At 36.5% G+C, this 72089-nt stretch overlaps 1 protein-coding gene across 1 annotated transcript; it reads right to left on the bottom strand.

The window, feature by feature from the left end:
• Positions 1–20396: 20396 nt before the first annotated feature.
• On the bottom strand, positions 20397–52887 carry LOC138702154 (uncharacterized). Its single transcript, XM_069829760.1, has 8 exons — positions 52815–52887; positions 46813–46880; positions 41849–41876; positions 37342–37370; positions 35576–35615; positions 30378–30430; positions 24536–24578; positions 20397–20407 (listed from the first exon to the last, which is right to left on the bottom strand). Exons 1-8 carry the CDS (start codon positions 52870–52872, stop codon positions 20397–20399), a joined length of 330 nt encoding a protein of 109 aa, XP_069685861.1. The 5' UTR covers positions 52873–52887.
• Positions 52888–72089: the final 19202 nt, after the last annotated feature.

The following is a 72089-nucleotide window of genomic DNA, read 5'->3' as shown; positions in this document are numbered from 1 at the left end:
TAGTTAGGACCGCCCACGACCCCAAACAATAAATAAGAAAAAATGAAACTGAAGATATAATGAGTTATAATAAAACGAAAACAACAAAGCATAGCACATGTAGGTTACTGGAGCGTTTCGCAGCATCTGGATGTAGATATTAATGATAAAATCACAGTCTACTATATACAGTCACGAAGCTTGGGATGATTTTTTGCATTTCTCGCGATAGTTGCTAGCCGCTTGGAGCGCTGTGAGTACTAGGAACAATGGACTGTGTCATTGCCATCGTGATGTAATACAGGCCGTAAGGCAGACTATGTGACTCGCTTAACCCGATCACGAAGGGCGGCGTTTCAACCATATAAATTAATTGGAATGCATCAAGAGTAACATATATTTCTCTAAAATGTAGTGTAATTGCAATTAATAAAATTTAAAACAATGATTAGGAGACACTTCAGACATAATTCCTTGCGAGTAAAGGTGTAATATTATTTTTGGTGTGAAAATTACGTTGTTTATATGTGTAATACCTGCCTTTATTTCGATTAAATATTGCGAAATTCTTGTACATTAATTTATGCACAATTCAATAATTTTCAGTTGCACCGTACGAATATTTAGATATGTTGAAATTATAGGTTATGTTTACTGTACAATTTGCCCCTTTCTGTCTAATTTTAGTGGTCTCCAATGCCCTGCCACTACACATGTATGTTACATCATATGGAAATTATAGGTTATGTTTTCTATATTTAATTTATATTCCTATATTCGCAATTATACAGTAAAATTAAACATAATGTCATGTATGACACCTGTCACATTCTATTTGTCTGTATTTTAATACTGCAATTGAGTACTGAATTATTTTATTTATCTACTTCCTAAGAGACGAAGTAACACAATCGTACGTACACTAATTTCATAGGAGTGGTATGGGAAAATTTTCTGTCTACAATTAAGGAAGGTAGATGTGCTAAATTAAAATCACAATATAAATTCGTTTTTATTGAACCTCAAAACAGCTTCCATTCTAAACTTAAAATGTTGATGCGAGCGGATTATGTTATGACGTAAAATTTTCTTCACGTTAAAATAACACAGTTTTGTAATTATTTCTGCAGCATATTATGCAACAAGAAGTAAAGGGAACTTATGGACACATTACACTAACTAAAACTTAGCAATGATACGCAATAAAGTTATAATACTGTATAATAGTTCACTGAGCTACATACACTGAAATAGAAAACCCGAACAAACATGTGCCGTATTTCGCTTTGTTGTGAAAAGTTGTGTAAACTGTGAAATGTTCGTTATCGGTTGTAATAACTGTAAATGGCTAAAATGCAATAATTTGAATAATAATATGGGACAAGGAGACGTTTGTGGTACTATAAATACTGTAAGAAAATGAGGTCAGAGTTATCCTTCTTCCGAAAGATCCAGGAAGGTCAGTTTATAAAATATAATATATGCTTTATAAAAATAATATGTAAACCTTATGTATATCATATTTCAATAGTGGAAGGAAGGTGTTAATTTTTTCAAAAGAATACGATATCGAAAGTACAATACATTTTATCGTCTGCTGGGGAAAGGGTCTGTGATGAGGCGATAGTAGCGATCCTGGTGGTTAGCAACTATCTATGGATGCATATTTCAACTGTCTTTGTTTGCATATTTAGTAAGTATTGAGGTTCGTGACTGTATATACTAGACTGTGATAAAATGTCGTGTGGGATCGAAAACGACCCCAGGTAAGTGTCGAGAGTTAATAGAATTGATATTTAAGTCCCTACAATTGGAATAATGGAATAAAGCTTCGCACAGTTATTTATCATGGGCAAATTATTTTTTGGTGGCGAAATTGAAAAATGATAAGAACTGAAATGTTTCACGAGTACCGCATACCCTTAAGAAAAACAAAATGGAAAAAAAGTGGAAGAAATATTAATGTCGCAACCACGGATCCTTTGTCATACATTGTCCTGTGTAGTCGTAGTTGGTGTCCTGTGCCGTTCAGACCACATTACCAGGGAGCCTGCAGTGTGCGTCTATACAGTATTGGGGAAAATATAATACCCTCCCCACATCGCCTTTGATTTATAAGTGTGTAATGTAGGAGGCTCTAGAATATGCCATTAGGAAAGTTCAGGATAACACAGAGGGTTTGAAATTGAACGGGTTACATCAGCTTCTTGTCTATGCGGATGACGTGAATATGTTAGGAGAAAATCCACAAACAATTAGGGAAAACGCGGAAATTCTTGTTGAAGCAAGTAGAGCGATAGGGTTGGAAGTAAATCCCGAAAAGACTAAGTATATGATTATGTCTCGTGACCAGAATAGTGTACGAAATGGAAACATAAAAATTGGAGATTTATCCTTCGAAGAGGTGGAAAAATTCAAATATCTTGGAGCAACAGTAACAAATCTAAATGACACTCGGGAGGAAATTAAACGCAGAATAAATATGGGAAATGCCTGTTATTATTCGGTTGAGAAGCTTTTGTCATCTAGTCTTCTGTCAAAAAGTCTGAAAGTTAGAATTTATAAAACAGTTATATTACCTGTTGATTTGTATGGTTGTGAAACTTGGACTCTCACTTTGAGAGAGGAACAGAGATTAAGGGTGTTTGAGAATAAGGTTCTTAGGAAAATATTTGGGGCTGAGAGGGATGACGTTACAGGAGAATGGAGAAAGTTACACAACGGAGAGCTGCACGCAATGTATACTTCACCTGACATAATTAGGAACATAAAATCCAGACGTTTGAGATGGGCAGGACATGTAGCACGTATGGGCGAATCCAGAAATGCATATAGAGTGTTAGTTGGGAGGCCGGAGGGAAAAAGACCTTTGGGGAGGCCGAGACGTAGATGGGAAGAAAATATTAAAATGGATTTGAAGGAGGTAGGATATGATGGTAGAGACTGGATTAATCTTGCTCAGGATAGGGACCAATGGCGGGCTTATGTGAGGGCGGCAATGAACCTACGGGTTCCTTAAAAGCCAGTAAGTAAGTAAGTAAGTAATGTAGGAGGAGGCGCAACATAAGAAGAAAGGGACAGGAAGGTGTCCATCACTCTACAAGAAGACAATAAATATTAGGTTTTATTTGGCGTAGTTTGCTGACGTAGCAATTTGAAAACCCTGGTAACGTAATCAACTGAAAGCAGAGGGGCCTTCATGGACTGATACCTGGCTGTTTTTCCCGGCATACGAAGAGATTATCCTGCTATTTAGCCTTATATCGCTGTCACTAATTGCGTGGACGCTTGATAGCCTTGCAGTTGATAGAGCGAGTTACATAACGCTATAAAAAGAACAAAGAAATTGAGCTTGTTGCCCTCCGTTGTGGTATCGCATCCGCTGTTCCGGCGTCGAAACCAAACCCGGCTACTGTAATGGCCATAAAATCCTTAGCGTGCTATCCTCCTAGTAGAAAGTAGGCCTGAAGCTGAGAGTCCCATGTTGTAGATTTGCGTCTAATCGCGTGTGTACCGTAAACCAGCCCCGTTGTGGGCAACGACTGCCGGTAAATTGGTCTACATAATTGGCTTCATATGGGTTAATGATGTATCTAAGTCCAGTACCCGCCATTAGTAAAAAGAAAAAAGAATTATGAAGTTTCTGCGTAAATAATACAGATGTTCCTCTTGTATGATCACAAAGTGTCATAGCTTTGCCCTGATGTGTTTGTGTTCAGTTCTTTTGTTATTATTTCACTTAGAATGCTACCCAGTCTTGTGCATTCAGTACATCTAATACATCTGTGTTGTGTATTGCAACAGCTACAAGAGAGATTCGTCCACTTTCAGCTCTGTTCTTTCTTGAATTGTTTAAGGTAGGCGCCCGCTGATTCGTTCGGATTTTTATTCTTTGCACTGTTTTAAATGGGCCATCGCTCCCTTGGCCGTGTCGCCTCTGTTCGCGTGACCGGATTCCGTCCAGAATTCTAAACGGATTTCCTACTGATGACACGATCTCAGGGATGAAGATGTGGGGTGGAGCGCCATTTGCATGAAGATTATGATTGTAGTGAATGCCTGAGAAAGTGACCTCAGTTTCTAAAGTTTAGAATAGTTGTTTCCCCTTTCTTTGGATTAAAAGTCACTGGTTGTACATTGTAGGGTAATATATTTGACGTTATTGTGTGTTTGGAACATTTCAAGTGAAATATCGTTTTAGTGTGACAGACATTTATGAAGACGAATGGAAAACTGACAGACTACGAGAAACAATTCTAAGGAGCATTCACATGTTTTGAAAAGTATTTCAGCTTTTGTACAGAAACCTTGAAAAGGCTTTGAATGTAACTTAATGGTAATTCAAGCTGCCTCACAGCTCACAGGTGGGGCTGGGCTAGTCATAACTTATCGGGATTTGTATGCCCTAATTGTTGTCACAATTCTTATGTTTTGAAGGGAACATGTCCCATGTCACATAACTCAACGCGTGAGGGACGCTAGCGAAACAGGTGTTCCTCCCTCAATGGCTGTTGTTCCCTATATAAGTTTTGACTCGCCCTGACCCCTAGCTCATTTGTGACTTCTTGTTTCCGCGCTCCCTTGCGTATTCTGCGCTAGTCGACGCTAACATTCTGTAACTTTGTATCTTTAACATTTGTAACTTTGTATCTGTTTTCATTTAAGGCTTAAATTCTGTGACTAAGCTTCAGCTATCATTTCGGCCTGATATCATTAGAACCGTTAATAAACGTGAGCTAGCACAGTAATCCTTCTATTTATTTCTACAACTCAACTCAACTCAACTCAACTCAACTCAACTCAACTTCCAACATCTGGGGTCGTCGCCGGTACATCGAGAATTACGTACAACCTACGTCTTCGAAGGAAGTCCGTCGATCCTGAGACTGCAGCCTGGGACACGACATGATTTCCATATCGTGATTCCTCAGTCTAGGGATGACGAAGTTCTGTAACATGCTATAGTAGCGCTCCCCGTTTACTGTAACAGTCTGTCTTATTCCATTATTGTCCACACCTGTGGAGTAACGGTTAGTGTCCGGTCGGGAAACCAGGTGGCCCGGGTTCGATTCCCGGTCGGGGCAAGTTACTTGGTTTGAGGTTTTTTCCGGGGGTTTCCCTCAACGCAATATGAGCAAATGCTGGGTAACTTTCGGTGCTGGATCCCGGATTCAATTCACTGGAATTATCACCTTCATCTTATTCAGACGCTAAATAACCTAAGATGTTGTAAAGTGTCATAAAATAACCTACTAAAAAAATTAATGGTGGAGTTAACACGCGTAATTGAGGATCGTTTTCCGACCAAAGGCACTTTCCAACAACTCCGTCCAATGGTATTAAGATGTTAGTGTCTTCTCTATGTCTTCTGTGCTCGCTGGTTCGTCCCAGGTCACTGACATCCCAGCAATTATTTTGTCACGAACAGTTTTCGACCAAGCGACTAGGACCAAAGCGAGACACTTTTGTCCCACATTTCTGTTCGTTCCATTCGTTAGTTAAGAAAATGACAAGCCTGCATGTTATGGTCAGAGTATTCTTAGAACTCATACAACAAAACTACAAATTTCAAATAATGAAGGTTAATTAGCTTCTGAGATTACTTCATAGAAACACAAAATATTCTCTCTATATTAATATTGATAAACGTCAAGGCCACCTTAAATAGACGGAGTCATTTGTTTTGATTTCATTGTAGCCATCATCGTCGTTCCTGCAATAACTCATATGTCACATATCGATTTTCATATTTTTGCTCTATTAAATAAATGAAATAGTGATGCAGGAAATAATACAATCTACTATATATAACTTAATTATATTTATTTCTTTCGAAAATGTAAGAATTCACGATCTCCTATGCACTACTGCCATAGAATGAATAAATTTGTTTTTCTTCCTACTAAAAAATGTAATATTTTGCACATAGAAGTTACAGAACAACGACACTATAATCTGAGGCAGCTGTGGAAATGTGTTATATTGTTATTTTAAAACTCTTGTATATCCTTAAATATCAGTCCTATCAACATTTTGTCTGGGATAAAACTTATCGGAAATCAATTTTAAAGAAACTGTTGTTAAAAAGACAGTGCTTGTTGTCGCTATAGCATTACAGATGAATAGGTTTTAAATTGAAAGCGTAAATTACAAAATTATCCAACCAAGAGAAGGAAAAATTCATGTGGCCGTAGATCGTCAGGTGTAAAGAATTGTAAATCGTTATAATGAGTAAAAGGACGATGGTGAAATTACACAGTACTTACGCGCTTTGGGACATCCTGTTTCAGGACATTTATTCCGATATATGTACCTGAATTAGGTTAATAAACTAGCACACTTTGAAATCCTGATCAGGAAGAGGAAAAGGAATTGGTTGGGTCACTAGCTGAGATGAAAGTGCCTAGGCTACTGAAGGATGCACGGGAAGGAATAATGAACGGGAGAAGAGTTCGGGGCAGAAGAAATCAGATGATAGACGACATTAAGATCTGTGGATCATATGCGGAGACAAAGAGGAAGGCAGAAAATAGGAAAGATTGGAGCAATCTGGGTTTGCAGTGAAAGACCTGCCCTTGGGCAGAGCACTATGAATGAATGAGCTTTTAAATAATTTGTAATTTATTTATTTTTTTTTTTTCATCATCAGAATTTCATAAAAGATACAAATTACCATTGCTTGATCTTGGGACGTGCAGGTGTATGGGACTAAATTGGGATACAAAAAAGAAGGGACTGTGTAAAGCTGGAACAAAAACGTTGGGACGAAAGTTACTGGTACCATTTGCTTGGGACAATCGTCGTACATTCGCGAAATCATTTTTTGTGAATCTGGAGGAGTTAACTTCCCTTGCTAGAACCGCTGTTTGTTAAGTTTATTTTGTTTAGTTTATTTTATTCACGCCTTAACATCTATGGTCATGTCGCGTGTTTAGAATGTGTCGTTATATCAGTAGGCCGTGTTTACTCTTGTTGAGTTCCTGTTTCTATTGTGTGTTGTAGATGGTTTGTGTTCATGTAACTGATTGTAAACTTTGATTAATGTTTTTGGTATTGGTAATTGTGGTGGTGGTGAATCATGGCATGTATCTTTCCAATCTGGCATTTGCCTTTATGACTAAGGGAAATCATGAAAAACCCCATTCAGATAGGTCGGCCACGGTGTTTGAACCCGGGACCTTCCGAATACGTGTCTCAAACGCTGCCGTCTGAGCCAACTCGCTTGGTTGTATATCATACTTACTTACTTACTGGCTTTTAAGGAACCCGGAGGTTCATTGCCGCCCTCACATAAATAATAATTGTAATAAACATCTGCATTCGTTCCTCCCGTGCGATAGGGATTTCGCCGTAATCGAAAGAGTGATACAAAAACAAGACAGAACCTACTCCAATGGTCGTCAGTACTCGCTGAAATGTGCAAAGGGTACGGGGTGCTGTCCCGTGTGCACTGTCGTGCAACAGGGAGAGATAGAAGCATACCCGCTAGCAGCTAAGGAGTGCATCCTAGTGCACTGCGTTTTCCGCGGGTAAGAGAGACTAGCCCCAGCGTGCTCTGTGCTGACGACCCCTGATCTACTCTGTCAAACAATATGTTGAGATGATAGTTAATTGAAGAAAAACACAGAATACTTTTGAAGTCAAGATTATTGGACATCAAGATATCATTGATGTTAAAGAATGGTGGCCACACTTCTTTAAAAATCTTAAATTGCCCTAATAATTAGACGAAGGAAATGTTTTCACTTGCTAACTGCCGGCATTTGACCTATAAACAGTGAACCCCAGGCTATGTCGTTTCTTCGGAATGTATAGATGGATTGGATCGCACGACATACAGACTTATTAATGGAAGAGAAACACCATCTGCTCCTAGAAATATGGCATACGACTCCAAAGTTCCTATACATCCCAAGAAGCTGCAAGATGTTAACAAAATAATTAAATATATTCCATCAGAGTATCAGGAGTTTTATAACAACATTCTTCAATGGCCCACAACAAATCCTATCCAATCTGATGAAGAAGATTAGTAGTTAAATTGTTAATTAAAATTATTTTAAATAGAACAGGACAATTTATCAAATTCTTAAGATGTTTGACTGAAATTAAATAATTTTCACACTGTGTTAACAATAGAAATTCAACCAACAATAAATAGCAGATTAAACCTGTGTTTAATTGAGTTTCTTTGAAAATTACCCATGAGAATTGATAATTTATTGGATAAAGGAAGAATGTCCATCAACTTCAAAAGAGGATAGATTCAAAAATATTTATCTAATGCGCTGAAACGACTTACCATACAGTAAAGGGAACTTAGTTCTACAAGTTGTAATGCATCACAAAGTTGTAGGAACAATATTGTAAGTGTTAATAAGTTTTTCTTAGTTTTCTCAAAACATAGGTGCATGGATATTCTTCCCTTTTCCAATCAGTGATTCAATTGTTATTACATGCAGATAATTAAAATATGATCATTTGGTTCAGAGAACATCCGTTTTTGGTGCAAGGATAATTCGTTTAACATTTTTATAGTCTTGAATGCATCCTTTAATAAATCATTCCAAATTAATAGAGTTGATTGTGTGCGAAGATAATTTTTATGTTAACCTTACTGTGCATGTTTTGTTTGTTTGTTTTTTTTTTGCTAAGTTTATTTTATTCACGCCTTAACATCTGTGGTAATGTCGCGTGTTTAGAATGTGTGGGTATATCAGTAGGCCGTTTTTACTCTTGTTGAGTTCCTGTTTCTATTGCGTGTTGTAGATGGCTTGTGTTCATGTAACTGATTATAGACTTTGATTAATGTTTTTGATATTGGTAATTGAGGCGGAGATATATGATGGCATGTATCTTTCCAATCCGGCATTTGCCTTTATGGCTAAAGGATATCATGAAAAACCCCTGTCAGATAGGTCGGCCACGGAGTTTGAACCCGGGACCTCCCGAATTCGTGTCTCAAACGCTACCGTCTGAGCCAGCTCGCTCGGTTGTATATCATTGTATATGCAAATAAAAAATGAGGTACCCTACATAAATATTATTTTAAGAAACATAGGAAACGGGTAAATTATATATGAGCCCAGGAACGCCATTTTCTTGACACCCTTTAAAAAAACTCAGCTCCAGTGCGCTCTATGGTAAAATGCTTATTTATTATGGGCTGTATTTTTGGTCCAGTAAAAATACTCTTCTTTACGACAAAACTCTTAACTATTATGTTCTGTGAACAACAAGAAACTTAAGTGTATAAAATTAGAGTATTTTATGTGGATCAAATAAAGTTGCAATAATTAAGTTATACAATATTTCGACAGAATATCAAGTTTTCTGTGCGTAAAGATCTATTTTCATCTTACCTCAGTCCTCATATGTAGCAGTGCATCCATCTAGAGAAGCTACGAATTTCAAATAGTGACGGAATTATCCAAATCGGTTAATTAGCTTCAGAGATTACTTCATACAAACACACAAATATTCTCTGTATATCAATAATGATAAAAGTCAAGGCCGCCTTAAATAGATGGAGTCATTTGTTTTTATTTGATTATAGCCATCGTCGTCGTTCCTGCAATAACTTCTATATTGTGACATATCGATTTTCAGATTTTTGCTCTGTTAAATAACTTAAATAGTGATACAGCAAATAATACAATCTCGTATAATGTAATTATATTTCTTTCTTTCGAAAATTTAAGAATTCACGATCTCCTATGTACCACTGCCATGGAATGGATAAATGTGTTTTTTCTTCCTAGTGAAAAATTTTATATTTTGCACATAGGAGTTACGGAACAACAACGCTATAATCTGAGGCGGCGCGGCGGTGGAAATGATTTGTATTGTTATTTTAAAACTCTTGTATATCCCTAAATATTAGTCCTATCAACATTTTGCCTGGAATAAAACTTATCGGAAATCGTTTTTAAAGAAACTTTTGTTATGTAACATTTTTCACTAAAATTAATAATAAGGGAGATATTTCGATTTAGTTATAAACCCCCCTTTTAAATAAAGCAGTTTGAATGCCATATAGCCTAAAATCTGAGTTACAGCGAATTTAATTTACGTGCCAATTTTAATCGAAATCCATTCAGCCATTATCGCGTGAAAAGGTAACAGACATACAGACAGACAGACAGACAGACAGATATACAAACAAAAATGCCAAAAAAGAGATTTTCGGTCTCAGGATGATTAATTATACATGTTAACACCAATTATTTTTGGAAAGCGAAAATTACCAGAAAAATGTCGGTTACAGATTTATTATTAGTATAGAAGACATACCGTAGAAGAGGGTATAGTCGATCAAAATTTTGCAATTTTTTAATGATATTGAGGTTATGCAATGGAGCGAAGTTCCTCAGAAAATAGAATTTTGTCGTCATATCCTTCACTTACGAAGACACGTTGCAAGAATTGAATTACAATCTATAAAAAACTGTTATTTTTATTTGACTTGTGATCGAAGTTACCTGCTTAAATAGGGTAAAGTCTATCACCATTGAATTTTTAGTTTAAGATCGATTTTAAAATATTGCGGAGTAAAGTCGATCACTGTTTATGTTTTTAAAAAACATATTTTATTTGTTATAGGGGGTGTAAAAACAATAATAATCTTCAATATATCCCTATAGCATTATATAGTGTATCTTTTGTTACTGTGATCATACTATTGGATACAATTAGGTCTATAGGTCTCCACTGTACAATCGTGACTATGATTGCCAACTTATAAAACATAAAAACACATTTTAATACTTCACATACCAACAATCAAAGATTTAAGAAGTCAAAATTTACATTGAAATACCACCCTTTAATTATAATCTAAAATGCAATTCAACATTGCTTAGGTTTATATCAGGTGTTATTTGAAATCTTCCCCTCCTCATGTCACTTTAGAAATTACGTTGTTCCCATAGTTAGGTACAGAGGGGTGTACAAAATATGATTCTTTGGCAGTGCTTCTCTTACGCAAGAAATTCACCTTAATTTCGTCTTCCTCTTTCCCCACTACCCCATTAATATAAGCTATACTATGACACTTTTCTGTTTATAAGTGTTAGTTGGAGGTATTTCGGTGAACAATTTATTCTTCCTGCTGGTCCTATCTGTTTCGAGTAGGTCGATGGCATGATCGACTTAACCCTACAAAGGTTCAAGTTTTCTTAAAATAATAAGTTTCAATACTAACATTTACGAGCTGCAAAACTATTATTTCAGGATACAATCTCGACGAAAAGTACTTACGTATGCTTCCTGTCTCCTTTCACTGCTGACGATAATTTAGAGTTTGTAAGACATTGTTTTCATTTAAGAGAAAAAGTTGAAAATAACAATTTTCACTTCAACGGTAATTACACAGTGTTCCCATTGTTGGCATTCGCAGGCTTTTTGTTGTCCCTCTCGCTTACATTTGCAATGTAAAGCAATGAAGTCAGCATAACAAAATTTTAACAAGTAACTGAGAAAATATATAATTTTCAATAAAAATCGCAAATGATCGATTTTACACCGACTGATTGACTTTACTCACTTGTACGGTAATTATAATGAAACAAGTTTTTTATACTTTATAGCATGAGTCAATGTTTAGGGAACGAGAGAAGCGAGTTTCATAATTTTGACGAGTTGTATATCGTTATAATTAATATGTGTTTCTTACGTTATTTTTTGTCAGACAGCATTATAAAAAAGTATTAATAAATAACATCAAATTAATGTGTAATTAGTAGCTTAATATCATGAAGAAAGGGGTTGCTATGATAACAATGTTCTATGAAATGTTTTGGCACGGTAAATCGTGTCATAATGTTAACTTTATGGCACAAGTTATGCCGTCATAATAGAAGTCATGACGTTTCAGTTGCCATGGTAATATTTTACGGCTGTCTGTGGTACAATAATGTGGCATATATTGCACGGTTTTCAGTAACGGTAATATAATGCTGGAGTACAAAAAAAGGAAATAAATGTCCCGAAGATGACATATTATTTCATCGTATGTTCTACGCGTTTGATAACAATTCTGTTTCTTTGTCATGTTGTAAATGGTACCAACTTTTGAAATTTTATCTTCTTTTGTTTTCATTTAAAAGAGGCACGCAAGACACAAATTAAATAATTTAATATGCATCTAAACAAAAGATGAAACTTCATTTCGTGATTTACAGACAAAAGTATTATTTGCAACCTAACATGTTAAAGTAGATTTTTGAATTAATTTATAAATTGTATGATTGAAGGATTATAGGAACTTTCATCCAGTCGTACAGTTGTATTTTATTTTGAGTTCTATAATCAGAATGGAATCACCAGAAGTTTAGGAGAATGTAACTTATGTTTCATGTTTTCATTGTAGTTGTTTTGCAAGGAAGTTTGGAAAGTAGTTAATGGATTCAAGGAAAGACAAGGGCGCCCACAGTGGGTAGCGAGATTTGTATTTTTTATGCTTTTTTTTTTCTCTACGTGCTCGATACATATTTTCTCCAACCTTCGGTAAACAATTCAACAAAAGCGAGTGCTTTAAACTATGCGTGCGCAAGGTAATTTGGGTTTCAGAACTGGCTATTTCTCATATTCAGTTTTCTCTTTCCTCATCTGTCCATTTCGTCTAGTTTTCTAACCACTGAGATTGGATGTTGCGGGCGTCCTTGAGGAAAGAACCCCAACATTGTTCACCCTTCCAAATATAGTCCTGTCACTCTTTTGTGAAGAAGGGAAGGAAATATTTCGATACATTATGTTTATTAATTAATAAGTGACTTGGAAAGTTATATTTGTTTCATAGGTACAATTTATCCAATAAATTTATTAGTGTATGAAGGTGTAACGTTAAGGTTGTTTACTGTAATCGTATAGTCGCAAGTATTCAACAAACTGTACCTTAGTAGAAACACCAACACATTAAATTATAAATAAAGAGCGTGATTGCATAAATCAATAAGTGTTTATTATTTTGTGCATAATCTTGAAATGTGCGATAAAACAAAGAAACAGAATCCCACAAGAATAATATTTTCCCAAATCGTGCAGTTTTTCTTGAAGAAAGTAGGATTAACTGGTAGAGGCAGGAATGCTCATCAGATGTTTGAACTTATCCAATTTTCACCGCTTTCGTCCGCTGGAACATGCAAGAAAATAAACTAGGTCTACAACATGGTTAAAAGTGACAATAATTGGTGTGTCATCGCCTTGCAAGAACAATAACTTGTTAAAAACATAAAATTACTTAGTCATACGTTAAAAAGTGTTGGAATTTTAAAAAAGGTATATACCTTTGACAGACGGCCCGTTTTGACGTGATGTCACGTCTTCCTGGTGATCTTGAATTCTGCGATGTGCATTTGTCGATTGTAGGGGTGGGAGTAATAATGATAATAATAATAGTTTTATTTTCCCTGGCAGAGTTAAGGCCATGAGGCCTTTTCTTCCACTCAACCAGGATCAAATCACATACAGAAAAAATACATACCGGTATACAAATATGAAGTTAAAAATAATAATAAACATAATTAAGTAGAAAAGAGAGATTGAATACATATACACAATCAGTATTAACTTTGAAATAACAATAATAAAAAAATATATATGTAATAAAGAAAAAGAGACTGAATACATAATCACAAACAGAAAAATACATTCTAGTATACAAGTATTAAGTTACAAGAAAGAAAGAAAAAAAAATTAGTACATATGAATATAATCTCACAACTAAAGGATTAGTAGAATTAGTATGATCAGCACAGCACGGGTTACATTGAGACAATTACAATTACCTAGATATTAGTGCTAATGGAAAAATAAAGTAATGATTGTGTATCTGTTTCTATATTATTGTAGTCATGATTATTGTTGATAATGTGTTCTGCGTAATTTGATGTGATGTAGGGTTTGGTTATAGCTTTAATATGTTCATTATATCTTGTGTGAAAGGATCTTCCTGTCTGTCCTATGTAAAAATGTGGGCAACTATTGCATTTTAGTTTGTAAACTCCAGTTGAATTATATTTATTAGAATGTTTAATGTGATTATTTAGATATTTCTGTGTTGTGTTATTTGTTTTCTATGCTATCTTGTATTTTAGTTTTCTGAATGAAGTTGCAATTTTGTGAGTATTGGTATTGTGATATGTTAATGTTATGTATTTATTCTCACGTGGTGTTTGTGTTGGTTTGTTCTGTTTTTGTTTTGCCTTTTTTATTAGTGTGTCTATTACCCCTACATATGCGACATATGCACATCGCAGAATTCAAGATCACCAGTAGTTCAGGAGACACTGAGGAAGACGTGACATCACGTCGAAACGGGCCGTCTTGTAACACTTTTTAACATATGACTAAGTAATTTTATGTTTTTAACAAACAAAGTGTTAACGTGAACTTTAATCAATGAATAATTTGTTACTTACTTATTTACTTACTTACAAGTGGCTTTTAAGGAACTTTTAAGGTTCATTTCCGCCCTCACATAAGCCCGCTATCGGTCCCTATCCTGTGCAAGATTAATCCAGTCTCTATCATCATATTCCACCTCCCTCAAATCCATTTTAATATTACCCTCCCATTTACGTCTCGACCTCCCCAAAGTTCTTTTTCTCTCGGGCCTCCCAACTAATACTCAATATACATTTCTGGATTCGCCCATACTTTATTTTTTAAAGTCCCCCATAAATGAAAAACGCATGCGGTAAGATCTGGAGACCGCGCTGGCCATAATCCCCTATTGATGACTCTATCTTCAACAATTTCGTTTATTAATTGTAACGGCAGAGCATCTGTTGAAAATATGCCTGTGTACATTCAATGTCCATAATTCTTCTAGGAATGCTGTGATTATGTTATCCCTGTACTTCTCCCCATCACTATATACTAAAAAAAAAAAAAAAAACCCTATAATTCTGTAAGCATTAACAGCACACAAAACAACAATTTTTTGGACATGCAAAGGCATTTCGTGTACAAGATAGGGTTTTCCTGCACTCCAATATCTATTGTTTTGTGTCAATACATGACCACTTAGGTAAAAACATGCTTCGTCAGTACGAGCTTTAAAAACAATAAATGCGGGTCAATAGAGTCATCATTAACATTATCCAACACCAATTGCAAAAATGAACTCTACTTACACCCTCGTGTGGTTGCAATTCCTGAACTACAGTTATCTTAAAAGTTTAGTGGCATTCCAAGCCGAAATTCCTGATTCCTGCGCAAGTTTCCTCAGAGATTTCCTTGGACTTTGTTCTAGTTTTTGCCCGATGTCGTCGAGTTTTCCCTCCGTAAGAACACGGGGGTTTCTTATCAAGAACGGATCCCGTTCGCCTGAATCTATTCACAAGATTACGAACTGTTTCTCTGTGTGGCGCTCGAACGGCAGGGAATCTGACTGACTTCTCTACAAGAGGAATCATACATAAAGATTGTGTGTTCTGAAGCATACTGGCACTATAACAGCACTAACGCACTGAAACGCGTACCTCATTAAGACTTGGCTTCAACTGATTTGGCGGAAACACTGTGAGACGGGAGAGTGAAGGGGGACATAACCGGTTACAAGCAGCGCAGCGCAAGTCCAAGCTAATCCCGCCAACCGGCCACACGTTCAAATGAAGTCACTATAAATAATTACAATGCGGAACTGTTTGAGTTTATGAAAGATACTTATATTTTCAACTCGACGTCCTTTTCAATCTCGCCCAAGGATCAACTAGATCTAACTCTTGCACAGACATAGTATTTGGAACTAATTCTGCCTGAACTACGTTTCATACTTCAGCTACCTTAAGTACAACGAATCAACACACTCCTCAAGTCACTGACGTAAATAATGAATACGGTAACATCACTACTTCGGGTGCTGTAAATAAATATATTATTTAGTGTCTGAATGAGATGAAAGTGATAATGGCGGTGAAATGAGTCCGGGGTCCAACACCGAAAATTACCAAGCATTTGCTCATATTGGGTTGAGGGAAAACCCCTGAAAAAACCTCAACCAGGTAATTTGCCCCGACAGGGAATCGAACCCGGGCCACCTGGTTTCGCGGCTAGATGCGCTAACCTTTACTCCACAGGTCTGGATGTAAATAAATAATGTAGATACTTATAAAGTAGCAATACTTCATTAAAGTTTTAATTTGAATTCCAAAGTAAATTTGTTTTAATACAAAACCTGATATTTAGACATGTTTGTCAACGTTAATCCAGGAACGTAGGATCCCTAATCATTTTTATGTACGCGTAGTATTTATTTTATTTCGAATTTTTTTTTGTTGAGTTTTATACTGCTTTTGAAGTTCAGCTGACTTTGGAATATAGTGACGTGTAAATATAAATTACGTAAATTTATATATTTTGGCCTTGGATTGCCTTGAATTAGCCTATATTCAGTAACGGATTTTTTCTTAACAAATGGCGGGCACTATAATTTTCGTCAGTAACTGGCGTCGCGTATTTGCAATAGATTGATTTCCGATTACGTGATTATTTCATGTACAGTTATTACGAACTTATGACGAACACAGAGTGGAAAAAACAGAAACATTACGTAAGCAAATAAATGCGTCATGATTAGTGAATAAATAAATAATAATTTAATAATAAACAAATAAATAATACATTATGTATTTATTACAAATAATAATAATAATAATAATAATAATAATAATAATAATAATAATAATAATAATAATAATAAAGTAAAAATAATGCATTGAAAAGAAGTAACCAAATGGTATTATTGGCACAAGAATTACATTGTAAATGGTGATATTGAATGTACTTACCTTATACATTTCATTGAGTACTTTCTCTAGTGCATCTGAAACAAATGCAACAGTTATTATTCATCTTTATATCTGAACGCGCGCTGTTGAAACAAAAGACAGATGTGTATTTTTGCAGAAAAGTTTGTGTGATAATCGTTGCTTATTGCATTGGTTTGTTTTTCTCCTACAATACACAGTACTACAACATCAGATTAGATATGTAAGTAAGTATGTCGTCAACATACCGGTTACTTAAAGTGTCTCTTAATAGTACTGGTGATTGATAAAATAAAGAATGATTAGTTTAACTCTGTTTTTAAGATATTCAAAGTGTAATATGTGACGGTATTCGCTATAAGGAATAACCAAGTATACTATTAAATAATTGTGTAATACTATGTAATATCATATGAAATTGGAATTGTATTTAGTTTAGCCAGACTCTGGAATATTGGTCTTGAGGCGCCCGAAAAGAAGGAAGCTTATTTCCTTTTCGATAAAAACGATGGGAAACGCACTTAAGAACGAGACGAATGTCCTGTTAACTTTACAAACATTACCCTCAGTGAGAGTGCATATTATCACGAGTAAATATGCCCTCTCATCCGCGCACGTGATACTCCCGTGATCATAAGGGGATGTAATTGATGCACCCTCAAGTCATGTGACCGGAGGGGCGTGAATCGCCACACCTAGTTAGATCTTTTAAAAGGGCCTGTCACCCAAAATTCCAGAGACACTCAGTATTCGACATTAAGTTGTACTTGAGACTACGTCACTATTCTGTCATCTAATATTGGACTTAGAGAAATTCTGCCAATAAAGATCATTTACTTGTGCATTGCACCTTAAGGCCCAATTGTATAAAACTCCCTGACTAAAGATCAACTTTGATCGAAGATCGAAAAGTAAACCGAGTTCAGACACTTCTTCTATTGTATAAAACTTTTCTGCGATCAAATTACCTTGGTTCAAATGCAATCTAAGTTCACGTGAAAAGGATTTGGCAACATCGCATAAACAGGTGAAATACGTGATGCGCGGACCATGTTATACAGGTTTGTTCAGTGTTGCCAATCTAGCGATTTTAACTCTTTTTCAACAACAATTTCTTTTAACTTTTATATTGCTTAAATAGGGATTTAGTGACCTTTTTAGCACCCCATAGTGACAAAATTTAATCTTTCTTTGTTGATAATGAGAAATCTAGCGGATTTACAACTACTTTTTCGCGACTTTCCGTATTACACTCTGTTGGAGACACTGGTTTTTTTGCAATGTAAATAATGGCGAACAATAAGAAGAAGGTTGACTGTTCACCAAATTGTTATCATGTTATGGTGTTTGATACTGCTAAACATAATAAAGCTTTATAAAACGACAATTTTCGTTTAGTAATACAGTTAATTGAACATTTATGAATGTAGCTATCATATCCATTAATAATTAATGGTTGTTATAAACATAATATAATTATAGGTTATGTTATTTGATACTGCTGAACACGATAGAGCCTTATAAAATATAAGAATGTTTGTGTATTAAGGCAAGAAATTGAAAGAAATATATATAAATGTACCTAACATATCTATTAATATTAATAATACTGGATATTTTATTTGCACAATCTGTCACTCGTATATTTCAAACAGAAAAGAAATAACTGAACTTGGATCATCTAACTTAATCGGAGAAATTTCTTCAGTCAAAGTAGACTTTAGTTTGAGACAAATTAATCTCAGATTAGACTTTATACAACACAAAATTCCAAGTTCAGCTGAAACAAGGATCAATTTAACCTCTGATCTAAGATTAAATGGTTTATACAATCGGGCCTAAATGACTTAGCTCATTTACGGACTCCATACTCCGAGGAATCACGCAACCCTTTATCAATTCAACTACGTCATCGCTTGGTAGTGGTGGTGACATTCACCTCGCAGAAGCATCGGTGAATCAGCAACTACCTGATGGAACCAGCAGATCTACATATTACAAAAGCGACCAATCTTCTGATTTTAACGTCGTACACAAGTTTCACAAGTAAAGAACCTTCGTTGCAGGGTTGGGTTCAGGAAGCCATAAATCTGACTGACACGCTCCCCCAACTAGTGAAACCGTGGACAAAGATACCGCCAGGATGCCGCCTTGTGAATTTTCTATTTTTGAAAGAATATCCCTGCCACTGCACTACGGTACGGTTTCAGTTGTGTGTTGTGGATGTGGTTCTCGGCAGGACGATGTTTAATTTCTTTCGGCCATGGATAAACTCTAATAATAGTGAAATGCATGCTGTGCGGGAGAAAACAAGTGGCACTGACTACGAATTTCCTTAGGCCTATGAGAAAAGTACCGTTCGTAGATTACTCCGAAGTATGGGGTCTTACATAAGGAAACTCTCTACAGCTGAAGCCGCTAACATCATTGCCTGGAGGTACTCATTGCGTTTACAATGCTACGATGATATGTATTTAGACCAGCGGTGGCGAAAATGTAATCGTGCGCCGAGCCACTGTGTAACCTGCAACGTGCGCAGCTCCTATGGAGGGAGGCGGACACTCGAAGGGGAAGTGAAGCAACTGTCTGACTTATTAACGGATTTTCATTTTCCTTACGTCAAGCACTTAAATATAATTTTAAACAGTGCAAGGCTACAAACTAATGTTTAGTACGTGTAACGAAGAAAGAAATGAACAATATCACAACCTAAAATTAACTGTCTTCAGAATGTCTCTGCGACAAATTTTCAAAATCAGGAATTATGTCACTTACTGCCAGTCGTAGTTGATCACGAAGGTATTTGTCTGTCTGTCGTGATCTAAATTTGGTTTTTACTATATATTTTAATTGTTGAAATAAATTTTCACAAACGTAAGTTGTAGCGAACATGGCTTCAACAGAAGAAGCGAAAGAACGAAGCTTCGGATATTTATTTTTTGGCAAAGATTTGAAAGTTTAATATTTGTGAAGTCCTTACATCAAGCTTTCATTTGACATCACATAGTAAATCAGTGAGTTCAAATTGGAGAGCTAACCGCATTATTCGTACATCTGCTGAAAAAGGGTCGACGTACAGAGATGATGACGATAACAACAATAGCACTTAACCTTTAAATGTTTCATCAGTAACATGTAGTATAATGCCGTTTTATGTTATAGAACCGTTTTGCTGGTAATACTTGTGAACAAATCATACATTTAATATTCTCATCATATTGACAGCAAAAAAATGCGTCCTCCCATCCTACTTGGAACTTTCGTACATGGTTTCGAAAGAGACATATGCCACTCGCAGGTCAGAGACAAATACGAATGGAACGGAGTTTGACTCCAGTGAGTGAGAGGGTGGGGGTTGGCGGAAATTAGAAGCAAGCGAAATGCACAGCTATCACTGCGAGCCACAATGTCTCGCGAGTCACGTTCTCGCCACGGCTGATTTATACGAAACCTGGTACGACAGTATATACAGTGTGTCGCATGAAAAACTGAACAGACGACTCCGAAAACTGTGTGGTATCGATATCAGGTGCAAAGGGTGACAGAACTGTTATTGTGCACGGTGGGGCCAATTACAGGAAAAGCTAGCAAAAAGTCGAAAAATCAAATCGCGGAATTGTTTTAAATAACTATTGTTCAAGAAAGCTAAAGACCACCTGCAACACATATCGATAAGGAAATGACATGTCACTGTGGAGGTCAGAACTTGCACTGACGACTCATTGATTAGCTGATAAGCGTAAAAAGCGCCGTGTTTTCAAGTTGATATATTTTGTTATGTGTTCGTCTAATGCAGACGTCTCAATAGGGCCTCCTCGGAGCACTTCCTCCTCTCTCTATTTTTTGTATGTAAAAGTGGAACAAGATGCTGGAGCAGTTCGTGTATCTCCGGATGACGTCATTGACCGCGACGTTTGAATAAACATCTGCAACCGCTATGATGTTGTGTCCATCTCCGAGGAAAGGATGTCCTTATTATCGCAAATGTACGAAGAAATAAAAGCTTTCATAGGGAAAGCGAAATTGTGGGAGACGCAAGTTTCAGTGGGTAACTGTTACCACTTTATTAATCTAAAATTGTTACCTAATTTGAATCAAGACCACTGTAAGAAATATAATAATAAAGTAGTAAAGGATTTGAGAAAAGAATTTGAGACCAGATTTAAGATTGTTTGTGAATTTCTAAGATGTTTTGGTTATTTTTAATTATTGAAAACATCACGAACTATATTATTTAACTATTATTGTAATTAATATATTAATATTGACGTATCATAAAAATACGTACTTTAACCAACAAGCTTAATTGTAATTTTATTATTATTTAGGCCTAATTGAATTTTATTTAATTAAATATAGTGTTAACTTGAAAAAAGAGAGATACCAACAACCATTTATTGGAAATGAAGTATTGTTGTTGTTTAGTCAACTGTTAGAAGACAGGTCTGAACCTCACAAGTGATACCAACAAGACACCACTTAAAGATAACTAGGCCAGGAGATAATGGGGTAAGATGGCCAGTTCCTTGTGCTTAAATAATTACGTAACATGCATGGATCTTCATGCTTCAGATGTCTTATTTTTGCTCATTGATATATCATTAGAAAATAAATTTATTATTATTATTATTGCAAACCACTTAAGAAATTTTATTCCTTCCGCAAATAGCCGTCTATTCTATTGTGACATTACAACTCAAAAGTGCAGCTTTGTGGCATTTCTCCCGTGACAGTTACATCTTAGCTCGCTCATGCTTGTAATATGAATCAACGATCGGCTGTCATCGGGTATTGCGCTTATCTCTTCAGCTGACTACGCTATCTACATTTGCTCTCTGTAACAATTTCATGCGTTGGCCTTGAGACGCCTGATCTAATGAATAGTGATTGACATGAGTCTTCACCTGGAGGTATGTAGTTTGCTGTTTTACTATTTCTGAAGTAATATATTGAGGAAAAGACTTCGAAATTACAAATAGAAACACTACGTGTTTTTTTTAGAATAAAAATGCAGTTCATAGATATATTGTTACGATTTCAGTTATGTTCCGGGCACGTCCGGGCCATAATTTTAACTTCCTGTGGTACACAAATTAGTCATGTTTTAAAAACATTAATAACATTTTGCGGATATTTGCGGAATTCTGCTGTATAACAGTTTCTTTAGAGCGTGTGTCACATTCCTAACTAAAAACATCATTTTCTTTAATATTTTCTTCAGGATCTGGCTGTAATGATATTTTCTTAACAAGACGGACCCTGTATAACGTAATAAATTCTGACAAGAAAAAAATGACGATAAATTGTGATTTTTGAGGGAATTTATGCAGAAACACTTTAAATGCCCGGAAAATCTGAATTCGGACCTAAATAAGAGGCTATTTTATTTTGTCCCTGATTTCAGAAAGAAATGGCAGGAGTCCAGCGGAAAAGAAGAAATATTTCTTCAAAGCATTAGAAATTGTCTCGGAAAACTTCGATTAGATTCCCGAACTACTCGACTACCGAAAGAAAGAAAATTGGTGGAACACAAAAAATTTCGAAGATATTAATGAAATAGTGAAACGTCAAAAAACTGGAAATATGCGGCTTCAACATTCTTTTTGGGGAGCTTTCGTATGGTGCCCAAATGAGTCTTCGTTCTGTTGCTCATTTGGAAGCTTCCAAAGTCGTTACGATGACTTCACCAAAGCGAGCTTCAAAATACGGAAGGAACTGCATACAAGCAGGTAAACAGTCAAAGGACCCGAGACCTTCCAGCAACCGAAGCATTATTTATCTATGTTTATTTAGGCTGATCTTACACGAGAACATAACAACAAAATTAGGAAAAAAGATTTGTCTCGATTTCCTTCTTGCAAAAGAATTCAGTCTGCCCAAAAAGAGTGTTATCCCGAAAAGGAAACAATTATTGTCACTGAAACTTCTTCCGAAGTAAAACTGCAAGCCCTGTTGGATCATACAGATACAAACTCACAAAGATGCTTTAATGAATCAAGGATTAGAAAGGGTGGGGGAAATTATATTTGGTTAGATGTACCTAATCAATCACAGTGCAAGCAGAGATTACGACGAACACCGAAGAAACTGATGCAAATATATTCATTTCATCTCTAGTGACTTTACGACTCATTGTGGACAAATCAGGGACAATTTGGCAAAATAGGAGGTATTTATTGACGAGATTCTGTAGAACCATCAAATTTCAGTTTCAGCGAAGAAGCACAAGACGCCAGTAATGCATTGTTCAAAAGATACGGAGAACGTTTCACAAGAAAAATTTATCGAGAGAAGACCACTCAAGATGTGCTTAATAGGCTATTGATTGCATTGAACAGTACATTTCAAGCATGGAGGAATTGCACCTTACTAGAATGTCATATTTTGATAAGCAAGTGTTATATTATATGGTACTGCCACCAAACATTAACTATAGTTCTGAAAAATGAGTCAAGCATTGATATTTCAGATTCTGACTGAGAACTCCACATGTAATCTTTGTTATTCCCTATTTTTGTATGTTTAAATCTATACCTATATGTTTAGTTCATTGTAATCGTTATTCTTAATTATTTTGTCAAATTTAAATCCACTGAGTTATGATTTTATTTTACGATTTTTATAACTTACTGTAGTATTTTGCCAATAAGTTTATCAGAAACTTGACAACTGACAGATAATAAATGCTGTGATGATGATGATGATGATTATCATCATTATTATTTTGCCATACATATATATTTCTGCCCATTATCTTACCTAAAATCCACTAAAATAATTTTTGCCAACTTTTCCCCCTCTTAGCCCCACTGTGGGACGTTTTTGTTTCACCGATGGTGCTCTAGCTGTTACAAGAAAATGGCAGATGCACCTGCAGCTTATCATGACAATGAACTCTGCAGTTTTCGAAAAGTGGTTCGAAAATAGTGTCCTGAAAATGCTGTAATAGTATGCGTCGTCATCATCATCATCGTCGTCATCATCATCATCATCATCATCACCACCACAGTGTGACAGCTTTACTCTAGCAGTCTTACTAATAAATCGTGTATAGTTTTTATACGAGACTTATGTAGAGTTGAGACAGAAAACGTTACTAATAAACCGTGAATAAGCTATGGGCGTATAAATAGGCTGTAACTATACAATGGGAAATGCTTTGCAGTAGTTATATACACGAAACCCCTTGTTTAAGCGTTGTATATAGCGAAAAAAATGGCCGCCCCTCTAACAGCTGTTCGTATCGACTGTCATTTTATGATGGTGGTTACCTTGTAACCACAGAAGAACAAACCAAAGATCATAGAATTATTAGAATAATATTGGTGTAGCTTGTACTCTTTGACCAAAATGTAGTGAGGTAATCGATTAGAGCCAGTTGTACTATCGATACTTAACACGCCACACTAGAGCGCTCTACCGGATGCAATAGAGAACCTCAGATATTCTATTACCTTTCGTAACGAAGTAATGACGAAACTAAGACGTAGCTGTGTAACAGTTATACTGTTATACACGACGTATGTAGTGATTATTAGCAAGGAATTTACACACGACTTATAAACGAGCTACTCATTGGATAAGTATAAGACAGTTAAACGTCTGTGTAAAGAGTTTTTATTAGTAAGACTCTAGATGTATCACATTTACATGTTTGAATTATATTTAATTCGTGGCTTGTTTTTATATTATTTTTCTATACAATTATGTCTTGGTCATCTAGAAATAAAATTATGACCTCAACTTCGCGTCAGGACTAGAAAAATATTTAATTAGTAACTCACCTTTATTTTCAGAACTCGCAGCTTCAGTGAATTGTGGTAACGCCTGTAAAAATAAATGAAGCAGAAGTAAGTGAAAGGTTATATTCGCATGTTAGTAGATACTGTTAGTTCCGGAGAATAGATATTAGAATTTAGAAATCTTCTCACTATTCGTGAGCTGCCACAAGGGACAAAAAGTACTTAACCATAGAAATATTTACAAGTTCAGTGAACCATTAATTTTGTTTTGACAATGAAACTCCAAGTACATAGCTGCAAATACAGCTAGTCCACTAACCACAGTGTAGCATTTTGCACTTAAAATGTTAAAATAAAATCATGTGTGGGTTCTGTTTCATTATGCGAAAAGCTGTAGTGTCTGTAGTTAGTGTTAAAAATGTGCAGTTTGTGACATTGCTGTTATAGATTAATGAAAACAGAAGGAGCGTTACGAAGATGACACATGCTTTCTCGTTATAAGTGTTACGTGATTAAAAGTGATTGAATTCATGGTGCTACCATGACATTCCCCGTTCGTCGTCGGTGTTGTAGCGGTTGGCATGAAAACCATTGAAGCTGGAGTTCGCGAGTTTAAGGCCGGTTGAGGGAAATGGATTGTAGAGGGTGATAAAATACGTAACATCATCTCTTCAGAGAGAGGAATAAGATTGAGAGTTCCTTCCGTTTAGTCGTCAAATAAAATAATACCACTACAACTACTAATAAGTCATCGGTGTAGCTCAATCGGCTGAGGCGTTTGCTTGCCGATCCGAAGTTGCGCTGGGGCGTGAGTTTGACTCCCGCATGGGGTGATTACCTGGTTGGGTTTCTTCCAGTCTTGTGGCATGTATCTACCAGACATGATAATCATTTATAAATATAATTTTTTGACTTGAAGATATAATCTCAGAGAAATAATTGCTTCTCCCACAAAATTTAGTTTTTGTGCCATGGGCCCCTTTTCCACTGACAAGCAAACATTCTCATGGGTGGCAGATAAAAAGGTTCATTTTTTCTTCCACTGTGTTAATAATGTCGAAACAAATTCTTATACAAATTTTGGCCACTCGAGCGCAATTACGAGGACCGTCGAGAAAGTAAGTTTCCCTGGTTTGTTTACAGAAAGAAAACACAATTTGATTGGACAATTTATTGGGGGAGATACAGCAATTGTTGACCTCTTTTCAACATATTTCCAATCGGAATTTGAGACAACATTGGATCGACAGAGAGGTGCAGACGGTTGTCACACACTGATTCCGATCCCTGGCGGCAGACTTCTGCGACACAGGGATACAAAAGTTGATCACACGGTGTGACAAATGTCTCAGTTCCAGTAGGGAATATGTTGAACAATAGCTCAACAACTGCTGTATCTGTTGCAATAAACCTTTCCATGAAATTGTGTTTTCCTTCCCAGGGAAGCTTACTTTCTGTACGGCCCTCGTAATTTCACTCGAGATGGCCAAACTTTCTATAAGCACTTGTTTTGACATTATAAATATGGTGGAAGAAAAAATAACTTTTTTTATTTGTCCCCATGAGAATGTTTGCTTGTGAGCCCCTCTATTGCAAACATCTATCGAGATGAAGCCTCTAGCATCTAGAGAATACAATATCTGATATTATATTTTATTATATTGCCGCTATACTTGGAATTGAATCCCAGGAAAGTTTGTGCTCACAAGGAATGTACTTGACCTCGAACGCTCAGAAACGCACAAGACATATAAATCGCTGATCAGAAGAACAGTGGTATGGGTCATTCCCATGCAAACTGCGCGCTTTACCACACGAGTCATTTGAATGATCGGCTATTGAAGATCTAGGAGAAGAACATTGGTAAAGCAAAGAAACAAAATATCAATACAATGGGACCAAAAACTCACATTTCAATATCGTGACTATATTGCTACATTTCCCATCAACAACAAACAATAAAATATTGCGAACCTCTTTATGTGTACTTACTACTCGTACTTTTAAGCAGTATAAGCTCTGTATCAAAAGGGTCGTTGATTTTGTAAGACTGAAATGTGAAAAACCACAAGTAAAGTTACCTGATCGTTATTTCATCATTGTACTTCACTTTTTGACATACAATCAACTTTCTGCACCAAAGTATAAGCATACTGAATTCTAATATCATCGTATGAAAATGTAAATAGTGTGGCTTTTGATACTGGACTGTCCACGCCTGTGGAGTAACGGTAAGCGCGTCTGTCCGCGAAACCAAGTGGCCCGGGTTCGATTCCCGGTCGGGGAAAGTTACCTGGTTGAGGTTTTTTCCAGGGCTTTCCCTCAACCCAAGATGAGCAAATGCTGGGTAACTTTCGGTGCTGGACCCCGGACTCATTTCACCGGCATTATCACCTTCATCTCATTCAGACGCTAAATAACCCAAGCTGTTGATAAAGCGTCGTAACATAATCTACTAACGATGAAGGAGTAATGGAACGGAGAAAAATTCTCTGCGGCGCCGGGATTTGAACCCGGGTTTCCAGCTCTACGTGCTGATGCTTTATCTACTAAGCCACACCGGATACAACTCCGACGCCGATTAGAATCGTCTCAGATTAAGCTCCAACTCTTGGGTTCCCTCTAGTGGCCGCCCTCTGCACTACGTCATAGATGTCTATGAACGCAGGACCGAAGTCCACACATGTGCTGAGGTGCACTCGATATGAGTGACTAGTTGGCCGGGATCCGACGGAATAAGCGCCGTCTTAAATCACGAAGTGATTTACGCATATCATATATATTATTTTAATGTACCGAAGTACATATGATATTTCCATGCAGATATTCTGCGTCATCATACGATGAAGGAGTAATGGAACGGAGAAAAAATCTCTGCGGCGCCGGGATTTGAACCCGGGTTTCCAGCTCTACGTGCTGATACTTTATCTACTAAGCCACACCGGATACAACTCCGACGCCGATTAGAATCGTCTCAGATTAAGCTCCAACTCTTGGGTTCCCTCTAGTGGCCGCCCTCTGCACTACGTCATAGATGTCTATGAACGCAGGACCGAAGTCCACACATGTGCTGAGGTGCACTCGATATGAGTGACTAGTTGGCCGGGATCCGACGGAATAAGCGCCGTCTTAAATCACGAAGTGATTTACGCATATCATATATATTATTTTAATGTACCGAAGTACATATGATATTTCCATGCAGATATTCTGCGTCATCATACGATGAAGGAGTAATGGAACGGAGAAAAATTCTCTGCGGCGCCGGGATTTGAACCCGGGTTTCCAGCTCTACGTGCTGATACTTTATCTACTAAGCCACACCGGATACAACTCCGACGCCGATTAGAATCGTCTCAGATTAAGCTCCAACTCTTGGGTTCCCTCTAGTGGCCGCCCTCTGCACTACGTCATAGATGTCTATGAACGCAGGACCGAAGTCCACACATGTGCTGAGGTGCACTCGATATGAGTGACTAGTTGGCCGGGATCCGACGGAATAAGCGCCGTCTTAAATCACGAAGTGATTTACGCATATCATATATATTATTTTAATGTACCGAAGTACATATGATATTTCCATGCAGATATTCTGCGTCATCATACGATGAAGGAGTAATGGAACGGAGAAAAATTCTCTGCGGCGCCGGGATTTGAACCCGGGTTTCCAGCTCTACGTGCTGATACTTTATCTACTAAGCCACACCGGATACAACTCCGACGCCGATTAGAATCGTCTCAGATTAAGCTCCAACTCTTGGGTTCCCTCTAGTGGCCGCCCTCTGCACTACGTCATAGATGTCTATGAACGCAGGACCGAAGTCCACACAACTTACATTTCATTTTTTCTGAAATTAGTGAATTGTTATTTTGGATGACGGTTTGTGATAGTTTATCCACTATATTAAGGGCTTCTGAGAGTTGTAGTTTAGACGATTCTAACAGGATGATGCTTTTCGACACGATTTTAAAATTAGAATCAATGAACAGAATATATTCCAATAGCTGTTCAGAAGGCAATAATTTTACAGCTGCAACAGCGAAACTGTCTGTGCTATGCAATGCATCAATTACCTCCATCATTTTTCCGTAATGTTCTGCATAATAATTAACAGCATCCAACCACGTTCCCCAACGGGTCAAGACTGGCTGCGGGGGTAAGAGTATTCCAGGGGCAATTATTTGGAACAGCAACATTCTCATTGTAGTATGTTTGATTGAATTCTTGTCTGCACTGAACAAATGTTAAGCTTTGACAGTAATGCAAAAACAAGTGCTTACTTAGGTATACATTAGCTGTAGGTGCTCTATCTATTTGGACCGGTCACAACTCATAACATGAACTGCTTGTACTACGAGACCGGGCGGTCGCTCACCTCCTCTATACTGCCGTACATCGGCAACCTGATTGCATGCTGCGTGTGGCAATTTAACGAAGTCTATTAATCACACTTAAGTTTATCTACTGAATTTAGACTGTACAGGTACAGTTACTGTTACTAAATAAAGTAAAATTCCGTAATTGTGGACGTCATAGTTATTCGAAATGTGTTTGGTGTGCAAACCAGGAAAAAATAGTAATATGCGTTACAAGAGCGGTATGTTGAAGTTTTCATGTTCGAGGAAAAGTTTGAAAAAGCGAAACGTAGTTGAGCTTTTTTAATTTCCGAGAATTGAAAGAAAACATACCGCTCGTGTATCGTACATTATTTTGTGCGATGATCGTTTATTACATACCTGAAAGAGGAATTTCTAATTAGTCGCAATGAAATCTCCATCTTGGTTTCTGTTCAATGACGGCAAATTTGCAAAACAAAAATATCTGTCTTCAACATTGTTGCTTTAAAATATTTTCTGTGTTTACTATACTCTAGCAGGCCGTGATATACGTCTCTCTTTTTTTCCCCAGTCTATAAATGCGAACTTAAAACAAACGGTAATGCTATGTAATGATTTAGAGTTTACTTAATTTTTGAAATTTTTTAAAAACAATAATTAACAGTGCAATTTAGGTGAAATTGCAGTGGTAAGTTTCCAATTTATAATTATTGCTATATTGAACGTCTCTAAAAATAATATGTTAAAAGCCTAAAGGAGTAAAATCATTATGTCACTTAAGCGGTAAGAAGAGGGAAATTGTTATGTGTGTTAGGTTGGGAATACCGAATGTGGAATTTTAGACTTACCGCGGATGGTTTTTGTGCGGAAACCAAGCAAATATGCACGATCTCGCACAAAAGTTAATGTTATTTTGACTGGACATTATCGTCGGCGATTTTCATTTAAATAATAGGTCAAGAAAATAAACTGTAAACGTTAATGTCGTTATAAAGGACCCGAACTCTTGTGAATGGTTTACAATTTTAATGAGAGAGTATGTGTCAACTTCGCGACTAATTTTTCATGTTTCTTCCCTGAGATCCAAATTACAGAGTACGAATCTTCAAAGAAACAGTAATTTGAAAGTAGTGGGGCATTATTTGTGACTAGTTGCGGGAAATGGGACCTAAAGTGGGATTTTTCATTTTTTTTTTTTGTGGTTTCAAAAAGAGGATGAAATACTGAGCATTTAAAAAAAATCATGGTTCTAGGTGCTATATATTACTTATTGAATGTTGATATTACATTATGTACTTTTCGAGAAAAATGCAAATTAAAATTTTCATTTGTTTCCTTAACAACTGTAAGAAAGTTTTTAAGTATTTAAGAAGCACTACGTCCTAGTTTAGTATGTAAAAAAGCCTACAGGTAGCGCAAGATGTCAAAACATAGAAATGCAGTTTTTACACCGCAAATTCGTTATGTTGTTCTGTAAAATTTCCTTTCACGACTTTAGGTCCCTTTTCGCGCAACGGGTCACATTTTGTGTTATGGCTGAACGTACCTTCTTTATTTTCTCGAAAAACATCACAGGTCCCATTCCCCGATCAATTCTCACTGCAAGCAGAAGGAAGAAAATATCAACCTCGAGTTACAAATCAATACCATCTGTGAAATAGGTAGAAGGAAAGCCTGAATATAACTTTGATACTAGATATAGGGTGGAAGGTAATCACTGCAGTGATATGAAACTGGTAATAGATCATGAGGAGAGGTTTAAAAAATCTAAATAAATAATAATCTAACATCCACCGTTTTATAGGAAGTCGTTACGTTTCTATGAAGCATTTGGCAACATCACGGCTACTGCAATAACTGTAGCAAGTTCGGCGACGCATCCCTTACCTCCCCTCCTCTGTGTTGTACTCAGTCACAAGCACTCGACAGGGCGATTTATTTAATCGATTTTCGCAATTATTAAATTTAAATACACGGCTAAACGGTTTAATTTGCAAAGAAAGATTCAAGACATTAACTATTAGAGTATTTTGACTTATCTCCTTACGTAGAAATGAGCCATTTCTCTCGGGCCATTACCGCAATAGAGCGCTGCAAACATTATGCAAAGACTATTTTTTTCCTGCTTAATTAACTAAGCTTCATCGAAGGAAAAGTGTAATAAAAGTTTTGTTATATTTAACATGTAGAATCATCTCTTAAACTTTGGTGCATCGGTTCCCTTCGACCCTGTATATTTCCATTAAACATACTCTGATTCACTAATTGGCAGCTTGGTATTTCGAATACATAGGCCTATGCAATGCCGTTCATTGTGAACGAAATGATTCACCGAGAAATTTTGCACGACTGCATTACGTGAGTTTGATTTATTGTTGCGATATTATGGGAGTTTCCAGGGACGTACGCAAGAGGGTTACCTCGTTTGAACCTCCCCTTGAACTTCTTAAAAACATTACATATATAGATTTGAAAAATTTTTTTAATCCACAAGAGTTTAGCTTTCTCTAATTTTTCAGAGTGAGAGTAACAAAATATACATCGACATAAGATATAGCCCTCCCATCCCTCCCTCAATATAATCCCTGTGCTTGTTGCTGCGGCACGTTCGAATTATAACAATGCTATCTTTATTGTAGAGACACTTACCGCCTAGTTCCGACTTTGTAATAAAAGGAAACTTACATAATATGGAATTGAACTTGTAATGAAACATATTGAAAATGTTGTTTTGACGGTTCTGCCGTGTAGGTGTTGAATGTGACAAACTAAATGATTTAATACACAATAAAGATATAATACATTTCATCAGGCTATGAGGTTATGTTGGTTTGACCGTGTCAAAAGAATGGAAGACCAGAGGCTTGTGAAAGGTATATATAAATGGAAACCCCTGGGAACTAGAGCAGCGGGTAGACATAAAAACCCGCAGTGAAGAAGATATTGTGAATGATTTGAGGAAGCTAAGAATCACGGATTGGATGATGGTCATACAGAATAGAAGTTCCTGGGAAACAATTGTTGAGATGGCCAAGACATTCAATTTTGAAGTTGTAGTGCCTTGAGAAGAAAAAGAAGATGTTAAATATTATGCATTGTCGATTTTAAACTCTAAGGGCCATATTCATAGACAGTCTTAGCGCGGGCTTCAGGTGGATGATCAGCGAACTAACGTTTTTCGCATTCATAAACCATTGTTAGCGATATATGATATGATATACAATCCTGTACAAGTAACCAGTCGATAGCCGGGGCTAGTTTAGCACGCTCGTAGCGCGGGCTAGCGAAATGTCTATGAATAGCACCCTAAGAGCGGTATCTACCTGTTCGTTAGGTTGAGTTCTGAATTTATTGTGAAATGTTAGTTTAACGTTTTGTGCATTTGACAGTTCATATTTCAATAATAATAATACTTACTTACTTACTGGCTTTTAAGGAACCCGGAGGTTCATTGCCGCCCTCACATAAGTCCGCCATTGGTCCCTATCCTGAGCAAAATTAATCCAGTCTCTATCATCATATCCCACCTCCCTCAAATCTATTTTAATATTATCTTCTCATCTACGTCTCGGCCTCCCCAAAGGTTTTTTTCCCACTCTATATGCATTTCTGGATTTGCCCATACGCGCTACATGCCCTGCCCATCTCAAACGTCTGGATTTAATGTTCCTAATTATGTCAGGTGACGAATACAATACGTGCTGTTCTGTGTTGTGTAACTTTCTCCATTCTCCTGTAACTTCATCCCTCTTAGCCCCAAATATTTTCCTAAGCACCTTATTCTCAAACATCCTTAACCTATGCTCCTCTCTCAAAGAGGGAGTCCAAGTTTCACAACCATAAAGAACAACCGGTAATATAACTGTTTGATAAATTGTAACTTTCAGATTTTTTGACAACAGACTGGATGATAAAATAATAATAATAATAATAATAATAATAATAATACCTACTCGAAATTTAAAGTGCCGATAATGTAAATTTGTAAACAATTTTAATGATAAATCCTTTGACAAAATTTCTGCGTACGTCACAAATGGGAGTAGCCTACAGAAATGCTGATTGGTTTGATAAAGATAGGCTACAGGTAAACAAGAAAGTTAATCGGTCTTTGCACTTTCTGGAAACTGGATATCTTCTGTAGGAATTTTGATCAGGGTGCATTGCAAAACCAGGCTGTTACAACGTCATCTTTTGTAAGTCACGTGTCTTAAATGGTCTTTTGGTTTTATACACGTAGGCTAATAGAAAGATTACAGCTATTTATCCTGAATGCCGTTTTGTTGGTTTTCGTTTGCAACCCTGTTATACTGGATGGTTCACCACCCTTGTAGGAGATCTTTGCTACGCGCACTCTCAACCCGTAACAGTTGACTACGCTAAGGTTCTCTGTTTATCTATGTTTCCAAACGAGAATCGTTATTTGTTAATAGCCCAGATCTCACCAGCCGGCTGGTGATCGGGGAGTGCTCTGGAATGATTAACTTACAAAGAATAACAAATTAAATGTTTTATCCATCTCAGACACGAACATAATATTGGCGCTACCTATTGGGCATGCGTTGAATTCGAAATTGAAATCCGTTTTTCTTCATCACTTACATTTTTTATAGTCCCAATTTTATTTTTTCGAGGCAGTTCACACATTTCTGTTATACATGCTTCGTTTAAGTAAGTTGTTGCAATGGCATTTGCTGGAAAATAATTTCCTGAAGACAAAGCCTACAGAATCCAATAAATGACAGTAGAAATGGTCTAAGGGCAATAACATTATATAATTATTTCAGTAGAAACGTAACATATATTAATTTCTTCACTACTTTCTTTAAGTTCTTCTTGGATAATAATAGTAATAATAATAATAATAATAATAATTGTTTATTTATACTGGCAGAGTTAAGGCCATAGGGCCTTCTCTTACACTCTACCAGGTCTTACACCTGAATATGGCACTGGAAGATCTGTGATAAGTTGTCAACATCAACTAGCAAGCATGTTGCTTATAAATGTCTCTTTGTAGAGCCTTTCTTTTCTGATACATTCTGCTGAACCCTTAATCTTGCTTATCTCTGACAGAGTCTCTATTTGAAAGAAATCTAGGTATGACGGAACACTTCTTCCACAAACTCCACGCTGTTTCTTTTTTCACTGAATGGGTGTCCGCTGGAATAGTGTCTTGAAACTAGGGTTTGCTGGCATAAAAAGAAAATTCCTTCTTTAAATTAACTTCATGTAAGGTTGCAAATTTTCCCTGAAATATTTAATTGTCCTTCCTGATGTGTCCATCGCCCTCACAAAGTCTTTCATTAAAGTCAGTGTTATGTGCAATTGTGGAAGAATTTTAAGCACATCAAGATGTGTGTTTTCCGCACGGTCTTCTTTTAGCATTAAACATTCTCTCGAAGACCGCTGATTTCATAATAATGGTGCTTATTCCCACTTTATTGCCCAGAAAGGAACGAGATTGGAGAATTTCGGATATTTTGCTATTGCAGTAGCAATAACTTTCAGATGTGCTTTAATTTACCAAACACGTTCTGGATAGTTCACAGTCCTTTGGATTTTTTCATACTAAAATGTGTTACTTTCATATGCACATAGTATGCAGCGAATACAAATGGATCAAATGGACAAATTTCTACCGCGACCCTACTTTTTCCCCTACCTCAGAACCAGAGAAAAACATTTAATACTTTTCTTCTTATTTTTCAATGAAGAAATATTGTTAAAACAGTCTTCCCTTTCTTCACTATAATAAATAATACATCATTCCCCTATAAAACTTCGGCCCCTCTTGTCCCGTCACTCCAGTTTCCCCTCTCTCTACCTCGACGGTACGTCAGAGGGACGTCAACGGAGACCGGAGCACGAGAGATATTTGGGAGCATTTTATCACGCGTCGTCTTCATCGGTGTCCTAAATTCCTTGGACTACACGGGGCACTAAAATTACCAGGATGGGCTGAGTATACCGCTTATCGGCAAGACAGTAGAAAATGTAATTCTCTGCATTTTTATGAGATTTGAGACTCTTATTTACTCAGATTATAACTTTTAAAAATAATTTGAACTCTGTTGTGAATAGAAGTTTCAATACATTTCTTTTACTGTCGGATAGGCTTAAGCCTCATTGTTTTGTATTTATATAGAGGGAGGAAGTGAAATAGACTTGCAGATTCAGAGCGATTAGCTCATGTTGTATCAAATGTAACAAAAAAATAATATAATGTTGATGGAAAGTTAATATTTTTTTTATGAAATGTTCAACGTCCTGTTATTCGGTAACTATTGCGAGTGATTTTTGTCCATAGCGATATGAAATGTAATAAAGAGTAATCTAGCCCTCTGGACTGTTTTCGTGTAAAGTTAATATTAAAAACTCCTAATTTGAAGCCACTGCACGATGCGAACAGGTTGGAACGTCGTGCTAGAGATCAGCTCATCTATCGTTCGTTGACCTCTCACATCTGTATCACGAGTACAGTGTGTTAGCGGCGATGTTGCCGGACTGCTGAAACTTCAAACTTAATTTTCTAATCGACAAAACGTAATATAGGTTTCCTCTTGATTAAGTGTATCTTATCATCCCTTTCACTCAGGAAGGTTATTTCTCTTCCACCCTGTCTACTCTGGAAAGGTTGACGATTTGAAGCTACACATTTGCATAATGAACGCGGAGGCCTTACCTTTTGATAATGTAAATGGGAAGAATAATACATTACGGAAGTTTTGCATGAATACTAACACTTCCATTGGTTCACATTCTCAAGAAGTACGGAACGTGCCTGCAACACAAAAAAATAGATACTGTTACATAAGGCATTATTCTTACAGATTTTATTTGGATGACTAGGGATGTGAAGTTTATGCAATATATTTTGCGCGTCTGATACCAGAATTTTGGGTACCTAGCAGTGCAGTGGTGTCGAAAGCAACGCTATTGTGTCCAATCACAGAAGACAAATAGTTATTTGTGACACAAGTTCCTTAAGGTTCTCTTTTTGGTACGGGTGTAAAGATTGTGAAACCAGAAAGATAAAGTTAAGAATGTGTATGATACAATTTTTTTCCTACGATAGCACACATTTACATTATAGTAAATAAATATTTAAAATTGGAGAGGTTATAAGATCACGATTTCATGGTCGTCTAAATCCCGAACTGTGGTGAAATTGCACACGGACCCCCATAACAGATAGACACTATGAACAATGTTATCCTCTCATATTGACTGTAAATGACTTCCGTGTAGACTTAATTGGAATGTTGCGTTAAGAATCCACAGCGCGTACTAGGAGAAGGTGCTTGAGTTGGCATTCTTCACGATTCTCTATCCTTCTCCGTCACGTGCGAGATATGTGCTGTGGCAGCTGAGTGAGCACTGCCCAGAGTCGAGCAAATCGGCCCAAGTCCACGGGCTGATACCCCGCTGACGTCACTGGGCTAAGCAGTGTCGCACGGAACTAGCCCGTGACGTCACCCCGCACCACCGGACTGCTTGTGGAGCGGTTTAGTGCGGTGAACTTGTTTGTATCAAAGCATAAGCCCAAGCTTCCGCTTCTATCAGTTACTTATGAATTGCGTTGGCGCGGGTTTGTGCTTGAGTGTGCGGTTCGATCAACGATCAGCTACTGTTTCAAACGTTTTCGTTTTTGATTTCTGTTTTTCAAGATGAGTCCAAATAATGGTGCATCGCAAAGAAATACAGTCTCTATGATGCTGCTATTACACTATGAGTTCTTTGACAAAGAATATGATGATAAAATATTTCATCAAAGATCTTTGATGAAAGATAGGATTTGGGGTATATTACACTACATAAAATCTTTTAAAACACGCATTCCGTGGTTTAGTTGATACTAATATTTACGCGTTAAGTTTATGCTTTGTTTATACTATTATTTACGCGTTAAGTTTATAACATCTATACTAATAATAAATCTGTAGCCAAAATTTTTCTGGTGATTTTCGATTTTCCAAAAATAATTGGTCCTAACATATATAATTAACCACCCTGAAACCGAAAATCGCATTTTTGAAATTTTTGTTTGTATGTCTGTCTGTATGTTTGTTACCTTTTCACGCGATAATGGCTGAACCGATTTATATGAAAATTGGAATATAGATTAAGTTCGTTGTAACTTATATTTTAGGCTATATGCCATTCAAAATACTTTATTTAAGGCCAATGAAAGCAAAGTTGATTTATACACTGGACCTCATGAGGCCACTTCGCTTGGCGACCGATGTCCAACCATAAAGAGCGAAAGAAAAAGGGTAATATTAGTGTGTATTGGCTGTTATGTAATTCGCTTCCGATTTGAAACGTACAGTACGAGTATTATCGTCTCGGGTTCCACTCAGAATTACCTGAGCCGTGATAGCTGGCTGCGAAACACTGTACATCCGCTACGCTACTCCGCGTGGGGCTGGGAGATTGTTCACTCATCCACTACAGATTCTATCTGTAATGAATTGACAAATAACTGTCGATGTAAAACCTATACTTACTTGAGTCAGTTGAGCTTTTACTTCACTGTCTGGAAAAGAAATGAAATATGTTATTACTATTGCTCAAAATTATATGCAATAAAACTTCAAAATATGCAGTATAAATTAATAAAAATGACATTAAATTAGAAAAGCGTGGCACATAAACCTTGGCATAGAACCCTGTAAGTGTAAAATCAATGTTCAACAATGGGAAATGGTTAAATTACAGCATTTAAAAATATATTAATACAGTGCATTAGAACTAATTTAATTTAGCCTAAATCATTTTTGCTAGGGACGGTCTCATGAGTCCAGGGTCCAACGCCGAAAGTTACCCAGCATTTGCTCTTAATTGGTTGAGAGAAAACCCCGGAAAAAATCTCAACGAAGTAACTTGTCCCATCCAGGATTTGAACCTGGGCCCGCTCGTCGTCCACGGTCAGGCAGGCTAACCGTTGGACTGTATGAGTGTTAAGAGTGATCTAAAGCTGTTGTTGAAAATGGCCATAAAGTAATTGAAAAATGCATCAAGTAGCTGAATAAACCAGCATCCTCTATTAGTCAGATGGCGCTGCTAGTAAATACTGTACAGGTAGTCTAACGGAATACGCCCCTGAAATTATTTGCTTTTCTGTATTCTTGATTTGTTGGTTGCGGGAGGTCTTCAATTGAAGCGTTGGGCCGAATAACGGTCTATGTTACAATATTTCAAAATGCTGTGTATAGTCTCACACAGCTGTCATAAAAATTGTTGTTCAATATCCGTATCAGAGGCGCTTCTACACGAGTTACAAGCATGAATTTCTTATTTGGAACAGCGGTCTATGTCACTAGTCACTTCTAGCGTACCCAGTTGTTTAATCGTATCGGCGGTTTGTTCTCTTTACGAATACGGGTGCACTTGAACTGTGTGTATCAGGTTTCGGTTGAACTATTACAGTCATGTCAATTGATGCCCATAGGAGCAAGCGCGCGCTTTAGAGCTCAGGAGAGCCTGAGCGCTTTACAGCGGAAAGGAAAGAGACAGACGAAAGAGGTACCCTAATAGAATGCTTTCGTAAATGTAATATACCGTAAATACGTATTACTGAAGATAGTGTAGGCCTATTGAAAATTTTGAAAATATTCGCGTGGAAATTGTTTGTAAGGAAATGAATTAACAAAGCAACTACTGTTACATCATAAGCAAAAGATACGTGCCCATGTGTTGTAAAAATGTCAGCTCTATAGCTTCAGCAGGTTTCGAGAAAATAATTTAATATTCTGATGATAGGAAGTTGCTCACAAATATCACCTTAAAACTATATGCGATAAGAGTTTTGTTATGTAATATTAGTTACACTTAAAACAGATACAGTACCTAGGTAACTTTGCTTTGTACTGTAATATTGTTTTGATTAGTTTATTGATTACTTTTGTAAGGCTAAAGATACCATCAATATAAATTCCAACTTATCATGTCATACTCAATCTCTTTCTTTGGGATATCACTTTCTTTATGAATGATGTGTTTCATCCACTTAATACAGTATAATATTATACTACTATGGAATTTAAGTGAATATTCCTTCTTAACTCTCTATTATGTTATTAAGATTTAAAACACAAGTGCAATATTAAGAAATCAGTGTTAATACTTTTGTTTTACAGACAATATAGATAATATTAAACAGAAAGAAGCCATATAAAGATAATGACATAAAATTTCGCGTTCCGTTTGAAGTTTGTGCACCACTGTTTTCTTAATCCAACAGGTTGCTTATTCATATACACAACCCTTCCTCTTTCCATACTTAGCGCTTGCTGCCCGCGCACGACGTCAAGGTCAGAAAAATGCGCTTGCTTTGACATCACTGATCTATTACGTAAAATGGACGACTGCAAGACAGTGACGATTTCTACGGTAGGTATTGACCGGCTAAATAAATAAAAAAAGAAAGGAGTCCAGACAAATTAATATTAATAAATGTCACTAAATTCGCTGAGCGATAGTGGTCTTGAGTATACAACAAGGAAGACGAAGTCGCAAGTTAGTGTGAAAGATTCCCCAAGTAATGTAACTTCCTGTCTGTTATTTTTTAAGTATTTTATTAGTTGCATTTTAATTTACACTTTACCTAGTGTTCGTTGGTCTATGTTGTATTTTGTCACTGTATTTCGTTTCAGGAACAGTTTTGTGGAAATTCTTGTAAGGAGATGTGCTCATAGCTTGCTTTTGATGTCGGAATAGAGCTGTTTAAAATGTATTACTCCCATACAGTCAGCATTTAAAAACTGTAATTGCTCTTATCTTAGTCCACACCTGTGGAGTAACGGCTAGCGCGTCTGGCCGCGAAACCAGGTGGCCCGGATTCGATTGGCGGTTGAGGCAAGTTACCTGGTTGACGTTTTTTCCGGGGATTTCCCTCAACCCAATATGACCAAATGCTGGGTAACTTTCGGTGCTGGACCCCGACTCATTTCACTGGCATTATCACCTTCATGTTATTCAGATGCTAAATAACCTAAGATGTTGATAAAGCGTCGTAAAATAACCTACTAAAATAAAATAAAAGTTATTTGGCCAGTTTGTCCAAGTAATGTTTACTTTTGCTTAACGAATGTTAAATTAACAGTCTGTTTAATTTTAACTCTTTGTTAATGTATTTTCCATTTGTTCATCATAATTTTGTTTAAGATAACCAACACTTAAGTATAACGTCTGTTAGCACTATTTTAACTACTCAACAGCAGTTGGTACTGATTCTACACATGTAAGACAATTTTTGATTGGCTAAAATTAATCTTTAAATTCTATATTATAGAGTGAGTCATGAAACTTGCATAATATGACAACCTGTTATAGTAGGTCACGGTCAGCGCGTCTGGCTGCGAAACTAGGTGGCCCGGGTTCGAATCCCGGTCGGGACAAGTTACCTGGTTGAGGTTTTTTCCGGGGTTTTCCCTCAACCCAATACGAGCAAATGCTGGGTAACTTTCGGTGTCGGACCCCGGACTCATTTCACCGGCATTATCACCTTCATATCATTCAGACTCTAAATAACCTAGATGTTGATACAGCGTCGTAAAATAACCCAATAAAATAAAATAAAATAAAATAGTAGGCCATGCTCCATAAACAAACAGTTGACAAATGAAAGTTGTAGGTGACGTGCTAAATAATAATTACAAAGTAAGGTCATATTTCCTCATTGCTATTATGGATACGAAATACGAAAGAAATAAAATAACACTGATGTATTTAAACAGTCCAAAGTATTTTTTAAATGTTATATTACCAGTCATGTGCTAAACATTCCCTACAGAGAGACACAAAATATTAATTTCGCAACTTCTGTTCGAACAGCTGTGGAGACATCGGCCATATTTAACTAACTGTTAAACGAGTTAAACTACCCGAAATCCTACATTTAAAATTAACAAACTATTAACAATCTGTTAAACCAAACTGGTGTTGAAAACAACAATTTTATTAATTAACAAACTGTTTAGAGTTAACCACTCGTTAAATTATCTAACAATACTTGGAAAAACCGGCCAATTATCTTCAGTATTAATAAAATTTGCACTTAACTGAGAAGCCATCTGTTGGATACAGAATATTCTGTACAGGAGTTCAAATTTCATCGCTCAACAATTTTTCAACTGTAATATTTAATTTTCTTTATTCATTTGTTATTGCTACAACTTTCATTAATTGAATGTTGCCCCTAAATCTCAATATTGCAGTTATTTTGTAATAATAGTAATATTATTTGATTCAATCTTGTATGTTTAGTCTATTCATAACATGGAATTGAGTGTAACTTTAATAAATTAGATGTTAATTCATACTAACACCATATCATTTAAAAATAAGTGTCATAATCACTTTGTTCATAATTTAACCTTTTTATTGATTTTTTATATTTCATGATATTCTGATTGTAAAAACTGTTTATTGTCTGTTTTCGCCAGTAGCATTTCTGTGGAGTTAAAAATGTTACAAACATTTATGATGTGTAACATGACTTTGAATAACATACAATCCCATACTTCGCTTGGTGTACAAAACATATTGATGGAATAACGGTCCATGTTGCCCGTCCGATAGCAAATTTATGAGCGGAATTACGATGTAACATTTTTGTTCCTCCTGCACAGTTAGCAGAGTGTAACATAGACCGTTATTCGGCCAAAGCTTCAATTGCAGAGAATGCTTTCCGTGTGTAATACAGAAACCGAATTTATCATTCTGCAAATCGCATTATTTCGTTTATTGATGTGTTTCAAGTAAGAGGCATTCGCATATGTTAAAAGGGAAGGAATTTATATGAAGCTCGTAAAATTTAATTGAGAATATCGTATATTGCGTCACCTTGGTGAATCTGGTGTATTTATTACAATTAGTATTGGCAGCCAGGATCTCTTAAGTAAGCTTTCCCTACAATAGTTGTCCTGGGAAAATATTCGGTCAAGTGTAAGACGAAATATTCCGTACAAATAAAAAAAAAATATTTTTGAGAGTGCTAATGTTATTACTTACCTCTTGTCTCATCAATCACCTTTTGAGTCTGAAAATAAATGAAGAAAATTTGGTTAAGTATTTAAAGCGTGGAAAAATTAAAGTCACTGTAATGATCTGATAGGAAGGAAAGAAGAGAAATAAAGGCCTGTCCGTGAATGGCAGAGCTGTCGGGCCAAGTTTACCAGCAAGTTATTTCTCGTCCATTGGACTTTTGCTTTTAAGTGACTGTATCTGTGACTCACATTGTAGATATTTGTACAAGTCTTGCTGTCGGAATCTCTGACGGCGAAAATAAGAAATGAAATGGCGTACGTGTGCAGATACGCCCTAAAGTAAGGCAAAAGCAGCAATACATTGACATGCAGTGGACCCGTGACCAACCCGGATAACCACAAGATCATATTAAACTACGGTTTTGGCCAAATAAGAGATTTTGGTCTTCACGGAACTGTTTTATTCGGGTCACTGGAAGATCTTTGGAAATTACGACGGAAACGTGAGCCTCAGACATAAGCATCATCATTGTGGACCCCGGGCTGACGTAATTTAAACATGATTGTTACTTAATACCAATCTGTGGGTGTTCTGGTGCAGGGAAAATCCGTGTTTGATACAAGAATGAATCGTTTAATATGTTACTTAATTGATATTGCATTTAAAGAATTAAAATACGATCATTTTGGTCCAGAGAGACTCATTTGGTGCAAGGATAATTCCTGTAACATGTTTCTTAATTATTATTATTATTATTATTATTATTATTATTATTATTATTATTATTATTATATACAAATAATTAAAATAGGATCATTTGGTTCAGAGAACATCCGTTTTTGGTAAAAGGATAATTACTTTAACATTTTTATAAATTAGTATTGAATGCATCCCTTAATAAATCATTTCAAATTAATGTCAGTACAGAGTGGATTGTGTATGAAGATAACTTTTTTATGTTGGCCTCACTCTACATCTTTTTTTCCTTTGTTAAGTTTATTTATACACGCTTTAACATATGTAGTCATGTCGCGTGTTGGAATGTGTGGGTGTAGGCCGTTTTTACTCTTGTTGAGTTTCCGTTTCTAGTGTGTGTTGTAGATGGCTTGTGTTCATGTAACTGTTTATAGATTTTGATTAATGTTTATCGTATTGGTAATTGAGGCGGTGATGAATCATGGCATGTAAATTTCCAATCTGTCTTTATGACTAAGTGAAACTATGAAAAACCCCAGGAAGATTGGTCGGCCACAGAGTTTGAACCCGTGACCTCCCGAATGCGTTCTCAAATTCTACCGTCTGAACCAACTCGCTCGGTTGTGCATCATTGTTTATGTAAATAAAAAAATGAAAATGAAGTGGTACAAAAATGTTATTTTAAGAAACACAGGAAACGAATATGGGTAAATTATGAGCGCAGGAACGGCACTTCGTGACACTTTGTATAATAACTCAGCTCCAGTGAGCTCAACGTAAAATGCTAATTTTTACTCTGTATGTGCTGTATTTTGGCGCATTAAAATGCTCATATTTACTACAAAACTCGTAAAAATACTAATATGTTCTGTGGACAAAAGAAACTGAAGTATGTAAAATTAGACCGAATAAAGTTTAAATACAATAATTGCGACAGAATATCAAGTTTTCTGTACGTAAGAATTGATTTTTTATCTTACCTCACTCCCCAAATGACATTATGTCCTTCTAGAAAAACCACACTTTCAAATGGTGAAGGAATTATCCTGATCGGTTAAGTAGTTTCTGAGATTTCTTCATACAAACACACAAACATTCATTGTATATTGATATTGATAAAGATTTAAATATTTATATATTCCCATTATAGAATACAAATATATGCGTATAAAAATAGTGTTAAGTGAATAATATTCTCCGTTTGTTGTATGCCTTAAATAGACGGAGTCATTTGTTTTTATATCATTATAGCCTGTTAATCTGAGGCGGCGTTGGTAAAAGTGTTGTTATTTTAAAACTCTTTTATCTCGTTAAATATCAGTTCTATCAAACCTTTTCGTAGAATAAAACTTATCGAAAATCATATTTAAAGTAACGTTTTTCATGGAAATCAATAATAAGAGAGATATTTCGATTTATTTAATTCAGGCCCCCTTATAATCCCCCTTTTGAATAAAGTATTTTGAATGCCATACCTATACAGTAGTATAAAATCTAAGTTAGGACGAACTTAATTAACATTCAAACTTTCATAGAAATCGGTTCAGTCATTATCGCGTGAAAATGTAACAAACAAACAAACATACATACAGAGAGACAGACAGACAGACAGACAGACAAAGAAAAATTTCAAAAACTCTATTATTGGTCTTAGGATAGGTAAATATACTTGATAACACCAATTATTCTTGAAAAATCGAAAATTACAGAAAAATTTTGGTTACAGATTTATTAATAGTATAGATTTCATTTCTATTATAATCATTCTCAATGATGTTAATTTCTGAAAATTCAAAGGATTCAAAGTGAGGTTTAAAATCTGACAGAAGTCCGAAGTTTATCAGTTAAATGTTCACCCTTCAATCTCGATCTTTTTTTTTCCACTTCACTTAATTTAATTTCGAGAAGAATTGTGTTGTAGGGCTGGGGACGGAGCGGTTCGGTTCGGAGCAGTTACTGTGACGTCATTACTCGGTTGCTCCGAGTACAGTACCGGCAGATTTAAAATATAGATGGAGTGTTTTACAAGCGTTGTAGTAAAGCGCTGTCGGTTTTCCAATTGACGAGAAAAAAAGTGCTTCTCTTCATTGCAAAATGGCGGTTGCAAATTTTATTTGCGTGATTACAACTATTAGCAGAGTTATTATATATGAAAGGCCTATTTAACCTTCAATTTTTTTTATATATATGACAGACGAAATAAAATTCATAAAATACTTTATAATACTAACAGCTAATGAATTATAATGTGAGGTGAACGTTTAACGCTGCAGCTGAATAAAAAAGAAGATAGAAAGAAACGGGCTCCATGAAGCGCTGCCTAAAACACCTAAAAATAACACACAGAATTATTTACTATTACGGAAAGTGGATAAAATAATCAATAAAACGTGGAATCTTGAACTGAAGAACATGATGTTTATTTATTTTAGAACATTACTAGCCTTCCATACAACCATGTTCTCTTTGGGGAAGAGTAATATTATTGATAAATTAAAGTAATTAGGTAATATAATTCGTAGAAATAAATACAAATAAAATGATGACTGATGAGGTAACAAAAATCCAATTAACACAAATAGAAAAAATATAACGCACTTCCTTTTTTAACATATTTCGATATTAATGAAACACTCTAATATAATAATAATAATAATAATAATAATAATAATACTTATGGCTTTTAAGGAACCCGTAGGTTCATTGCCGCCCTCACAAGAACCCGCCATTGGTCCCTTTCCTGAGCAAGGTTAATCCAGTCTTTACAATCATATCCCACCTTCCTCAAATATATTTCAATATTATCCTCCCATCTACGTCTCGACCTCCCCAAAGGTCTTATTCACTCCGGCTTCCCAACTAACACTCTATATGCTTTTCTGGATTCGTCCATACGTGCTACATGCCCTGCCTATCTCAAACGTCTGGATTTAATGTTCCTAATTATGTCATGTGAAGAATACAATGCGTGCAGTTCTGTGTTGTGTAACTTTCTCCATTCTCCTGTAACTTCATCCCTCTTAGCCCCAAATATTTTCCTAAGCAACTTATTCTCAAACACCCTTAACCTCTGTTCCTATCTCAAAGTGAGAGTCCAAGTTTCACAACCATATAGAAGAACCAGTAATATAATTTTTTATAAATGCTTACTTTCAGCTTTTTTGAGGACAGACTGGATGGTAAAAGCTTTCAACCGAATAATAAAACGCACTTCCCATATTTATTCTGCGTTTAATTTTCTCTCGAGTGTCATTTATATTTGTTACTGTTGCTCCAAGATATTTAAAATTTTCCAGCTCTTCAAAGGATAAATTTCCAACTTTTATATTTCCATTTCGTGCAATATTCTGGTCACGAGACGTAATCATATGCTTTGTCTTTTCGGGATTTACTTTCAAAGCTATATCTTTACTTGCTTCAAGTAAAATTCCCGTGTTTTCCCTAATCGTTTGTGGATTTTCTCCTAATATAGTCACATCATCCGCATAAACAAGGAGCTGATGTAACCCGTTCAATTCCGAAACTTCTCTGTTATCCTGGACTTTAATAATAGTAATAGTAATGATTTAATAATTTATTTATTGAATCTGACAGGCCATAAGGCCTTGTCTTCCATCCTACCAGATAGCACATATAAATACAAAAAAGAAATACAAACACTGATGATTAGTAGTAGTAATACTATTATTATTATTATTATTATTATTATTATTATTATTATTATTATTATTATTATTATTATTATTATGTACAGTAATATGTTCAGACTGTCAGTGTTCATTAGGCCCACTTGACAGGTCATATAATAGAATGAACTCCTCTTCATTACTAGAGTTTCAGCCAGCCTTGGGGATAAGGAAATAATTTGTCCTACAGCAGAAAATATTTAAATACATTAGTACCTACGTTGTTGTCTGCTAGAACTAAGTGAAACACGTGAACTCTGTTCGAACGTTTGAACTGACCGGTAACGGCTACGGTTAACCGAATAACTTCGGTGCTCCGCTGCCAAGCACATAAACCGATAGAACCGAGTAACTCAACAGTTCTACTCGCTCCGTCCCCAGCTCTATTGTGTTGTTTATAAATTTCTGACCCACATAGTGTAGTTGACCCATTGGCTTTTCAGAAAAGTATCACTCTGTAAGGATATTATCTACAGTTGCAAGCACGGCCTGGCATCCATGATATTAATAACAGAACATTCTTCCATGATAACATGATTTGGTTTTTTACCAATACTTAAAAGGTTCTCTCAGTATGTAATTACGAAAATTATTCTTCACACTTACTAAATCTGCTAATTGTTTTCCGAGTTCTTTGGCTTTAGGGTCCTGATGATCGCCGTTACTTTGCGCTTCTGAAAAAAGAAAAAGTTTGTAAACACAGTGATAGTACGACGAGCGATTGGTGGATATTTAATTACCTGGTTCGTAAGGTATGGGATCTGTGAGCTTCCAATGGGGGAACATGCATGACACTTTCAGTGGGGATATGATATTATGATATGATATTTATTTCTACAGCTCTTATTTATTTTAGTAATGGGTCGCCACCACATCTCTATATTCGTACTCCCCGTTTATTACAATAACACATACAAACTTTCATCGACGTGTACAGTCATCTTATTGTACTTTTACTACTCCTATTACAATAATACATACCCTCAATTTACTATCTAACCTCTCACCCTGAAAACTTTCCCTTCTATCTAGTGGTCACCTGACCACTTTTTTTGTTTACTTAATATTGAAGTATTTCCTATAGTTTAAAATTTCCTTAATTTATATATTATCTTTTACCAACTACTTAATCATAATCATTTACAATCACTTCTACCTCTCCTCACTTCTGTCATTAGTTTTATCCCCTGTTTCTTCACATGTTCATTTGTTCATAAATTTTTGATTGGGCGTTATTATTGGGGACCAAGGTGGAAGTGGAAGGTGTTTGATCTGAAGGTCTTCCAGGGCTTGCATGACTACTGCAGCTCGATGTGCACAAACATTATCTTCAAGAAATAGGCCTATACAATTTTCTTGAGCAACGGTATCACGCCTGTTCGAAATGCACTCTCTCACCATCCCCTCTGCGTACCTTTGACCTCTCACAAGGGAAGGGTTTCGGCTCGAACAGGAATTTTTGGTTAAAATTTGTACAGAGACTTACTTCACAATGGTGATGAAGACCCTAAAAGCATTCATTTGTGTAACTCTCCGTTTGGTTGGTATTGGTCAATACATTTCTTTAAAAATGTACATGAGGATTGTCTATAAAATGCCTGAAACAGCAATAAGCACAACACGCAGAAGCAACTTACCTACTTACTGGCTTTTAAGGAACCCGGAGGTTCATTGCCGCCCTCACATAAGCCCGCCATCGGTCCCTATCCTGAGCAAGATTAACCCAGTCTCTACCATCATATCCCACCTCCCTCAAAACCATTTTAATATCATCTTCCCATCTACGTCTCGGCCTCCCCAAAGGTCTTTTTCCCTCTGGCCTCCCAACTAACACTCGATATGCATTTCTGGATTCGCCCATACGTGCTACATGTCCTGCCCATCTCAAACGTCTGGATTTTATGTTCCTAATTATGTCAGGTGAAGAATACAATGTGTGCAGCTCTGCGTTGTGTAACTTTCTCCATTCTCCTGTAACTTCATCCCTCTTAGCCCCAAATATTTTCCTAAGCACCTTATTCTCAAACACCCTTAATCTCTGTTCCTCTCTGAAAGTGAGAGTCCAAGTTTCACAACCATACAGAACAACCGGTAATATAACTGTTTTATAAATTCTAACTTTCAGATTTTTTCACTGAAGACTAGATGACAAAAGCTTCTCAACCGAATAATAACACGCTTTTCCCATATTTATTCTGCGTTTAATATCCTCCCGAGTGTCATTTATATTTGTTACTGTTGATTCAAGATATTTGAATTTTTCCACCTCTTCGAAAGATAAATCTCCAATTTTTATAGTTCCATTTCGTACAATATTCTGGTCACGAGACATAATCATATACTTAGTATTTTCGGAATTTACTTCCAATCCTATCGCTTTACTTGCTTCAACTAGAATTTCCGCAGAATAAACTCCAGAACAATCTTCTGAACCACATTCCAGTGCTGAAAAATCAAATACCACCAGAATTACATTTTTGAAGTCCGAGACTTGTTCAGGATTCATGTAACCAGTTGATTGCCAGGAATATTGAAGCATAGAGCGGTACACTGGAGCAGACAACTAATTATGAACAACAGATTGCATTTTCGTTATAAACACTCGATTTCCCAAGTTAAGTTCTGGATTCTCAGCAAGAGTCCTTATGCAATCTGTTATCCTCCGAGCATATATTTTGTATTGTCTAAGGAAATAGATATCCAGAGGCTGGATATATTTAGTTTTTTTTTAGGTGGAATGATAATGCATTCCATGTCCTAGGCTTGGAATGATTCATTTATTAAGGTTGTGTGCTTGTGCACATTCAATGACTCACACAACAGTCTACATTCCTCATTAGCTGCAGCATTTTCAGACAGAACGTTGGAGAAAAATGTTCTTAAATGGGCTTTAGACATTTTACCAGTCACACTAGCTTCTAGGCTAGGCGTAGGTGTCACATCCCCTTAACTTGTGCAGTGCTCTCCTCACCCCTCAACTTGTACAGTGGTATAACAGACAAACCACACATTACACAAACGAATGCTTTCGGGGGCTTTACAGAGATGTAAAGATGGGACTGTATACAAATTTTGGATACGAAACTCCTGTTCGAACCGAAACCCTTTCCTTGTCAGTGCTCCATCGATTATATGAAGTTCGGTTCGCCAGCCTAAGAACACACCAGCCCAAACCATAACACTTCCTCCACCATAAGAAACTATTCGTTGGACATATTGCGGTACACTGCGATTGCCAGCAGACCTGTGTACTCTCTGAGGTCTGTTGTCATTAAAGAGGCAGATCTGGACATTTCCCCAAAGAATACCTTCTTTGATCTTGTGATTGACCCATGCTAATCTTTGTCTGCGATTGATTGGTTTAAGTGCTAGACATGGTAGCGTTCTATAGGACGTCAAACCTTCTTCCCAGAGTCTATTTCTAATTGTTTGATCAGATACCGAAGGGCCAGTGGAGTTCTGAAGGTCTTGTTGTATATGTCTAGCTCTAGCAAATGGAGTTCTTCTTGCTTGGATGATGTATTTTGACGGTCTGTCGAGGCGTAGTCTTACGATTTGATCCAGTGTCAGGTCTTCTGGTTACCAAACCCGTCTCCCGAAAACAAGGAAGCACTCTAGAAATCATACTCTGGGATTTATCTATCAATCTGCAATATCAACCTGACATTCACCTCGCTGCTCTAATCGACCTACCATCTCTACCTGATCACTTGACAGATGATGCTTCTGCATGTTAAGTCAAAGAAAATTAATGAAAAAGAGCAATCTTGTTGTTAAAACACGATTAAAAATTAAATTAGAACGTATATGTGTGAAATCTGATGGCAAAAAGTATGATTATTCACAAATAAACAATTATTGAATTAGGCTTCAAATTCTTGTTGCTATAAAATATTCAGTTGTTTGCATATCTAGGAAGATAACTTCATTATTATTTGAACAAAATATTTGGAAATAATAATTGCTATTGCAATATTCCTATTCATTTTTAAGTAGTTTATTAGGTCTACATAGAATATTACAATTATGATATAAATTTTGATAAAGTGGTGTCGACAAATGTTCAAAAAACAATTTTGTACAGACTATGTTGTAATGATAAACCAAAATCCAGAAGATTATTTTTAATAAATAGGGAATTCAAAATATGTTACACATTTGAATTAAAATTGAGCAATTTAATGCCGGTACTGTTTATTAAATAATGGGAATATTCAGTAATTGTATATTTCTTAAATTTGTTTTCGCTGCATTATAATGAATATGATGTATCGGTAAAGTTCATTACTACGAGATTACACTATTGAGAAATTTGTATGAGAATAATTGTGGCGCTGTCAATCTTCTACCAATTGAAGGTAGGCTTACATATTTAAATTCCTTTAGTAACGCATTGTAAGAATTGCTGTTAATTAAAGCACATCTACCATATTTATTTTCTTAAAATACATAGGCCTGCATCGAAGGAAACGCTTCTGAATTTTTTTTATATTAATATTATTATTATATACATCTGTCCACATAATTGAAAAATAATAATATTATAATTTCCTACGTATTGCAAAGTAACTTTAAAACGTGTTCATCGTTGAAATATCCCTGGAATTATAAAAAGTAGATCCTGGTTGTCCATATATTTTATCCATGATCTCATCAATGTGTGTTTTTTTTTAATTTAAATTATATTTAAGAATTAAACCTGCACTGTTAATAGAAATTTTCAGAACTCAAATTGTATTGAACATTTGGTTGTAGAGATGTTCTGTGAAAAATTATGAAGCAGCATTGTTAACATCAGTACCGGTACGAAATTATCTAGTACGAGTATACTCCAGGTAAGGAGACTGTGTAGCTACTGTATATCATGTTATGCTATTTAAATTGTACCATAGGCATGCAAAGAGAAAGAACATATTTATTTATTCCAACGTAAGTGTTGGTCGATTATTATTCCGAGATACTTAACTTGAGGAGATTGATTTAGAATAGGACAGTTACAATTATTAGAAGAAGAATTGGATGTACGAATTTTTAAATAAAATATTTGTATCTATGTTAAATATAAATTTGTTGAACTATTAAACATAGTTTGGGTGGATATGACGGTGAAATGAAATGTTCAATGAACTATACCACAGGGCAAAAGTCACCCTGTTAGTTTAAGGTTATTACAAGCAAATAGGCTATTCGAGTTGCAGAATAACAAAAATTGTGCCATGTCCCAGCACTAAAGTTTACTCACATAGTGTGTTGTGGTGGTTTTTTCTAAGAATTTTGAAAACATATAAGGGGTACTGGTCTTTTATATTTTATTGGGAACAACCCCTCCCCAACATAGCTCTTATTTAATCAGACTCGCAACCTGCATTCTTGCCCTGTAATATCTTAAATTGGTTTTAATTTCTTATAAGTGGTTGAAAGTGATGTAAGTTACCATACGAGTCTTTTTTTTTTTTCGCTATGCTACCAGTCGCATCTTCCCTCGCTACAACATTAAAATTGGTAGTTGCGATCAACGATTTTTTCACAATCGACTACGTAGTTGTTTTTTGTGAAAATTTCAACAATAAAAAGTGACGTGTCGTGATATTACAATTGGAGCAAAACATGTGGAGCATACCAAGATACGAGAGTTTTTAACGCAGATGTACGATCCTACCAGGCCAAGACACGAATTCTGTAAGAACATGTGTATTGCGATGGTCGTTGCATATTCAACGTCTGCCAGTGGATGGCATGTACTAGGAAATTCGTATGTCCCAGTGCTATAATGTGTCGTGAACGTGCAGTATATTTCCAGCCTACAAGCATAGTCTGTCTGCTTGGTGAGTACCTGCCGTTAGTTTGAAACAATATAATTTTGTCTTGACAATTGGCAATCGATGTTTCCAGAAAACTTTGAAATATGTATAATAATTCTATTCTGCAACAAGATACATATAATCCAGAAATTCGTACGCCATCATTATTATAAGCATTGTAAATGTTGTTTAATAAATTAATCACTGGTTTATCTGTATATTGTTAGATAATCTTTATGAATTTACATATTTAACTACATATTTGACTCTCTCTATTTTAGTGTATATATTTACATACATATTTGGTATACTACATAAAAGTTAGTGTTTTTTTTTTTTACTTATGGTAGCCTTAATATTTTAAACTGTAACGCCAATACTCCAAGAGCGTGACGTCATACAATTTCGTGTGACAATTACCCAAAGGTTGTGTTGTGGGTAACCTATCATGATACGGACGGGTTTGAAAATAAACATGAAGAAAGAAATGCTGAATAAAGTGATAATTAGACTGATGCAGAAGGACGTGAAGATAAATTGAAGGAGGAAGACGAACAGATAGAGAAAGAATAAGACATCAAGAATGATGATAATCAAGAAATGGAAATGAAGGGAAAGGAAAATGAACAGAGAACTGGGAAGAGAAGATGTCTTCGAAAAGCGAAGGGCGGGAATCAGATGAAGTAGACCCAATCGAAGAACAAGTGGAACGAATTTTTATATTTTATAATTTCGTGCACCAGACAGCGAAATGTGGAAGATTTGGTAACGGTAACAAAGAGCCAAGCAATGAAGTGTTGAACTTACCAACGAAGACGAAGGGCACGAATGCAGCGAGCACGAAGATCAACAGCGAAGTTCTCATTGTCTTGTAGTAAGGCACCTGTCTGCTGTCAATGGTACGCCGTCTCAGTGAAAACGAAGAGCTCCACCGCCTTCTTTTATACGGTCTCCACGGACATGACACCGATAACATGCTCGTTACTATGATACGTTCGTCGATTATATAATACACGACACGTATGTTTCATCATAATGTGACGTGCTAAGCGTCCATTTGTGGTTATGGAGTAATTTATTCATAGCGTTCTGCCGAAGGGCAGGTGTTTCACTGCAAACCCAGCATTTTCCAGTCTTTCCTATTTTCTGCCTTCCTCTTAGTCTCCATTTATGATCCGTATATCTTAATATTGTTTGTTTGATATCTTCTTCTTCCCCGAACTCTTCTCCCGTTCACCATTCCTTCCAGTGCATCCTTCAGTAGGCAGTTTCGTGTTAGTCAGTGACCCACCCAATTCCTTTTTCTCTTCTTAATCAGTTTCAGCATAATTCTTTCTTCACCCACTCTTTCCAACACAGCTTCGTTTCTTCTTATGTCTGTCCATTTCTCACGCTCCATTCTTCTCCATATCCACATTTAAAATTCTTCTAGACGCTTCTCTTCACTTCGTCGTAATGTCTATGTTTCTGCCCTATGCAATGCTACACTGCACACAAAGAACTTAGTCCGTCTCTCTCTTTGTTCTTTTTCCAGAGTTCAGCAGATGATGCTCCTTTTTGTATCAAGAGCTTCCCCTGCCATTGCTATCCTCCTTTTGACTTCCTGGCAGCAGCTCATGTTACTGCTTGTAGTACGCCCCAAGTATTTGAAGCTGTCCACTTGCTCTACTGCCTCATTTAGAATTCGCAAGTTTACCTTCTTTACTTTTCGGCCTAAGACCATGGTCTTCGTTTTCTTTGCATTTATCTTCATCCCACACAGCTCTCAGCTATCATTTTGCTCCAGTAGTGTACAGTATATGGAGTGATCATAATTCTGAAATTGGAAACCTTGATAGGCTAATGCTAATTGTGATTTCCCGATCTCTGATTCATCGATTGTCGAGCAGTATGTTGCTATGCTTGAAACATTCTTTGCACCGAGACAGCACCATCTTAACATCGAAAACATGTGGTTTCTTGATCGCCGGACATGACACATTTGAACTTATTTTTTCTCCTTTGGACTCTGGACAAATTGTCTTCGGATGGCTTCTACCTTTTCATCATTTGTGGATGGTCTTGCAGTACGCCTTTTCTCCAATAGACTTCCAGTTTGTTTTAACTGTATCGTAACGACGAATGTTATTCTCTTGTGGTGGTTCTTCGTTAAATACGCGACGAAATTCACTTCGTACACGAGTCACGTATTCCAGCCACAAAACCCATTACGCTTGTCTTTGGACATCCATCTTATAGGCCTATAATTAATTGCAACAATAAATATTATTGCATTTGTTCCATCGTTATTCTCTCAGTGCCTCAAACTTACAGACGAAAGCTTTGAGATTTTTATTCTCATCTGGGACCAATATTACATTTCTGCCCTATATTCATTAAACAAATAAATTCCTCTGAAACCCCGCCATGACTTTAGGGACACGGTGTATGCCAAGTGTCAACGTGAATCCTCAGCCTCATGACGCTAAATGCGAGTACCATCTCACCATCAGCAATTCAATTCATGCCACATGATTTCACAGTTGATATAACGTCGTTATAAGACTGGCTAAGAAGGGAACTGAACTGTGAAGAAGTTATTCATTCATTCATTCATTCATTCATTCATTCATTCATTCATTTATTATCTTCCATAGATCTTATATGAGCAATGAAGCTTTAAGATGTGGAACAAGTCAAAATTTTACAATATTATAATTACATTTTTACAAATTTTTACAATATTTTACAATTTTTACAGTTTTACAATGTAGTAATTTTGTACAATGATGAGGTGAGGTCCGAGGATTCGCCAAAAGATTACCCGGCATCTGCCTTTGGGTTGGGGGAAACCTCTGAAAATCCCAACCAGGTAATCAAATCAAAGGTGGAAATAAAGTGATGCCGAGGACTCGCCATAGACCATCCGGCTTCAGTCCCGCGGCTGGGGAAAATCTCGGAAGAAACCATTCATTGAGACCAAAGGGGGATCCAACCCAAGCCTGAACGCAGCTCTGGATGAGCAGCCCAGCGAGTCTGCCGACTGAGCTACATCGATGGCTCTACTAAAAGTATACAATACATATCCAATCAGATTATTAAATTTACAAACGCAAACGATCATTCATCAGTTGAGCTATATGTATAATACAAAACAAGTAAGTTAATTAAATTTAAGGCATAAACAATTCAATCAGTTATGATATACATAAATTGATAATACATATCATGCAAACTACTTCAAATTACAAACACAAACAATTCATCAATAGAGCTATACAGATTATTATTCAATTTAAAGCATATACAATTCATCGGCCAAAACTATACAAACATAAATACAAAGTAAGCAGTTTAATTCAATTAACAAGCATACTTTCATTAAGCTATACAAATTTGTACAATTAATATCAAGTAGATTAATTCAATTTATAATCATAAACAATTCATCATTTCAGCTATAAAGACTACTGTACAATTTACAGCATATACAATTCATCAGTTGAGCTATACAAACTAGTATTCATTTTAAAAGCATATACAATTCATATAAACTAGCCAAACTACACAAACATATACAATGAAATTAGTTCAATTTACAAACTTATTTTCGTTAAGCTATACAAAACAGTACAATTCATATGAAGTAGATTAATTCAATTTATAAGCTTAAAAAATTCATCAGTTGACCTATACAGTATACTATTCAATTTACATCACATACAATTCATCAGTTATGCTAAACAACAGATTAAGTCAATAGAAAAATATATTTTAGTTAGGCTATGTGGTGTCTTTAAGATACAATTATCTTTCCTTTAAGAGGACACTCCACTAACAATGACAACGTTTTTCTGAATAATGATTTATCAGTCAGATTTTGAGACAATATTTACTACTGTGTAAAGGGCTAACAAAATCCAAGTTTTGAACTTCCAAATATTCTTGGCTTTTGATTTTTATCTGTTTTTCTATTTATTTTTACAAATATTTTCAAACCTAAGTTTTTAGTAGATCATGTAAATTTTTAAGCTTCATTTTCTGCGGTTACATTCGCAAGGCACAGACAAGCATTTCTATGCTTTCGTCTTATGAAATATTTAATTTTTTTCACTTTAATGTTTTTTTTTTGAAAATGTTATTTGTTCTATAATTCATTAAAAATATTAATAAAAGAAAGTAGTACCTTTTCTCACAAAATGAATGCATAGAAACATGCAGCTGTCTCATAAATACTTGCAGTAATAATTTCATCCCGATTGATTAATATTTGGCATAGAAAATTGGTGTTGAATCATGAAAAATAAGCTTATGGAAAAATGGATTTGAAAGTAAAATGAATATTTATGTGAGTTAGAATTGTCAGCCCGCTACACGCATCAGCGACTTCAGGGAGCCAAGTTAGTGGAATTGTAATAAGAAATTTCTAAAAAAAATGTTTTTGATGAAAATATGCTTTTGACTGCTCTTTAAATGCCACGCTCCCTTACAGACAAATTAAAAAATAACATGTTTGTAATTAGAATTGAACAAAATCCATTTTCGTTGTGAAGATATACATTCTAAAGAATTGAAATAGCCAATACAAATTTTTTGGAACATTTTCATGAATTTGTATGGAGTCTCCCCGTAAGGTGCGTGTGTCTGACGCAAAAGTGAGAATAGGGGGACATTTGAAAGACAAAGTTGTGAAACTGATGGAATGGCAAGTAAAGTAACATTTATTTTTTTCCTAAATCCAGTCCATTTGAGCGACATATTGTTTAATTTTGAGGACGTTATGTTCCTCATTCTTCGCGATTGTAGTATCAGTTCAGTTACCTTGAGGTTTTCTAAAGACGGAATTGTAGCGTGCTTAATCAAAAGCAGATAACCAGCACAATGTATTCGTCCTTCGTTTTTTAAATTATGGAACAATGTAAACTATCACCCATGTGATAGCAGCATTAACTACGTAATATTTTGTTTCTTTTTTTACTATTGTTTGCTGATATGTCCCGATCTTCAATACAGATTAAAAAAACGCACAGACGTAATAGAAGACGTAATAGCATTGTTTGACAGTGCTGCAAAATGAGGCGATTTTTTCTACGTAGGCTGTCTTTGGTTGTCATTTTGCGATCACGAAAAGTGGAATGGTGCTCCATGGGGAAAAGGAGTTTTTCTTTTCGTGGTGGAAATGGCGCTGTTTTATTTACTGAAACTGAAAATAATTTGCAACGATCATTTTACGTGTTTAATATTACCTCAAAGGAATTTGACATAACTGTATTTAATCAAAAAGCTAAATCTAGGTAATCTCTGGATTCCCCATAAAATGGAAGTTGGTTGCGTATAATAGTAAAATTGAACAGGCATCGACATTTTGAGATTTGTGTGAACATATTAATAGTTAACGCCGATTTAAAGACGGGAGTATTGAGCAAACAATTAAGGGTAATGGAATTGCAGGATATTTAAGAGTACGAGCTTCAGAGTTTTAAGCTTGATTTCAGTGATGTTTTCACCAGTAATTATTCTTTCATTGATGATGTTGAAATTTTCAGATATAATATTTTGGTTTGTAAATTTGGGCTTTAACAGTTAAATGCAAAAATGCATATCTTACTCATAAATCAGATTGCACATGAATGAATTAAAGAATGAAGATTTTTTCTAGTTTCGATAGCGGAAGATGTAGCTGTGTAATAAAATTGAGTAATGGAATTCCGTATTTATTTTTTATGTTGCTTACTATGATGTAGCAAAGTACGCATGATATCTCCGTGCAGGAATTCTGCATTACCATATGGTGAAGAACGGGTAGAATGGAGAAAAATTCTCTCCGGAACCGGCATTCGAACCTGGGTTTTCAGCTCTACGTGCTTACGCTTTATCCATTAAGCCACACCGGATTCAGGACGTAGACCTGAAAACCTGGGTTGGAATCTCGGTGCCGGAAAGAATTTTTCTCCGTCCTACCCATTCCTCACCATATGGTATTGCAGAATTACTGCACGGAAATATGATATGTCCTTCGAGATAAGCGTGAGTAATCACTTTGTGGTTCAAGGCGGCGCACAGTGTGCAATTTTCCCAGTCTAGGTGGACAAAAATCAAATTTCGACTTGTTTAGTTAGACATAGGTGAATATGAATTCCTGTTCTTTAACATTTGAAGAATGTTGTGAGAAATAGCTTTTACTGTTTTATCAGCGGCAAGCTATATTCAGAAGGGTTTGAACAATGAATTCTTCCTAACACTTCTCGCTCCTGTTCAGCCGTAGACTTACTATGTGGGTGAAAAAGAGCCATTTCGTCTCTTGAGTACTTTATGGTTCTAACTCCACTTTTTAACAAAATCGAGTTATGGTATACATGCGAATCTCATGGACCTAAAGAATATAAATTGATCATAAAATTACAATAGAAATAACCTAAGAATATTGCAATTCGCAGTTGTTTTTAGTCCTAAGTCCGAAAGCAACACTTATTTTTGTTCTTAGTGGTTGTGTCTCCAGAAGCGAATCACATTGCTGTATACAGTCACATGATTACATAACGAAACATGGTGGCAGCGAAGAGGAAAATTCAAGGGAGCGCACAGTGACGAGAGATAGTGATATTATTAATAGTTGACAAGTATTAAAAACACATTAAATAATACCAAACTTTGGCATTTTTTAAAGCTGCCTGAATGCATATTTACTCATGTGAACTAAGTTAGAATCTGATGAAGTCCAGAATGAACAAGGATACGCAGTTCTGTTTACCACAACACCGACTAGGGAAGAGGAAGATCCCAATATGTTTCGAAGGGAAGAAGTAAATAATTGTCTTGAAACTTTTGTGCAAAATCGTACTCTGTTTTTTTTTTTATAATTTAGCGCATAAATAGCTAATGATAAGAAATATTCCGTTCTCGGAAAAGGTTACGGGATCCAAGTCAATGTGCGGAAACATAAAGAATGGGAGACGAAAGCAAGGAACTAAGTATGTGGATGGAAAAGGAGATTTAAGAAGAGGAAGGTCCATATAGAAGGGAAAAAAACCTGCCATGCTACATGCAAGTTCAAATATTGTATGAAAAAATTCTGCCAGAGGAAAGACAGTTAATTAATTCATAGTTAATTTTGAGAAATTAGGCTGTGGTATGGTTCATGCGTTCTGCAAAACAAAAACAGTATTATTATGTCAGTAGCTATTTGGCATTTTCTAAGCACTAACAAACACATAAAGAGCGTAGAACCAGGCTGTAGTCTTGTATAGAAGATTGATGCTGTTCTAGTGATATCCAAAGGCATTAATATCTCTGCAGTACTTCTCTCTGAAGTAAATATTTTCTTTACAAGAATGAATTATCTTCCAGATAAAGTATGTGTTAAGTTATAATAGTGAGTTTGTTGCTGTGAAGCTTTTCAAAGGAAGGAAAGCAAGGTAACATAGTAGTATTTCTTTAACAATGCTCATCACGTCTTACAACTATCATGTGACCATTCCTTCTGCAGAAGTAAACTACCTGGAGTCAGCGGACGCAGGATTTTTTTTCGGGGAGGGATTTGAGGAGATAGTAAAAATAGAATAATGAGAAATAAGTTTATATACTCACAATTTGTTTCCGAGTCACAAACATTTACAAGTTGGCCTGGGTAGCGTAGTCGGTATAGCCTTCTGTGCTCGAAGTTCCGGGTTCTACCCCAAGCCAGCTCGATGGCATTTAAGCGTGTTCAAATGCGACAGGCCTCATATCAGTCGATTTACTGGCATGTAAAAGAATCCTGAGGGAAAAAATTCCGGCACACCGGCGACGCTGATATAACCTCGGCAATTGCGAGCGTTGTTAAATAAACCATAATTTTTTAATTTTAACATTTACAATGACTGCAATACAAAAACAATGACAGAATGACATTTACAGAAGAAGGCGACGAGGCTTCTTAGACATTTCATCCAGTACTTCATGAGCTTTTACTTCTACATTTTTATGTATATACATCAAGGCCAGTCCATTTAATCTGTGTACTCCCATCGTGCTCCCCAAGTAAGTCTTCAAATACCGCAATGTTGAGAACGACCGTTCTGGTGTTGCTGTAGTTACAGGCAACGTGCAGAAAAGTTTCAGCGCCTTGCGGGTGCAGGGAAAAATAATTTCATTGCACCTATTCAGAGATGATATAAAATCAGTAGGTATTAGGTGAAGATTTTTCTGATCAAGGATATTTCTTCTCCACATCTTCAATTCATTGAAGAAAGACTCTGGTGATGCATCAACATCATTGGGCCACTGATTTACTACAGCCTCAACAGCAGTTTCTAAATCTTCATCAGATGCTCGCACTATGTTTTAGGCACAAAAGTTTGTATGGACTTCAGGATTCCCTTATGATTTAAAAACCTGTCCTTGAGCTGACTAATGAAATAGTCTAAGAAGAGAAGGAAAATTAAAAGCCTAAAATACTCTTCATGACTCTCTGTCTTGAAGTAAGAACGCTGTGTTTGTCTTCCTGCAGGTCTTGGAATTTAACACTTTAGCAAAGAGAATTTACGTGGAAAATTCTCTAATTCCTATGTACATTCACGAATTAAAATTAATATTATTTTTGTTTCTTGTTTCGTATTTTTCTGAAAATTTCGGGTGGGGATATATTCCCTTCATCCCCCCCCCCTTGCATCCGCCCCTGAGTCAATGTGTCCATACGTGCCCACAGTTGATGTTCAGTTTTAGAAAACTGTGTTGGAAGACTATTAAAAATTACATATGCGTGTTTCTTTGGAGATACGCCTTCTAATGATAAAATAACTGTTCAAGTTATTTTGCCAAAGGTTGTATCTCCAATGTTGGTTAATTAATATTAACCCGGCACACTCACAATCACACTCACATTCATACAAATTTCCAGACTCTAGACACCGAGCGCCGAGCCCGGGAATCGAACCCGGGACCTCCTGCTCTGGAAGCCAGCATGCTGGCCAACAGACCACGGAGGCAGTCAATTTAGGTTTAGGTTTAGGTTTTGTGGAGATAGAACTATTAAGAAGTAGAGCGACGAATTTTTATTGTGTTGTGAGACATGGAATCTGTTCAGATAGGTACTCCTTACTAATGTAACTTCATTTACAAGTTTGTAAAATATTATTCTTCTTATAGAAGGGTTTAAAAATAATTGCAATAAAAAAATATTATTTTAAAGTTCTCCAAATATGATGTAACTTTTAATATAGCCGGTCACGTCCGGTTACAACAATTCTTTTACCATTTAATACAGCATCATTTAGAGTGTTGAATACTTGTTTTAAAGTTTGCGCATTCTCGTGCATTTGTCAGTAATGAATTTTTTTCAGTGGTGGGGTATAGGGTAACTATTCCATATTTGGCTTAACATCAGAAAATAATAACGTAATCAGGAAGTTTTTAATCACTTGTGAGTGTTTTAAGCCTACAAAATTATTCACATAACATCGAACATCAGGAAAAAAATACTTTGAACACATTTTATCTAACCTTAACAAACGCACAGAGAATCAGAACGCAATCTATCTAACCCATCTAACAGATTTTTATGAAACAGTGTACGGATGTTACAGATAGAATATATATTTTTTTGTGTGCAAACTATATTTACGGTTCCATAAGAAGAAGTACCCCTTTTACAGGGAGTGCATTTACGCAAATTCAGCTTCTCTCCTACATAATAGATTTTCATGAAACTTTGTACAGGAATTACAGGTAGCATATGAAGAGTCCACTGCAAGAATGATGGATGTCATTTGGAATACATTTTGCAGGAGAAGCAATTGAAAGTTTGAAATGCTTAGCGCTCAAAGCTTAACTGTGATTTTCCGATCATTACTGGACGATGACTATCAGTGTTAATGCCATATAACTCTGTATGTACATTCTATATGTCTTAAGCTATGCATTGACAGTCTTGATTCATTTTCGACAAGAAAGTGACATCCATCATTCTTGCAGCGGACTCTTCATATATTTCATGTAGGCCTCCTAATTCTGATTACACCTGTATGCTATCTGTAGGTCTAATTGTTGTACAAAGTTTCATAAAAGTATATTATATAGGAGAGAAGTTATTAATTTTGTTTAAATGCACCCGCTATAAATAGGCAATTTTCTTGTGCAAATGTAATCAGAGTTTGTACAGAAAACATGTGTGCCACCTGTGAGGCATGTAGAAAGTTTCATAACAATCCGTTGGAATGCAGAGAATTGATTAATTTTGTCCAGCTAGATTTGCATTGTCCCGCGCCGTGGCGTCGCGGTCTAAGGCATCACGCCTAGGACCCCCGTTACGGAATGCGCGCTGGTTCGAGTCCTCATGGGGGAAGAAATTTCCTCATGAAATTTCGGCCAATGTATGGGACCGGTGCCGACCCAGCCAATGTATGGGACCGGTGCCCACCCAGCATCGTGATGCACTTGGGGAGCTACGATAGGTAGCGAAATCCGGTTGCGAATACCAGCTATAACGGCTTGGGTGATCATCGTGCTAACCACACGATGCCTCCATTCTGGTTCGATGATCGTCCACCTCTGCTGTGGGCGTGAGGCTAGCAGCCGGCTGGTCGGTCTAGGCCCTTCACGGGCTGTAGCGCCACGGATTATTATTATTATTATTATTATTATTATTATTATTATTATTATTCGATTTGCATTATTGCACACTGAACGGCGCCGTGTGCCGTCGGATCCCGACCACTTAGTCACTCGTAAAGAGTGCACCTCTGTACATAGTGTGTTGGACATTGTGCCACTGTCACATGTTCTGTGAGGGTAGGCCACCAAAGGGGAACAGAGAGGTGGAACTGAAACTGAAAAAGATTCAATCCGGCATCGGGATTTGAATTCGGTGTGGCTTAGAGGATAAAGCGTCGGCACGTAGAATCGAAAACCCGGTTTCGAATCCCGGTGCCGGAGAGAATTTTTCTCCGTTCTACCCATTCTTCACCATATTAATTTTTTGTTATCATTAGCGGTTTGGAAGAAAAACAAAGAATGTTTTAATTTTCCTTGAAGTCGTGCATAAAAATTATGCTGCTTTGTAATTTAAAGGACAAAGATAGCACACGTATCTATAGAACACATTGTTTAAATTATGCAATAAAATGACATTGCATGATCATACTTAGTTTTTGAGAAATGTAATTTCAGGTACATTAAAAATGTAAAAAGAAAACCTTATGAGGGAAACTGCATTTGACGGTTAGCAACTTAGCAGCTCCAGAATGTCATGCTACTTAGCTATCTGGGGACTTTTTTTGACCACAAGCATACTCATTGTAAATAATTAGGGCATTTTATAGTGAGTTATTTTACAACGCTGTATCAACATCTCAGGTTATTTAGCGTGTGAGTGAAGTGAAGGTGATGATGCTGTGAAATGGGTCCGGGGCCCAGCACCGATAGTTACCCATTATTTGCTGATAATGGGTTGAGGGAAAACCCTCAACCACGTAACTTGCCTCGACCCGGATTCGAAGCCGAGCCACCTGGTTTCGCCAGACGCGCTAGCCGTTACTCCACTGGCGTGACGACATTTTATAGATTTATGCATTTTTTATATACATGTAAGCAAATTCAAAATTTTATTGCACCTGGAGTTACTCATTATGTTTTAAAGAATTAATTAATGTAATTAGTTTAGTGGCGGACTAATGAGCCGTTCAGAGCAAAAGTGGTGTGAGTCAAAAATGGGTAATGAGGGTTAAAGTAAACATTCTGTAAAATACAGCGCAAAGTAGCAATTAATATGCAATTTATTTAAACTATTAGTAGTCGGTGGATAGCAAGAAGGACATATTAATTTCTTCTTTGCGCTGCATTTTATAGAATTTTTACTTTGAACCTCATTACCCAATTTTGACTTACACCACTTTGCTCTGAAAGGCTCAATTTATTCTATATCTGTGTTTGTAATTAATTAATTAAATGTCGCCACCTGATGCAGTAGAAAGTACAAGAACCTTATTTTACAAATACAATTACTCTTGAACCTAAAACCTTTTACTTGTAGCCTGTGGCCTACTTTTATCGTGACAACAGTTGGTAATATCCTGTAGCACCTGTTGTAGACTATATCTCTCTTCGAGGCTTACAAAATCATCCATGATGAATGAGATCGTCTGTTGCTTTGTCATCAACCTCTGCTTGTAACTTGTAACTGAATATTTGTATTCCAATAATTACTTTATAACAACAGCATTGTGTATATTTCAGTTGGAGTAATTCAAGAATGGGTTTATTTTTATGAGTAAATGTCAAACATTAAGTAAAAGTCTAAATTCAAAATAAATCTAACTAGAAAATAAAGACGTGTTCTATAGTTAGGACCGCCCACGACCCCAAACAATAAATAAGAAAAAATGAAACTGAAGATATAATGAGTTATAATAAAACGAAAACAACAAAGCATAGCACATGTAGGTTACTGGAGCGTTTCGCAGCATCTGGATGTAGATATTAATGATAAAATCACAGTCTACTATATACAGTCACGAAGCTTGGGATGATTTTTTGCATTTCTCGCGATAGTTGCTAGCCGCTTGGAGCGCTGTGAGTACTAGGAACAATGGACTGTGTCATTGCCATCGTGATGTAATACAGGCCGTAAGGCAGACTATGTGACTCGCTTAACCCGATCACGAAGGGCGGCGTTTCAACCATATAAATTAATTGGAATGCATCAAGAGTAACATATATTTCTCTAAAATGTAGTGTAATTGCAATTAATAAAATTTAAAACAATGATTAGGAGACACTTCAGACATAATTCCTTGCGAGTGAAGGTGTAATATTATTTTTGGTGTGAAAATTACGTTGTTTATATGTGTAATACCTGCCTTTATTTCGATTAAATATTGCGAAATTCTTGTACATTAATTTATGCACAATTCAATAATTTTCAGTTGCACCGTACGAATATTTAGATATGTTGAAATTATAGGTTATGTTTACTGTACAATTTGCCCCTTTCTGTCTAATTTTAGTGGTCTCCAATGCCCTGCCACTACACATGTATGTTACATCATATGGAAATTATAGGTTATGTTTTCTATATTTAATTTATATTCCTATATTCGCAATTATACAGTAAAATTAAACATAATGTCATGTATGACACCTGTCACATTCTATTTGTCTGTATTTTAATACTGCAATTGAGTACTGAATTATTTTATTTATCTACTTCCTAAGAGACGAAGTAACACAATCGTACGTACACTAATTTCATAGGAGTGGTATGGGAAAATTTTCTGTCTACAATTAAGGAAGGTAGATGTGCTAAATTAAAATCACAATATAAATTCGTTTTTATTGAACCTCAAAACAGCTTCCATTCTAAACTTAAAATGTTGATGCGAGCGGATTATGTTATGACGTAAAATTTTCTTCACGTTAAAATAACACAGTTTTGTAATTATTTCTGCAGCATATTATGCAACAAGAAGTAAAGGGAACTTATGGACACATTACACTAACTAAAACTTAGCAATGATACGCAATAAAGTTATAATACTGTATAATAGTTCACTGAGCTACATACACTGAAATAGAAAACCCGAACAAACATGTGCCGTATTTCGCTTTGTTGTGAAAAGTTGTGTAAACTGTGAAATGTTCGTTATCGGTTGTAATAACTGTAAATGGCTAAAATGCAATAATTTGAATAATAATATGGGACAAGGAGACGTTTGTGGTACTATAAATACTGTAAGAAAATGAGGTCAGAGTTATCCTTCTTCCGAAAGATCCAGGAAGGTCAGTTTATAAAATATAATATATGCTTTATAAAAATAATATGTAAACTTTATGTATATCATATTTCAATAGTGGAAGGAAGGTGTTAATTTTTTCAAAAGAATACGATATCGAAAGTACAATACATTTTATCGTCTGCTGGGGAAAGGGTCTGTGATGAGGCGATAGTAGCGATCCTGGTGGTTAGCAACTATCTATGGATGCATATTTCAACTGTCTTTGTTTGCATATTTAGTAAGTATTGAGGTTCGTGACTGTATATACTAGACTGTGATAAAATGTCGTGTGGGATCGAAAACGACCCCAGGTAAGTGTCGAGAGTTAATAGAATTGATATTTAAGTCCCTACAATTGGAATAATGGAATAAAGCTTCGCACAGTTATTTATCATGGGCAAATTATTTTTTGGTGGCGAAATTGAAAAATGATAAGAACTGAAATGTTTCACGAGTACCGCATACCCTTAAGAAAAACAAAATGGAAAAAAAGTGGAAGAAATATTAATGTCGCAACCACGGATCCTTTGTCATACATTGTCCTGTGTAGTCGTAGTTGGTGTCCTGTGCCGTTCAGACCACATTACCAGGGAGCCTGCAGTGTGCGTCTATACAGTATTGGGGAAAATATAATACCCTCCCCACATCGCCTTTGATTTATAAGTGTGTAATGTAGGAGGCTCTAGAATATGCCATTAGGAAAGTTCAGGATAACACAGAGGGTTTGAAATTGAACGGGTTACATCAGCTTCTTGTCTATGCGGATGACGTGAATATGTTAGGAGAAAATCCACAAACAATTAGGGAAAACGCGGAAATTCTTGTTGAAGCAAGTAGAGCGATAGGGTTGGAAGTAAATCCCGAAAAGACTAAGTATATGATTATGTCTCGTGACCAGAATAGTGTACGAAATGGAAACATAAAAATTGGAGATTTATCCTTCGAAGAGGTGGAAAAATTCAAATATCTTGGAGCAACAGTAACAAATCTAAATGACACTCGGGAGGAAATTAAACGCAGAATAAATATGGGAAATGCCTGTTATTATTCGGTTGAGAAGCTTTTGTCATCTAGTCTTCTGTCAAAAAGTCTGAAAGTTAGAATTTATAAAACAGTTATATTACCTGTTGTTTTGTATGGTTGTGAAACTTGGACTCTCACTTTGAGAGAGGAACAGAGATTAAGGGTGTTTGAGAATAAGGTTCTTAGGAAAATATTTGGGGCTGAGAGGGATGACGTTACAGGAGAATGGAGAAAGTTACACAACGGAGAGCTGCACGCAATGTATACTTCACCTGACATAATTAGGAACATAAAATCCAGACGTTTGAGATGGGCAGGACATGTAGCACGTATGGGCGAATCCAGAAATGCATATAGAGTGTTAGTTGGGAGGCCGGAGGGAAAAAGACCTTTGGGGAGGCCGAGACGTAGATGGGAAGAAAATATTAAAATGGATTTGAAGGAGGTAGGATATGATGGTAGAGACTGGATTAATCTTGCTCAGGATAGGGACCAATGGCGGGCTTATGTGAGGGCGGCAATGAACCTACGGGTTCCTTAAAAGCCAGTAAGTAAGTAAGTAAGTAATGTAGGAGGAGGCGCAACATAAGAAGAAAGGGACAGGAAGGTGTCCATCACTCTACAAGAAGACAATAAATATTAGGTTTTATTTGGCGTAGTTTGCTGACGTAGCAATTTGAAAACCCTGGTAACGTAATCAACTGAAAGCAGAGGGGCCTTCATGGACTGATACCTGGCTGTTTTTCCCGGCATACGAAGAGATTATCCTGCTATTTAGCCTTATATCGCTGTCACTAATTGCGTGGACGCTTGATAGCCTTGCAGTTGATAGAGCGAGTTACATAACGCTATAAAAAGAACAAAGAAATTGAGCTTGTTGCCCTCCGTTGTGGTATCGCATCCGCTGTTCCGGCGTCGAAACCAAACCCGGCTACTGTAATGGCCATAAAATCCTTAGCGTGCTATCCTCCTAGTAGAAAGTAGGCCTGAAGCTGAGAGTCCCATGTTGTAGATTTGCGTCTAATCGCGTGTGTACCGTAAACCAGCCCCGTTGTGGGCAACGACTGCCGGTAAATTGGTCTACATAATTGGCTTCATATGGGTTAATGATGTATCTAAGTCCAGTACCCGCCATTAGTAAAAAGAAAAAAGAATTATGAAGTTTCTGCGTAAATAATACAGATGTTCCTCTTGTATGATCACAAAGTGTCATAGCTTTGCCCTGATGTGTTTGTGTTCAGTTCTTTTGTTATTATTTCACTTAGAATGCTACCCAGTCTTGTGCATTCAGTACATCTAATACATCTGTGTTGTGTATTGCAACAGCTACAAGAGAGATTCGTCCACTTTCAGCTCTGTTCTTTCTTGAATTGTTTAAGGTAGGCGCCCGCTGATTCGTTCGGATTTTTATTCTTTGCACTGTTTTAAATGGGCCATCGCTCCCTTGGCCGTGTCGCCTCTGTTCGCGTGACCGGATTCCGTCCAGAATTCTAAACGGATTTCCTACTGATGACACGATCTCAGGGATGAAGATGTGGGGTGGAGCGCCATTTGCATGAAGATTATGATTGTAGTGAATGCCTGAGAAAGTGACCTCAGTTTCTAAAGTTTAGAATAGTTGTTTCCCCTTTCTTTGGATTAAAAGTCACTGGTTGTACATTGTAGGGTAATATATTTGACGTTATTGTGTGTTTGGAACATTTCAAGTGAAATATCGTTTTAGTGTGACAGACATTTATGAAGACGAATGGAAAACTGACAGACTACGAGAAACAATTCTAAGGAGCATTCACATGTTTTGAAAAGTATTTCAGCTTTTGTACAGAAACCTTGAAAAGGCTTTGAATGTAACTTAATGGTAATTCAAGCTGCCTCACAGCTCACAGGTGGGGCTGGGCTAGTCATAACTTATCGGGATTTGTATGCCCTAATTGTTGTCACAATTCTTATGTTTTGAAGGGAACATGTCCCATGTCACATAACTCAACGCGTGAGGGACGCTAGCGAAACAGGTGTTCCTCCCTCAATGGCTGTTGTTCCCTATATAAGTTTTGACTCGCCCTGACCCCTAGCTCATTTGTGACTTCTTGTTTCCGCGCTCCCTTGCGTATTCTGCGCTAGTCGACGCTAACATTCTGTAACTTTGTATCTTTAACATTTGTAACTTTGTATCTGTTTTCATTTAAGGCTTAAATTCTGTGACTAAGCTTCAGCTATCATTTCGGCCTGATATCATTAGAACCGTTAATAAACGTGAGCTAGCACAGTAATCCTTCTATTTATTTCTACAACTCAACTCAACTCAACTCAACTCAACTCAACTCAACTCAACTCAACTCAACTTCCAACATCTGGGGTCGTCGCCGGTACATCGAGAATTACGTACAACCTACGTCTTCGAAGGAAGTCCGTCGATCCTGAGACTGCAGCCTGGGACACGACATGATTTCCATATCGTGATTCCTCAGTCTAGGGATGACGAAGTTCTGTAACATGCTGTAGTAGCGCTCCCCGTTTACTGTAACAGTCTGTCTTATTCCATTATTGTCCACACCTGTGGAGTAACGGTTAGAGTGTCCGGTCGGGAAACCAGGTGGCCCGGGTTCGATTCCCGGTCGGGGCAAGTTACTTGGTTTGAGGTTTTTTCCGGGGGTTTCCCTCAACGCAATATGAGCAAATGCTGGGTAACTTTCGGTGCTGGATCCCGGATTCAATTCACTGGAATTATCACCTTCATCTTATTCAGACGCTAAATAACCTAAGATGTTGTAAAGTGTCATAAAATAACCTACTAAAAAAATTAATGGTGGAGTTAACACGCGTAATTGAGGATCGTTTTCCGACCAAAGGCACTTTCCAACAACTCCGTCCAATGGTATTAAGATGTTAGTGTCTTCTCTATGTCTTCTGTGCTCGCTGGTTCGTCCCAGGTCACTGACATCCCAGCAATTATTTTGTCACGAACAGTTTTCGACCAAGCGACTAGGACCAAAGCGAGACACTTTTGTCCCACATTTCTGTTCGTTCCATTCGTTAGTTAAGAAAATGACAAGCCTGCATGTTATGGTCATACAACAAAACTACAAATTTCAAATAATGAAGGTTAATTAGCTTCTGAGATTACTTCATAGAAACACAAAATATTCTCTCTATATTAATATTGATAAACGTCAAGGCCACCTTAAATAGACGGAGTCATTTGTTTTGATTTCATTGTAGCCATCATCGTCGTTCCTGCAATAACTCATATGTCACATATCGATTTTCATATTTTTGCTCTATTAAATAAATGAAATAGTGATGCAGGAAATAATACAATCTACTATATATAACTTAATTATATTTATTTCTTTCGAAAATGTAAGAATTCACGATCTCCTATGCACTACTGCCATAGAATGAATAAATTTGTTTTTCTTCCTACTAAAAAATGTAATATTTTGCACATAGAAGTTACAGAACAACGACACTATAATCTGAGGCAGCTGTGGAAATGTGTTGTATTGTTATTTTAAAACTCTTGTATATCCTTAAATATCAGTCCTATCAACATTTTGTCTGGGATAAAACTTATCGGAAATCAATTTTAAAGAAACTGTTGTTAAAAAGACAGTGCTTGTTGTCGCTATAGCATTACAGATGAATAGGTTTTAAATTGAAAGCGTAAATTACAAAATTATCCAACCAAGAGAAGGAAAAATTCATGTGGCCGTAGATCGTCAGGTGTAAAGAATTGTAAATCGTTATAATGAGTAAAAGGACGATGGTGAAATTACACAGTACTTACGCGCTTTGGGACATCCTGTTTCAGGACATTTATTCCGATATATGTACCTGAATTAGGTTAATAAACTAGCACACTTTGAAATCCTGATCAGGAAGAGGAAAAGGAATTGGTTGGGTCACTAGCTGAGATGAAAGTGCCTAGGCTACTGAAAGATGCACGGGAAGGAATAATGAACGGGAGAAGAGTTCGGGGCAGAAGAAATCAGATGATAGACGACATTAAGATCTGTGGATCATATGCGGAGACAAAGAGGAAGGCAGAAAATAGGAAAGATTGGAGCAATCTGGGTTTGCAGTGAAAGACCTGCCCTTGGGCAGAGCACTATGAATGAATGAGCTTTTAAATAATTTGTAATTTATTTATTTTTTTTTTCATCATCAGAATTTCATAAAAGATACAAATTACCATTGCTTGATCTTGGGACGTGCAGGTGTATGGGACTAAATTGGGATACAAAAAAGAAGGGACTGTGTAAAGCTGGAACAAAAACGTTGGGACGAAAGTTACTGGTACCATTTGCTTGGGACAATCGTCGTACATTCGCGAAATCATTTTTTGTGAATCTGGAGGAGTTAACTTCCCTTGCTAGAACCGCTGTTTGTTAAGTTTATTTTGTTTAGTTTATTTTATTCACGCCTTAACATCTATGGTCATGTCGCGTGTTTAGAATGTGTCGTTATATCAGTAGGCCGTGTTTACTCTTGTTGAGTTCCTGTTTCTATTGTGTGTTGTAGATGGTTTGTGTTCATGTAACTGATTGTAAACTTTGATTAATGTTTTTGGTATTGGTAATTGTGGTGGTGGTGAATCATGGCATGTATCTTTCCAATCTGGCATTTGCCTTTATGACTAAGGGAAATCATGAAAAACCCCATTCAGATAGGTCGGCCACGGTGTTTGAACCCGGGACCTCCCGAATACGTGTCTCAAACGCTGCCGTCTGAGCCAACTCGCTTGGTTGTATATCATACTTACTTACTGGCTTTTAAGGAACCCGGAGGTTCATTGCCGCCCTCACATAAGCCCGCCATTGGTCCCTATCCTGAGCAAGATTAATCCAGTCTCTATCATCATATCTCACCTCCCTGAAATCCATTTTAATATTATCTTCCCATCGGCCTCCCTAAAGGTCTTTTTCCCTCCGGCCTCCCAAGTAACACTCTATATCCATTTCTGGATTCGCCCATACGTGCCACATGTCCTGCCCATCTCAAACGTCTGGATTTAATGTTCCTAATTATGTCAGGTGAAGAATAGAATGCGTGCAGTTCTGCGTTGTGTAACTTTTTCCATTCTCCTGTAACTTCATCCCTCTTAGCCCCAAATATTTTCCTAAGAATCTTATTCTCAAACACCCTTAACCTATGTTCCTCTCTCAGAGTGAGAGTCCAAGTTTGACAACCATACAGAACAACCGGTAATATAACTGTTTTATAAATTCTAACTTTCAGATTTTTTGACAGCAGACTGGATGATAAAAGTTTTTCAACCGAATAATAACAGGCATTTCCCATATTTATTCTGCGTTTAATTTCTTCCCGAGTA

The sequence above is a fragment of the Periplaneta americana genome, chromosome 6 (assembly GCF_040183065.1).
Source record: "Periplaneta americana isolate PAMFEO1 chromosome 6, P.americana_PAMFEO1_priV1, whole genome shotgun sequence".
Taxonomy (NCBI): Eukaryota; Metazoa; Arthropoda; class Insecta; order Blattodea; family Blattidae; genus Periplaneta; species Periplaneta americana.
This window is presented reverse-complemented; position numbering and strand designations above follow the sequence as displayed.

Bases quoted from the DNA above. Each gene is read 5' to 3' on its own strand.
- LOC138702154 (XM_069829760.1), bottom strand. From the start codon at position 52,872: ATGAGAACTTCGCTGTTGATCTTCGTGCTCGCTGCATTCGTGCCCTTC. The intron at 46,881-52,814 runs GTAAGTTCAACA...TTCTTTTTTCAG, and splicing joins CGTGCCCTTCGTCTTCGTTG to AAGCGCAAAGTAACGGCGAT. The intron at 24,579-30,377 runs GTACGTTCAGCC...TTATTTTTACAG, and splicing joins TTTTCGAGAAAATAAAGAAG to GCGTTACCACAATTCACTGA.